This window comes from Physeter macrocephalus, unplaced genomic scaffold, assembly GCF_002837175.3.
Source record: "Physeter macrocephalus isolate SW-GA unplaced genomic scaffold, ASM283717v5 random_15, whole genome shotgun sequence".
Lineage (NCBI taxonomy): Eukaryota > Metazoa > Chordata > Mammalia > Artiodactyla > Physeteridae > Physeter > Physeter macrocephalus.
Genome location: NW_021145301.1, coordinates 1 through 67,062, shown reverse-complemented (window position 1 = coordinate 67,062; position 67,062 = coordinate 1). Strand labels below are relative to the sequence as shown.

Below are 67,062 nucleotides of genomic sequence, written 5' to 3'. Positions count from 1 at the left end.
GTTGCGGAGCACAGGCTCTGGACGCGCAGGCTCAGCGGCCATGGCTCACGGGCCCAGCCGCTCTGCGGCATGTGGGATCTTCCCGGACCGGGGGCACGAACCCGTGTCCCCTGCATCGGCAGGCGGACTCTCAACCACTGCGCCACCGGGGAAGCCCCAATCTACCAATATTTACTGAGCACCTAAAGTGTGCCAGATCCTGGGCTAGGTCTTATTTTTCTCAACACAGTGACCTGGAGAAGATGTTATTATCCCTGTTTTACAGAAGAGGAAACCAAAGCACAGAGAGGTTAAGTCACTCACTCAAGGTCACAGAGCTAGTGAGTGACACTAGTGATAGAGTCAGGCCTCATGGACCTTCCGGGCTAGTAGTGGTGCTGAACAGGCCTGTTTCCTTGGGATGAAAGTGAAACAGGGAATTTGGGGTGAGGAGAAGGGACAGGGCAAGTGCCACTGTATGGTTGTGATGGTTTGTGACTTAGATCACGAGCACCTGGGTTCCTGTCCACCAGCAGTATGACCTTGGGAATGTTAATGGTTTCCTATCTGTAAAGTGGGCCATCCGCCAATTTGGGCCTGGCTTACCTCTCAGAGTGTTGTTAAGGGTACAGTGAGCCCGCAGCTAGGATGGGAAATTATTAGCTGGAGTGATCATATGCGTTGGTTTGTGGAACTGAACCGGTATGTGCTAGTGGGCCCAGCATATACATTACAAATCATGCTCCTTTCACTCTTAAAAGTGTCCCAGTTCAGAGACTCATAGCATTGCCCTACCAGCAGCCAACATGGGGAGGCCTTTGGGGAGAATGAGATCAAGTGCCTGCTGCCCCTCCCATCCCTGGAGCAGGAGGCAGGAAGGGTTTAAATCAAAGCACAGGCTTGGATAAAGGGCCTGGCTGGGTCCCAGGCCCACCTCTCCTCCCCAGGTCCCACCTAGCTGCTCCTTCCTTTAAGCCTGGCCTCACAGGGCAGGCAGGGACTCTCCAGACCCAGGAGGAAGGAGCCCCTTGGCCATGAATGTAAACGGAAGGGGCGTTCATTGAGCCCTACTGTGTGCATTAGATGAGCTCATATCCAATATCTAAGTTTTAGCTCTTTCCAACAGCCTGGAAAGACAAGTCTGTGCATCCCCATTTTGTACCTAAAGGAACTGTCTTGAGGGAGTGAGGTTGTATGGCCAAGGTCACAAGTCACAGAATCTCTGAGCTTTGGAGATAAAGCAAGGAGGGCCTCGGGACGTGCCTGGGGAGAGGCAAAAACTAAGAGGCCCAGGCAGGACCCACCTCTCCTCTCCCCCAGGGCGTGTCACCACACCTCTTATAGGACGGGCGGCTTTGCTGAACCACTCCCTCTCGTTGGCTTGTGGGTTTCATTCGACGCTAAGGAAGGAAGAGAGAACCATGGGAACAGGGAGTAGAGGCGAGGCATTGGCTCAGGAGCCCTGGAAGACTAGCCTCCTTGTGGCCTCTTCCCAGCAGCACCTGCTCCCCCAGACCCAGCCCTGGAGGGAGCCAGCCCTAGGCGAAGGGAAGGGAACAGGGCTGGGACTTTAGCCTTTCTCAGATGCATCATGGGGTGACCACTGAACATCAGCAGCAGTCACTGGGGCTCTGAACACAAATGGGTCTAGGCCCATATGCCTTTCAGAAGGGGAAACTGGGGCCCAGAGGAGGCAGGACTTGGAAAATCACCCTGTGAAGTAGAGGCAGGGTGAAGTCTGGAATCTAGGAGTCTGACCCCACCTAGGCTCTGCCCTCCATATCACACCTTCTTCCATTCCCCTCCCCCATCACCACAGCACTTGTTGGAAAGCTCTCTACTTCATACAATAAACAACCCCCCAACATTTTTTAGAAGACATTGTCCACGTGAGTCAGTCTACCCTCTGAAACCCAAGTTTTATGATCATACAACTGGCCATGAGTTCAGCTGCCGAGCACATTTGACGGTTGCTCTCAATACTGCCCGCTCTCCCCCATCCCAGAGGAAGTTTGGGTACCACTTGGCAAAATAACTAGTTAGGAATTCAAACCTAGTAAATAATCTATTTCCCTTTCCCTCTCCCCTCCCCCTCTATTTCTCCTGGTCTCACAACAAACCAGAAGAATGGGGATGTGTGCTGATTTAAAGAAAATGTGAGATGAAAATGTACTTCCTTTTATTATATAGGGAGATATTTTTAAATGCATATAAATAAACATTTTTAATTTGCTTAAACGTTCAGACTTTATCTCTGAAGAGCATGTGTTTTGTTACACCAGCGTGGTGACTGTGAAAGATGAGGATCCAGACTGCTAATCCATCTGGTGAGAAAGTGGTTCTGGAGCAGCCGTGCCGGGACAGGCTTGCCCTCCAAAGCCTCCCTGTCCTACACCTGCTCTGCTCCCAGCTTCTGTGGCCCACTGGCTGGGCATCTCATCCACTCTGGGCCAGGCTGGTTTCCTTGCTAGAGACCTCCTCTGTGAGGGCACTCCACTCCCAACCCTGACACCTTCCCTAGTCTTGAGCTGTGGCCCTCTCCACTCAGCCCACACCAGTCTCTTGGCAGTCAGTGTTGGGAGTCTCATCCACAAAACTCACATTCTCAATATGGTGTCAGGGGTCTATAGAAACGTAGCGCTGACGCACACGTTTCTGATTTGCTAGAGGCCATGACCAGGCCCTGGGCCTTCCACAGCCAGGCCAGGCCAGATATCATTTTTGCCTGGACGACCCCCCTCCCACCTTCCATCCCCCATCTCTAGCATCAGCTCGGGGCCTGCCACCCAGCAGGGGGGAAGCATAAAATCACTATATGCAAAGCACAAGCAGCATCGGCCATTCCCGATAGGAAAGCTGGAACACCTCTTAGCACTGGGGTGGCTGCTGGGTCTGACAGGACGTAATGGGTCCTTTTCCCTGAGCCATTACAACACCCCTGCCTCTGGTGGAACTCTCTGGGTGGCAGGAAATGCATTACTTCACACCGCAGCTCAAGACACTGCTTGGAAGTTGTCTTAGATAAAAGTTTCCTTTTCCACGGAGCTCAAACACCAGTTGACAGGTGATGGCCAGTCCAACCTGCGGGGCCCACCCAAGGCCCTGACCGCCCACGTAGACAGCAACTGCAGCTCACCCAGACTGCTCGGCCTGGAGACTGACCTCCAACCAGGCAGAGGTCTTCCTGTGGCTGCGGGCGGGCTTGTCCTGCCTCACATCTTCCCCGCCACCATCTGTCCTCAGCCCTGGGGATGGGGTCAGTTAGAACATCAGTCAGGCCTGCCAGCATCACACTAGGATGCAGCAGCCCAGGGAGCAGGTGGCTAAAACACAGCACTTACTGCGTGCTGGGCCCTGTGCTAAACATAACTCTGAGATAGCTTAGATAGCTTAGAGTATTTTATTTCCATTTGACAAATGGGGAGGCTGAGGCTCAGAGAAGCTAAGTAACTTGCCTGAGGTCTCACAGCTTGGAAGTAGTCAAGCTGGAATCCAGGCCATGTGACAACAAAATCTGCTACTAAACACTGAGTCACCGCTGAAGTGTGGCCCTCCAGCCCACAGCGTTCCCACACTCCAGAGCGGTGTTCACTGGGGTGCTGGTAGGTGCTGGTAGCGGGCTCCTGGGTAGTGAAACATGGGGAGTGCTGGATTAAAGAAAATTCAAGGGTTTTCTTTGCTGTGGGACTTGTCAGAGCCTTTGATGTGTTAAGGCACCAGTGTGACTCTCCCAGAAGGGTTGAGTCTGCAGGACTTCTCAAACTGACTTGGCCAGAGTCATTTCTTCTTGGTAAACAAGCTCCCCAGTCTTACAGATGGGGAAATGAGGCTCAGAGGGGGGAAGCGATTACCCCAGGGTCACACAGCAAACGCTTTTGACGATCAGAAGCCTATATTCACTCACCGCTAGCCACCCTGCCACCAACCCTCTTCCTCTGCTCCTGGAACCCTGGTCCTCTTCCCTGGTACCACCTGGTTCTCATGCCTTAGATGTCCACCATCCTCAGTGAAGCCATGATTTCTCCCAGGCCAACAGCAGGAGGAGGAGAGAGAAGTGCCTCTGCTCTTCAGGGGCTCATGTGGGGACTGGATCCACCTCGTGCATTGTTGTCATGTGCCCCAGGAGCAAAGGGCAGGCAGGCAGGCTGCATACACTTTTTATGGCTAGGCCACCTCCCAGAACAGTAAACAGAGGGGCAGGCAGCTGGCACCAGAGCCCTCTGGGGAGTGAAGGCCCCAGGGAGCAGACTCCTGCCCACCTCTGGAAGGGAGTTCAAAATAGCAGCTTTTCTCAGGAGTTTTTAAAAAGTGTACTTCAAGTTCATATTCCTCTTAATCTTTTTTTACTATTCCTCCTTCTTGGCCTGACAGCACCTACTAGTCCTTTAGGCCTCAGTTTAAAATCTCCTCCTCCAGGAAGCCTTCCAGACTCTCCAGGATAAGCTGGGAGCTCGCTCTGGACTCCCTGGATGCTCTGCTACCCTGATACCTAGAGCATAGCTCAGACTGGGAACTTCTGGGTGGCGAGGACTGTACATTCCCTGGGCCCAGCCATGCCTGGCATATGGGGTGCCCAACGAACGTCATCTGTTGAAAGAAAATCCTGAGTTGAAAGTATCTGAAAAATTCCAAAGACTGAAATATTGAATCTGATGCTTCTGCTTACAAAATGGACTTAAAATTTAACAGTCTCATAGACTTACTCTAATGATGTCCTGTTTTGATCTTTCAGAAGTATTTTAAAGGTGACCTTGCTGTAGGACTACAGAGACTAGGAGAGACTATGCAGTTGCTGAGAAGGGTGAGGATGATTTACACTTCTTTAACATTTTCCTTTCGTGCTATGTATAATGATTTTCATACATTTTTAAAAAGAGAAAAAAAAATTTTATTCTTGAAGCTGCATCCAAGAGATTCCACTCTCTGTGCAACCCCTTGCCCAGCTGTGAGTCCGCTTGGCCCAGAGAAAGTTCTCTGAGGGCTTCCTGGGGCCTGGGCCCTGAGGGACAGCCTGGTGGGGTGGTAGAGACTTGGCAGGATGGACTCTGCCCCTCTGTCCCCCTTCAGAGGCCTTCCCCACAACCTGGAATCTCCACTGAGACTCTGAGTGAGGGAATATGGCTCTGTGGCCCAGAGCTTCCTGCTCAGGCCCAATCCTGCGGGCTTTGAGCTTTGCATCCAGCCTGGAGAGGGTCTGGTGCATGTTACGCCGGGGCGGGGCGGGGTGGGGCAGGTAGAGGTGAGGCTGCAGGAAAAGGCAGGTGTGAGCTGACACCCTCCCCCCTCCCCCCCTCAGGTCAAGGTCTGCAAGCCTTCCATCTTCTCTCGGTTCCATCTCCTTTCTCCAGGAGTCTAGTCCCTACGGCAGCCTCCCACCTTTGAGCCTATGGAGGAGGAGCTGGGTGGGCCCCTCACCTAGCCCCCTGGGGATTAAGACCTCCCACCCCAGGCTCCCTCGTCCGCCTGAGGCCTAGATCACCAGAGCTGGAAAAGGTCCTCATCCAGCAGGCTCGCTGCACAGAGGGGCCCAGGGGCTGCAGGGGCTGCGTGGGTGGTTGGTCCAAGGTTACTCAGCAGGTCAGTGGCAGGGCTTGGGACTCAGACTAGGCCTCCTGGGCCCCCACAGGAGCCACATTCCTAGCCTCTGAGTCCTCAAGACCCCCAGCCCACAAGGCGGGCCGGAGGGCTACGGCAGGTACTCCTCCTTGACAGGCATTGGGGAGGAGGTGCCCAGGAGGCTGGCAGAGCTGGGGCACAGTCCCCCCAGGGGTGGCCCAGCTGGAGTGGCGGTGACATCGCGGGCGGGCGGGGGTGGCTGTGAAGGCTGCTGCTGCTGCTTCTTCTTGTTCGCTTTGCGCTCCTTTGCCCGCCGGTTTTGGAACCAGATCTTTACCTGTGGGGTCAGAGAAGAGAGATGGGGTAGGCGGTGGGGAGACCGAATGACAGAACAAGAGGAAAAGAGGAAGGGCAGTGGAGCTCTTGATTTTCGATGTGGCGCCTGGGGCTTCCCTCTTGCTCCGGCTGCCCCAACTGTTCATGGACCCTGAACACGTTCTCCCCCTCTGGAACTTGCTCCCCTACTCTTAAGACAACTTTCTCTGTAACCCTCTTCCTCTCCATCTTCCAAAGCCATGCTCTAACACCCCTCCTCCAGAAGCCTTCCCTGTTCTCCCTGTGACTGCTCCCTCCTCTGGATTTAAACAGCACTGATCAAAGCCCGCTGTAGCCTATAGCTAATCAGGCCCCCATCCCCCTTTTGGTGGTCAGGGATATCGGGTTTAATTGGCCGGGGGATTGGCAGCAGCCCAGTTTCTATTGTGTTGTATGACCATGGCTGGGAGACAACCTCTCTGTTCTCCTCCCTCGACTGAGCTCCGTAATCTGCCTGGCAGCCTGGAGGCCAGGCTGCCGGTACTGCTCCTGTGGCTGAGGTGGGAGCCCCACACACCTGACGTTCAGTGAGTCCCAGGTTGGCGGCCAGCTCCGATTTCCGCCGTATGGTGATGTAACGGCTGTAGTGGAATTCCTTCTCCAGCTCCAGGCGCTGGTGGTCGGTGTAGACCACGCGGTATTTGTCCTTGGTCCGGGTCTTACCTAAGAAGCAGAGGTGCCAGGAGGAGAGGTGAGTGGGGCGGGGTGGGAGCTTGCCAAAGGCCAAGGCAGGGCTCCCAGGAGGAAGAGCAATCCAGGGCCCCTGAAGCAGGACCTTGAGGGAGGAACAGTCATTCTCCCAGGCTCAGGCTTCGAGACTCTCAACCTAGGAGGCAAGCGCTGTTCTCATGCCCATGTGGGGGGCCCTAAGGCTCAGAGAGGGGAAGCAACTTGCCCAGGGTTACCCAGCAAGCTGCGGGTGGAGTTGGGGGTTTCAGGCCAAGTCTCCTGACTCAGAGCCCTACTCTGACTGCCAGGCCCACCCGCTTTCGTGCAACAGTTCCCAGGTGTGGCTGCACAACAGACATGAGGGGCGCTTGTGAAAAACACAGCTTCCCGCGCGACACTGAGCACGTGAAGTAGAAAGCCGTGGCGTGGAATCTGCATTTTTCACGAGCTCCCAGGTGGTTCCAATTTGGGGATCCTCAGACCGCTGGTCTGAGCACTAGAGTCTTGGAGGAACACCTGGCAGCAGGGGCCCCTTGAGATAACGAGACGTCAGCTGCTCCTCTCTCCTGTGCGCAAGGAGAGCAGGAAGGGCCTCCACAGCCGGATGCCGAAGCAGGAAGCTTGCAGGAACTGCCCTGGGGTACGTGCTCCTCGATTCCTGTCAAATACCTGGTGGTTGGTGGCCGCACAAGCAAACAGAAAGGACTGGGGCTGCTGGTGGCTCCCCAGGACCTGTCAGGCTCCTCAGAAGGCCCTGGTTCTAGGCGCCAAGCCCTGAGCCTGGGCTGCACCAGGGGCTGGGGACCGCTCTGCCCGGAGCCATCTACACTCCAGCCTGTGCCCAGGCACAGAGCAGGAGTACTCAGATCAGCCCACAAATATTTCCTGAGTTCCTGCTGTGGCCAAGTGCTGGGTACAGCAGTGAGCAAAACAAAAAGTCCCTGCCCTCACGAAGCTTAGGTTCTAGTGGAGGGAGATGGGCTAAAATAAAATAAATATGGAAATTATTTGATATGTTGATTGATGATAAGTATTTCAGAGAAAAAGAAGGACTAGGAATTTAGGGAGGAGTGAGGCTGTGATTTTAAATAGAGTGGTCCATGAAGGCCTTACCTTGAAGGGGAACTTAAGCAAAGATCTAAAGGAGGTGAGGGAAAGAGCAACGCAGCTGTCTGGGGAAGAGGTTCCCAGGCGGACGGAACAGTAGGTGTAAAGGCCCTGATGGGGGGCATGCCTGCCGCCTGAAGAGTAAGGAACAGTGAGGAGGCTGGTGCACCCGGGGTGCCGTGAGCCAAGGCAGCGGACAGGTCGAGCTGGGCCTACGGGCCCTGGAAGGGACTCTGGGTTTTACTCCGTCTGGGACAGGAGCCGTTGCAGGGTTCTGAGCAGAGGAGACAAGAGGTCTGATGTAAGATTTAAGATTACTCTGGCTGCTGCATGGAGAACAGATTGGTGAGAAGGGGGAAGTGTGGGGAGACCTGCCATAACCCAGGCAGGGTTGGCTCGACTTCCACACGAGGCTCAGCCTGGGCCCCGGAAGTGGATTTGAGGACCAACTGGGTTAATGTCAGGGATCTCTTTCGGGCTGGGATCAGAGGTCCGTCTGGAGAGGATATTAAGAGTCATGCTTGGCCTGGGCTGCTGTGGGGGCCGGACTCAACACCAGTTTCCTTGTAAGAAGCTGAGCCTGCGGCTATAAACAGGAGGCACGCGCAAGTACTTTTTAGACCCACCCATGTGTCCCACCAGGGCATGGCAGGTCTGCATAACCATCGACCCCATCCCACTTCAGCCAAGGGCCCCCCGCAGTAACCTGGCCTTCACCTCCCTGGCCCCAGCTCTGGACCTGCCCGCTCCTCGGCACCCCTGCGCTAACCACCCCCCCCACCAGCGCCGTTCCAGCCCACACAGCTTGGCAGGACAGCGCTGGGCTCCTCAGAGCCAAAGGGTCTGTGGAGAACAGGAGACAGCACATGTTCCTCAGCTCTTTTCCTTGGGCTTCCTGCCAGAGCAGCAGAACCACACTGGACTCTTCCACAGCCACGGACCTCAGCCCACTGCCCGACGCAGCACGGGACAGCCTCGGCCCTCGGCCAGGCCTAGCCCAGGAAAGGGACAAGGGAGTGGCTGCTGAGGCCTTGGCTCCAGATGGGGCCCCTCCTTGACCTAGAAAATTCAACGCTGGCTCAAAAACTGTTCTGCCTAATGCACCACCACTGAAACCCAGCAGAGCTCTGAACCCACAGCCCCACTGGGTTCACTGGGCTAAAGCCAGAAGGGGTCCTGGGAGTTTAGTCTCCTCCCACTTTATAGATGAAGAGACTGACGTGCAGGATGGTTACACAGCGTCCAGAGGTCCAAATAAGAGAGGGCTTGTGAGTCCTTCTAGTCCAACCTCCCTGTACAGTCAGGGTCATTGAAGCCCCAGGGTGGCGTGGACTTGCCCAAGGCCATGTCACCAGGCCTGCAGGTCTCGCTCCTGCTCTAGTGCACAACTCCTCACCCCACCAGATTTAGGGTCCACAGAGACTGCTATAGGGCCCTCTAAGCATTGGCAGCAGAAGCTCAAACAACAGACCACCCATCTACTTGTATTTCTGGGAAGAGAGGGTCCAGACCATGGTGAGGGCAGATCCCCGAAAGCCCTGGGCTGGGGCTGGATGGCCCACAGGTTGAAAATGCCTAGAAGATTCACAGCCTGAGGTAGGGGGAGGAGGGTCCCTGCCCACCCAAACCTCAGCCTGAGAGATTATAAAGAGACCCCCCCCTTCCCTCAGGCACCCAACCCTCGGTCCCATCCTTCCTGATGCGCAAGTGGGGATCCACTGCACCCATTTCATAGTTGGGAGAAATTGAGGCTCAGAAAAGGGCACTTGCTGAGGGTCATCCTTTCTGGTAGTGGTATAAACCTGGGCTCAGGTTTCCTGACCTCCAGCCAGGCTCTTTTGGGTCGGGGGACAGAGGGAATTAGATGAGAGATGGGACTCTAGCTCATAGTTACAGACTCTAGCAAGGCTGCCAGTGAAGACCCAGCCTACAGGCCCTGTCACCCCCTCCCTGGACCCAAGAGAAGGGCTGGTGGGCTCAAGAACACATTGGCCACTTCTATCTGGTGGAGTTGCTCAAAGCACACAATTTTATTGCTAAGAAAATGGCTCTGCCGAAAAACAAAATGTTTGATATCGTACTGTGTGGTCCCGGAGCCAGGGAGTCCCAGCTGCTGTCCAGAGGGGTGATAAGGGAACATCCTCCTTGGGGCCCAACTTGGTGATCTCAGCCTCATTTAACATGCACCTGCCCTTTGACTCATTAATCCCACTTCTAGGGATCAATCCCACAGAAAAATGCCCAAAGAGGGGGCTGTTTCAAATAGCACAGAACTAAGGCCAATGGACATGTCTATGAGTCACGACTGGTTAATAAGATAAGAGATGGTACATCCATGGAGAGGAGCACTACACAGTCACTAAAAAGGAATTATAAAGCTCCGTAGGTGCCAATATGGAGCGATTTCTAAAAATATATTGTTAAGTTTAAAAAAAGGCAAAATGTTGTAAACAGTATGTTGCTATTTTTGTATAAAAATGGAATACACACACACACACACACACACACACGCACACTCTCAAACATGTTTGTGCACCGAGTTCTTTCTGAAAGAATACACAAGAAACAAGTAATGGGGGTTGACGTGACTTGGAGAGGGGACTAGAGGCTGGGGAGCCATAGGTGGGAGGGAGTCTTTGGGATGTTTAAATTTTTACCATGTGCAGATGTGAATTTGTATTTTTAATGACAATCAGGAGCCCTGGGTTCCAGTCCCAGCTCTGGGCCAGAACTCCCCACTACCATGAGCAAACCTCCTGTGCCCTCCTGTGAACACCTGTGCCACCCTGGAGGCCCAGAAGAGAGGGGGCAGGGAGGTGCGTGACAGTGGCGGGGCAGGAAGAGGGCCCAGGATGAATGATTTACAGGCCCTTGGGACACTGGGCCTAAGAGGGAAGTCTGGGCTCCTGTAACAGGTGTCTGATGGGGGCCAGGCCACTCCCAGCCACCTAATGAATAACCCTCTGGGCCAGATGCCAGTGTAAGTAGGTGGGAGGGAGGGTGGGAGCCCCATTACCAGCTCTTAGGGGTGAAGCATGGGGAGAGAAGAGCCTTGGATAACTCTCCAAATGAGAGGCTTTCTCTCTGCTTTGGCTGTGGGATGTGAGGAATGGCCCATCCATATGCATCAGGCGGCCATGGAGGTAGCAAACTTCCCATCCCTAAAGCATGCACAGTAAAGGTCCTGGGAAGCTCCAGGCTAATGGTTCTACATACCTGACCAGCAGCCTCAGAACTGCCTGGGGAGCTTTTTGTTTTTTTCTTTTTTAAAGTTTTTTTTTTCTTCTTCTTATTTTTATATATTTATTTATTTATTTATTTTTATTTTTGGCTGCATTGGGTCTTCGTTGCTGTGCACGGGCTTTCTCTAGTTGCGGCGAGCGGGGGCTATTCTTTGTTGTGGTGCACAGGCTTCTCACTGCGGTGGCTTCTCTTGTTGCAGAGCACAGGCTCTAGATGCGCGGGCTTCAGTAGTTGTGACACATGGACTCAGTAGTTGTGGTTCGCGGGCGCTAGAGCACAGGCTCAGTAGTTGTGGTGCACGGGCTTAGTTGCTCCGCGGCATGTGGGATCTTCCCTGACCAGGGCTTGAACCCGTGTCCCCTGCATTGGCAGGCGGATTCTTAACCACTGTGCCACCAGGGAAGTCCCTGGGGAGCTTTTTAAAAGCACAGATTCTGGCCCAGAAGTTCAGACTTAATGGGACTGAAGTGGGCCTCTGGGATTTGATACTTGAATAGCTCTCCAGGTGACCTAGGACACCTCACCTCTCTGAGCCCCAAATTCTGTATCTATAAAATGGGGATAATTATTATTCTAACAATGGCCAATATGCCCATGTGTCAGGCACTTTGCATACATCTCTCAACAACCTAAGAAGCTATGCAACTGTTATCCCTAGTTTACAGATGAGAAAACTGAGTTTCAGCAAGGTCTGCACATCTGGAAGGTGGGATTTAGCCCAGGTCTGTCTAGCCTCAGAAACAGCATTAGAATCTATGGCCCCGTGTAAGCTGTCCCCTAATGATCTCCAACCCTCGGGTGTACAGGGGATCACTTGAGGTGGATGGATGAATGATGCCTAGCACAGTACCTGGCACACAGTAGGTACACAGGGAAAGGTAGATCTTATTCATTTCCATGGTGGGATAACCAGATGTCAGGGATCCTGGGAAATGGATGTGAGCAATGGGTTGTGTGTTGGATGAGACTGTTTATTTATAAGGTCCCTTCCAACTTGGAAACATGAAGCTCCCAATGTTTGTTGATGCTCTGATTATATTTGTTATTATTGCTGAAAGAATTCTAAGACTGATTTCCCTGTCTGAGAGTCTAGAAACTGGGCCTGCCCAGCTGGAGGATAGAGGGCAGGAGCCTGGCGGTCTGCAGTGGGGCCTCCCCATTTAGCCTGGGCCAGAGTTCAGCCTCTGCCCCCAGGGCGGGGTAGGTGGCTCCAGGAAAATTGAGTGGCCTCTGGGTCAGCACTTCCTTTGACCTCTTCCTGCTGGGTTTGTGGGCCTGAGGGATGACACTGCCAGCTCTAGCTCTAGGGCTTGGAACACAAATCCATGACCCCTCTCTGTGTGGTCCAGCCCCCCTGGCTGTACATCAAAATCCCCCCAACCCTGATCAACACACACACACACACACACACACACACAAAGGAATGCACATATGCATGCATGGATGCTTGTTAAAAATACATATTCCCAAGTTCTCAGATCTATTGCATCCTGGTCTCCCTGCCATCTTTAACAAGCCTACCAGAGGGGATTCTGAACCACCAACTGGAGTCAGTAGGTCCTGGTCCCAGTTCTGTGCCATCTGTGTCGCCTTAAATAAGTCCCTTCTCCTCTCTGGGCCTCAGTTTCTCCTGTGCATCAGAAGAAGGTTTGGTGTCAGATCCAAGGGCCCTGTAGATTCTGAACTTCTGTGTAGCTCTGAGTCCTCCCTTAAGGACGTGGGCCCAGGTCTGCATCCTTAGCTAAAGGACTTGACAAGTGATCGAATTTCTCTGGGCTTTCCTTCCCCCAGGGAACAGAATGGGTGTGAAAGCAGTTTGTAAAGGGCAAAGAGCTATGGACACGACAAGGAAAACTGAGCTATTTGCAGAAGTGGATGTTGGAGGGATCCCTTGGGAGAGGGAGGAATGCTGCTTGATGGGGAGCCGCAGGGCAAAGAACATTGGCCTGGGGGTGGGGAGGTCTGGCCAGGCCACCAGCCTGACATGTAATGTTCAGCTTGGACCCATTTCCTCATCTGTACCACCAGTGGGTGGGACTTCCGCTGCAGCAGCCCTGACCCACCCAGTTCAATGGTGGATGGATATCCTCCCTGGGCAATGAGGCTCTCTACTGGGCCCATGACTGGTCCTTGTTCCGGCTGGTTTGCCAGTCCCAGGCTGCTCTAGCACAGTTCCTCATTCACCCCTGCTCATTCCTGGAGCAGGGGCGAGGCTGGCATGGGGGCGGGGGTGAGATGAGAGAAGGATAGGCAGGACAGCCACACTCAGGGGCCGTGTAGCCTTAGGCAATCTTCTCCACCCCACTGTCACCCTCCTTCCTAGTCACAGCACTCAGTCAGCACCGCCCCCTCCTCCTCCCAGGACTCTTCCCCTCTCCTGTCTTCTCAAGGAGGTCCACAATCTGACTTGGCTACGAGAAGCAGTGAAGAGGACAGAAACTTCAGAGTCAGATAGACGCAGTGGTTCTAACCCAGTCAGGCCACGTGCCAGCAGTGGGAACCCAGGCAAGTCACTGCACCTCTCTGAATCCCAGTTTACTCATCTGTGAAACGAGGACATGAATGCCTCCTTTAGACATGGTAGCTGTGCAGATTAGATGTGATAATTTCTTTAACAAGGTAGTTAGTAATAAAAGCTATCTGTGACAATGATGAAGAAGAAGGAAGAGGAGGAGGAAGAAGAAGGAGAAGATGATGACTGCAGAGACAAAAGAGGCAAGAGAGATTCCTCAGTGGAGAATAAGGAGCCCATCTGGAATGGATTACATTCTAGAAACTCTTGAGAGGGATTTTTCTGCACTGTCCTATATGACAGCTACTAGCCATGTGTGGCTATTTAAATTAAAATTAAATGGAATTAAAAATTCAGCTCTTTAGTCACACTAACCATATAGCAAGTGCTCAACAGACACGTGTAGCTAGTGGCTAGCACACTGAACAGCATAGATATAGAGCTATAGAAGGTTCTATTGGACAACACGGCTAGACCAAACTCCCAGCCAGGGCCAGATGCCCACACCCTCATAGCATACCTAACCAGACTGCTTGGACTATCTACAAAGCAGCCTGTTCTTGCATCCATCACCCATTTATATTCTTCCCAGGATTTTCCACAAGGGGCACCAGAAATTAGGGGCACCCTTGGCCTAGAATAGCCCTTCTAAGAGTTGCAAGCAGCAACTGCATCCCTTCATGTCTTCTTCCGGGCTGAACAACTTGAGGCCACCAGCTGTTTCCTGCTGGAGTTTCCAGGCCTCTGCCCTACCCTGGCCATCCTCCTCTGGTCTGGAGGTGAAGTCCCTGCCTAATCATCCGCAGGCGAGGCGTGGGTCCTAAAGAGTCACATTTGGGGTGGAGGTGCAGGATGGGGCTCTGGACTCCAGCCATTTTCTAGCTCATTGAGGAAGCTTGGCAAATCCCCTCCCCTTGGTTCCTGGCTCCCTGAATGCTCTGCGAGGGTAGAGACCATGCCACCTTGCTCATTTGGTTCCACAACAGTGCCAGACACACACAGCGAGTACTTGATGAATCCTTGTTAAACTTAACACAGACCTACTGCTTCCTGGTCTTCTCCTCGCAGTAAATGGCCCCCATCCTCCAGCCACTCAGGCCAAAAGCCTAGGTGGCACTTCCCCCACTTCCCACATCCAGTCCATCAGCTGGTGGCTCAGCCTCTAAAGGACATCCTTCTGTCCAGCTCCACTGCTCCCACAGCCTTAGTCAAAGTCACTAATCTAATGGAGAAATGTGCTGTTCTGGGGTCGAAAATACCTGCACTTGAAAAAATAGCGAGTACTCAATAGATGCTAGTTCATTTTATTATTACTATGGGAGGTGCTCGGTACTTATTTGTTAAACAGTTCATTCCTGTTTTTCATGGGTGGGGGGTAGATTAAAAACAAACAAATGAAATAATTACGAACTGTGATTAGTGTGAAGGAAAGCAATGGAGCTGAGAGCTAGATTAAGTGGCGGGAGGCGGTCGGGGAGGGAACCTATTTACTTAGCTTGGGGCAGGTCTCCTGGAGGAGGTGACATTTAAGCCAAGATATGATGGTTGAGAAGGAGGTTTCCATGTCACCAATGGGGAAGAATATCCCAGGAAGACAGAACAGCATGTGCAAATGCCCTAAGGCAGAGAAGAGCAACAGAGGACCAGCTCTGTGAGGAACCCTGTCTGCTTGTTCTGGCAGGAATCTCTAGCACCTAGCAGAATGTTTGGCACAGAAGAGAGACTCAGAGACTATTACCGTCTGCCTGCCTATGTGACTGAATGAGAGAGGCATGTGATGAGCCTGGAGAGGCTAGCAGGGCTTTGAGCCCTGGGGTGAGGGGTTTGGATTTGACTTCAAGAGAAATGGGAAGACATCAGAGGGGGTTGAGCCTGGAGTGTCAGTCTCGGCTTTCACTAACGCCTGCTCCCTCTCTCTGGTGATGCTGAGGGATCTATGTGGGGCATCCCTATAAGGTTGATGGGCGAGTATGGCAGGGGGAGGGCTTAGCATGTTAACATGGTGATGGACCTGACTCCAGATGTAAATGTTGTTTCCAAATCCCAAGAGCGCCAGGACAGAAACTTGAGGGGTCATCTCATTAAGATAATTCCTCATCGACAAGCCAGGCTTGCTGCTAACAAAGCTGTTTTGGACCTTCAGAACAGCTCCCCAAGCTCTCAGCAGCAATATCTGCCAAAGTGTGCGTGTGGGGGAACACCCAACCGAAAAAAGCCTTCTGCCACCTTCTAACTGGGTCACTCCCCCCTTCCCAGGTACATCTGAGAGATGAGGTGTCAAATGGAGTTTCTGCCTTGAGAACCAGTTTTAAACAGCCCGGCACCTGCTGTGCCCATCCTCCCCCTCCAGCCTCTTATAGCTCATCTCTGACTGGCCTCCTTTTCCCCACCTGGACTGGAATGCACATGGGGAGGGGTCTTGGGCTCCCATTCTGAGTGTGTTGCTTTATTTGATAGATGCTCATTAGGCTGTAGAGTCTAGGTTCGAACCCTGTGCAGTAGCATCCCAGCTGTGTGAGCTTGGGCAAGCCACCTTACCCTCTCTGAGCCTCATTAACTTTATCTGTAAAATGAAGCTAATAATAGATCCTCACACCTCTTAAGAGTTATTATGAGACTTAAGTGAGATCATCCATGCAAAGTTCTTGGCACAGTGCCTGGCACATGGTAAAGACTCAGCTGATGCCACAGTTATTAGCTTTATCGTGAGCTCCTACAGTGTGCAAGGTATGGTAAGAAGGACAGGACTGATTAGCACTGCTCCTTGAGGGGATAACAGATGGCAGATGGCAGGGATCAACAAGACAGTCAGTGATAAATGTTGTTCAAAACAAGGGCCTGGTACATTGTTTGTAGGGGAGGGAACCAAGGAGGGCTTCCTAGAGGAGGTGGCCTTGGAGAAGAAGCAGCATTTGACCTGGTAAACATGTAGGAGAGGGAAGGGAGGGCAGTTCAGGTCAAGGGACCCATAATAGAGAGGCAGGGAGTGTGAGGCGTGTGCTCGCGCGCACCTGCTAAGGACTGGTAGAGATGGTCACAGGCACCAGTGCACTGAGCGCCTACTGTATGCCAGGGTCAGGGCTATGCTCTACTGGCACCATTGCTTCAAGGTGTAATCTTATTATCTTAATGTTACAGTGGAAGAAGCTGAGGCTCAGAGAAATGATCCAAATTAACTTGCCTGAGGCTAATGCAGCTTCTGACAGAAATGTAATCCCAGGCCTGAGGCTCCCAAGCCGGACTCTTAACTGTCCCAGGTAAGCATTTCTGTATCTTGGCAGACTTAACGGGAGAGTGGCTTCAAGATTGGGTTGGGGCCAGTTCTCAAGAGGGCTCTGAAATGGAGCTGGATTTTACAGCAATGAAATGGCATAAAATGAAATGGCAGTTCCATGGCAGTGGGGAACCATGGTTTAGAGGGAGGCTAGGGCATCAGAGAGAGGCTGAAGGTGAGAGGCCAGGTTGGTGACTGTGGCAATGGGCCAAGGGAGAGGGTCTAGGATGTGATAGAGAGAGGAGGGTTCATCCACTCCACGGGCCTCAGTTTCTCTATCTGAAAGCTGACGGGGATGGACCAAGATCTAAACCCTGCTGCAAGAGTCTCATCATCTGAGCGGACATCTCCCAACTCGTATGGGACCTCAGCCACCCCTATGGGCCATTAGCCTGTGATAAACTATTCACAAGGAATTGGAGGCTGAGCCTTCAGCAGAAGGATAATTTAGAACCTTCCTAAGGAAAATGCTGATATTTATAGATGCAAACGGGGAAGACAGAAAAAAAAAATAGAGTCCCTTGTAGTCATTTCCTATCCTGGCCTCAGTCAAGTGAAAGTCATCACTCAGAACTGGTTAATGGGCAACATAACAGCCTCTCCCACGTCTTCCCCATCTTCCCTGCCCCCTCCTTATGGAAAGCTGGCATCTTAGTCCCAGCCTCAGCAACGCCAATTCCCCAGGTGAGCATGGAGTACTGTCCTATCCATGGAGTAGGGAGAAGCGGGCAACCAGGCTTCCACCACTGGCATGAGCTGCTCGGCTGGACAGTCGTGGGTCCCATCTCCAGGTTGAGATCTCATCTCTCCCCTCTTCTCCCAGAGCTGTCTTACTGTCCCTCACACTTGCCCTGTTCATTCATTCAACAAAACGTATTGAGCACCTACTAAATGCCACACACTGAGCTGGGTGCCTGGAATGTAGTCATGGGTCAAACAGACATGGTTCTGGACTTCATAGGAGTTTACCTTGGTCAGTGGGTGTGGGAATAGACAACACACAAACACACAAATAAGTAAGTTAGTGCTCTGAAGGAAACATGGCAAAGATGATCAATGGGTATTGGTGGGGGGGGTGCCTATTTTAGAACATCATGGAGGACCTCTCTGAGGAGGTGGTCATTAAGCTAAGACCTGAATGGTGAGAAGGAGCCTGCAAAGAGTCTGGGGAAAGAGTTTTCCAGGGAGAGGGAACAGTATGTGTACAAGACCTGCCTGCAGTAGCACATATAGCTTTGTAGAACTCAGGAAGGAGTGTAGATTTTGCCCTAAATATAACGGGAAGCCACTGGAAAATTTTAAACTGACTCATCCAACATATATCCCAGCCCAGCCTCCACTTGTGTGAAACTGGAACATGCCTTAAAATCTCCAGGTTTCAGTTTCCCATCTGTATGTCTGCTCTCTAACTGTCCAGTTCAGATATTCTAGAATGCCAGAGGCACAGAAGGGGGAAGAAGGGGCAAGAAGGGTACAATAAGAACAGGTGACCAGCAACATTTGGGGAGATGGCATGCACTGACCTACCCTCTGCTGTCCCAGACAACAGCCTTACCCAGGAAACACCCCCAGAGACCCTGTATCTTCATTGCCCAGAAGGAGAAACTGAGGCCAAAGAGGAGAGGGGCTTGGCCTCTCTCTCAGGGAGGGTCTGTAACCCCACCCCAATTCTGCCCCCACCTCAAGAGTCAGGGTCAGATGCTGCCTGAGTGGACAGGCAGCAGCTTCTACCTTCGAAAGGGCAGAACGGCTCTCACCTGGCTCCTGGGGCGGCCACTTTCCTCAGGAGCCCCCAAACCTCGCTTGGCCCTTCCTTTTACTTTCTGGGAGTGAGGGTGGAAAGGACTTTTGCCTTTGGGCAGAGTTACTTCTAGGTCCCCTATGTGCCCAGGGACAAGGGTTTCCAAATGACTTCCGAGACCAGAGCTGAACTGAGTTCGGCAGCTCCAGTGCCCAGAGGGACGTGACTTGCCTGACATCACATAGCCTGGAAGCTCGCCAGGGCTCCTAACAGTCCTCTGACCCCCACTGACCCACTCTCTCCCCCTCACACAGTGCTGGCCTCTCTCCAAGTCCCCGCCCCTGGGGAACCTCCCCATCCATCTCCAAAGCCGCCTGATCAGCAGGAAGTAACAACCAGAATAAAGGAGCAGGAAAAGTGGGCTTCCTTCTTCAGGGAACAGACACAGACACAGAACGCAGGACCCTGAGGGTCAGTGGCCCCAGACACTTCCTCTCATATAATCTAATGCAAAATTCTCAACCGACGTTTATGCATAAAGCTTCTGGGGCCTTTAGAACCCCTGAGGTTGTCTGCCCGATTAGGAAACAATTTTTTTCTAGGGAGAACATTTATACTTCCCATCAGATTTCACAAAGGGGTCCTTTTGTAACTCAAACAAAGGTACAAGACCCTTCCCTCTCATGGGATGGTAAAACTGAGACCCAGAAAAGATGGCTGATGTAAGAGACGCTGTTCAGAGGATTAGAGCACAGGCTTGGTCAAATCCCAGCCCCACCATTTACTGGTTATGTAGATATAACTATACTTGCACAACTCTGTAACCTCTCTATGCCATAGTTTCTTCATCTTGAAAACGGGGGTGATAATAGCACCTATGATAAAGTTATAAGAATTAAAAGATATTAGGTCAGTGCCCGCTCCGTTAGTAAGTGTTCCATAAGCATTAGCTGTTATTATTTAGCCAAGGCCACAGAGACAAGTGGCACAGCTAGGACAGAAACCCCAGTCCTCTGAGGCCTCCGGAGGCAGACAGGAGGTTCTGTGTCCCTGGGACTCCCAAGGAGGTGGCACAAATACAGCCAAACCTGTAGCTGCTGATCAGCCCTCCCCAGCATCTGCTGGGAGTGTGTGGGGACATGGAGGTGAAGAGAGAGAGGAGGTGGGGGATGTCCTAGGCTCGCTCCCAGCTGGGGGAAAGGGAGGAGGGGCTGGACATCAAAGGGTGGGCAGGCCAACTTCCCGCCCCTAAGGCCAGGTGGCCTTTGTCAGGACAGGCCGGACACAGTTGAGACAATGGGTATCATGTTCACTTTCTGGCCGACAGGAGTCACTACCGAGCCAAGGCCCAGCCTGTTACATGACAAAGGGGGGAACTATGAAGCAGGTCAGGCCTCCCCTCATTAAAGCTGAGCCTTTGTCCTGCCCCCTCCCCTGCCTTTGAAGAGGGTGGATCCAAGAGGCCTGCCTGGGGGCAGAAGGTTCACAGGCTCAGGAGCCAAACAGTAGCCACCTTCCCAACTGCTCCTACTTTCCCCTCCCCCAGGGTCAAGAGTTCAGGGCGAGCCCTGGGATGGTAAGGTAGGGACCCTTCACCACCACCAATCTAACCAAAGAGGGCTCTTTTTTAGTCCAAATGATATGACCCACCAATCTCTTCGTTGTATGGATGGGGGACTGAGACCTGGAAAGGGAAGTGACTTATGGGTGTTCACATAATCAGTGCATGTCCTTTGGGGGTTTGCAGCCCCTCTTTGGGGCTGGGATAGAGGTGCATGAAACAGATGACCACCAGGGCCAGTGTTGCTAAATGTTTACCCTGGGATAAAGGTCTGGGGACCTGTGTCTAGTTCCGGCCTTGTCACGCAACCACCAGGCGTCGTTCTTCATGGCTGGGGTCTCAGTCTCCCTGTCTACAGGGAAAGACAGATTGTGCTTCCCAAGGCTCCAGGATTCAGAAGGGGGAAGCTGAGAGAACAGCCCCCAGGGACAGAGTCGGGAGGGGGCACACTCTGGAACCCAAGCAGGGCCGGGGCAGAGGTCAGACAGGGGGCGGCCGGGGCCTTGCTCTAGCACCTGCCAGCGCCCAGGGGAACCGTCCAGAGGCGCAGGGTGAGGGAGGGGTGCTTACCGCTGCCACCGCCGCCTCCGGCCGCCACGCTGCGCCGCATCCACTCGTAGGGCGTCCGCCTTTGCGCTCCGGGCGAGGACGGTGCGCCTGGGCCGCCGAGGGTCTGCGCCAGGAGACCCGGCCCAGGCCCCGGGGGCGCGGGCACCGCGCTAAAGTCCGGAGGGGGCCCGAATGCCAGCGAGGCCGGGCTGGCGGTGGGGGCCGCGGGGCCCGGGCCGTAGGCGGCGGCCCATTCGTCCTTGGGCGCAGAGAAGGGCGCGCTCCAGGCCGCAGGGGGCACGGGGCCCGGCTCCACGTGAGAGTAGCCGGTGAAGTCGGGGTACTGCGGAGGCGGCGGGGGCCCGTAGGCTTGCGGGCCCAGGCCGAGACTGGCGGGCCTGGCGGGGCCAGGGTACACGGAGGATTCCTTGTCCAGCACATAGCCCACGTACATGGTGGCCGCGGGGCCCCCCGCGCATGCTGGGCCCTGGAGCCGCCGCAGCCGGCCGCCCCGACGAGCAACTGCTCACCTGAACTCCCAGCCCTGCCGCCGCCCGCCCCACCCAAGCCTTTTATAGCTCCAGGCCGCTGCGGGCCCCAGCCGAGGCGGGTTTGCATTTCAAAGCGGGGGGAGCCTCCAGGCCGCGAATCAAAGGGGGAAACCCGTCGGGGGCGGGGGGTTCAAAAGGAGACAAATTGCCGCCCCAAGCGGGAGGTGGACGCCGGGGCCAAGGGGGGTGGGGGGCGCGGAGGGCGCATCCTGAGCGAGCGTCGAGGCATCGCTAGGTGTGGGAGTCTCCTGCGAGGCCCCAGCCTAATCGCCCGAACACCTCGACCGCCCCGCAACCCCCTTTTACAGGTGGAGAGAAGGGATCCGAGGGGTGCGGGGTCCCCAGGCCAGCGTCACGCAGCCACACCGGGCCTGTGGCGCAGTCCGCAGGGACCAGTTGGAGGTGAAGAGGAGGAAACGCTGACTTCAAACGGGGTTCCCGTCTTTAAGGTAGCGGGTCCTTAATCTATTGCGGGGTGGGGGGGGAGAGGAGGGGTCACGACCCCTCTGAGTGTCTCACGAAAGCTGTGGATGTTTTTCCCCCGGGGGGAAAATGCACATATGCACATACACGAGTCTGCAAACAATTGGGGAGTTCACCTGAGTTGGCTCTCTAGAGAAAGTTCTTAGAGAGGTGGCGTAGCGACATTCTTTTAGAGACATTCTAGCGAACTTCTCACAATTCTCTTGGCAACCCCCCTACCCCCGCCCTCACTCCCACCTTTATTTTAATGAGACGTTTCAAACATACACAAAAGTAGAATTGAAGAGTGAATCACTATATACCCATCACCAGTTTCAACCGTTATCAAGATTTTGCCACGCTTATTTAACTGACTCGCTTCCCTTTTTTTGCTAAAGTATTTTAAAAGAAATTTCAAACATCATGTCATTTTACCCCTACATACTTCAGCATGCAGCTCTAAAACATATGGACATTTTCTTACATAATATGCCATTATCACACCTAACAAAATTAACACAGATTCATGGACCTGGAGACTGTCATACAGAGTGAAGTAAGTCAGAAAGAGAAAAGCAAATATCGTATATTAACGCATATATGTGGAACCTAGAAAAATGGTACAGATGAACCGGTTTGCAGGGCAGAAATAGAGACACAGAAGTAGAGAACAGATGTATGGACACCAAGGGGGGAAAGTGGTGGTGGTGTTGGTGTGATGAATTGGGAGATTGGAATTGACATGTATACACTAATATGTATAAAACAGATAACTAATAACCTGTTCTATAAAAAAATAAAATAAAATTCAAAAAAAATTAACACAAAGTCCTGGGTATTATCTAATACCCAGTTCATATTCAAAGTGTTTCATTTGATTCAAAGATGTCTTTTTAATAGTTGGCTTATCCTAAAGCCCTGATCTATTTATTATAGCTGGGGCTCTCTTGTATTTTATTTTATTTTATTTTATTTTATTTTATTTTATTATTATTTTTTTTTTGGTGGTATGCGGGCCTCCCTCTGCTGCGTCCTCTCCCGTTGCGGAGCACAGGCTCCGGACGCGCAGGCTCAGCGGCCATGGCTCACGGGCCCAGCCGCTCCGCGGCATGTGGGATCCTCCCAGACCGGGGCGCGAACCCGGTTCCCCTGCATCGGCAGGCGAACGCGCAACCACTGCGCCACCAGGGAAGCCCCGAGCTTGGTGTTTTGCCATGACTAAATTCAGATGATAAAAATACATATATAAACTGTTATTATCAAACACGGTTGTTCTCAAAGTACAGGGGTCTGACCCCCACATAAGTAGCTCCTCCTGGGATTCACAGACCCTATTCCACCCCCTCTCTTACAATATCCTCCCTCTGTTGTGGCCTCTCCCGTTGCGGAGCACAGGCTCCGGACGCGCAGGCTCAGCGGCCATGGCTCACGGGCCCAGCCGCTCCGCGGCATGTGAGATCCTCCGAGAGCGGGGCGCGAACCCGGTTCCCCTGCATCGGCAGGCGGACGCGCAACCACTGCGCCACCAGGGAAGCCCTCTCTTGTATTTTAAATGTATCATACATCTCCCCGCACCTTGCCCAATTAAGGACTGCCAAACATTTCACAGCTACGGGGGTGGGGGGGTATTAAATAGTTGAGAGGCCATCAGTGAACCGGGAGTGGGGAGCAAAGTAGAGGGATTTGGGGAAGGATTCATGAAGGACAGGGCTTTGGATCAGAAGGCCTGTGGGAGATGCGTTCCCTCCCCACAGGAGGTTCAGGGCCAAGGAACTGCACAGAAGCCCCCTATGGGATTTGATCCTCCAGCGTTTCCTGGGAGCTCCCTAAATGTTCAGGGACATGTGGCCCCCAGAAGGTGGGCAGAATCAGGGTCTTATCTATTTAAGCTGTCTGTCCCTTGGGTCACCACATTAGCTAGGGCAGGTCAGCATCATCTCAGGGCTAGACAGATGTGTCAGGATCAGGACACAATTTACAGGGCCCAATGCAAAATGATAACGTGAGATCCCTTGTTCAAAAATTATTATAAATTTCAAGATGGCAACGGTAGCGCATTCAACCAAGCATGGGGCCCTTCTAAACACTGGGCCCTGTGTGACTGCCCAGCTGACTCACCCATGAAGCTGGTCTTGGTCAGAATCTTGTTCTTCTGCAGCTCTGATGGCTCCTATAGCAGAGTGAGGGACATTATGCCCAGGGTGCCCCTTCCTGCTGGGAGGAACTCTTTTCATTGCACAGATGGAAACAGTGAGACCCCGAAAGGAAAGGGGTTATGCCCAAGTTTATGCAGCAAAATGAAGGTTGTTCGTGGGAGGGGGGAAAGAGGGCTGCCTGGGTTGTGGCTGACATGGTTGAGCTCATGACTGCCTTAGCAGGGAAGGTCAGGAAGTGGATGTGTTGCTGAAAGTTTGCTCAGCAAGTCCTCTGGAGTGCTGGGCTCTGCCCAGGACCCAATTTTTCAAGGGGTCAGTGAGAAACTGGGAAGTATACAGAGAAGGGAGAAGAGACCCAAGAGGACTGGGCTCTACTCTCTGAGTTGATGTAACCAGGACTGCTCAGAATGGAGGAAGAAAAGACCTGGAGAGGGACTTGAAGGTCTGAGTTTGGGGTGGGGGACAGGGCAGACCTAAGACCTGAGAGAGAAAGCTGCAGGCACAGAAATGGATTCCAACCCACCCCTGGTAAAGTGCTCTCTAGAGGGGGGTCGTGAAAGAGAGAGTGAGCTCACCATCAGAGAAGGTATGCAGGTGACTGCTGGAGGTCCCCAGTCAGGGATGCTGCTGAAAGGATGCCTATCGCAGGGAGTGAGAAAGTTGGTGCCCTCTAAGTGCCCTCTCATTCCAAGAATATGCTACATCAGACCTAGATGGAAGGCTTAAAGTTTGGGACTAGGTATAGGAATTCATTTGTTCATGTGTTCATATGTTTGACAAATGTGTATTAACATTCCTCCTTTGTGCTGACCCTGTGTCAGGTACTGAGTGAGGCTCTGCCCTTGGGGTGCTTACAGAAGGGGAAGGGGGAGAAGCAGGTACGAATCAAATGATCACAAATAGGGGCAAAATTACATGTCGGTGAGGGCCAGGAATCCAGAGAGTTTTCCCAAAGGGAGGAGACATGGAAGTCTTGCAAGAGGAAGTGACATATGAGTCAAGGCCCTGGGGAGCAGGGAGGGACACTGTGGGCAGAGGGGTTGAGGCTGGAGGGGACACGTGGTCCTCCAGAACTGAAAGACCAATTTGGAGTTCAGTGATGGGTGGGGGGCGCACAAGAGGGGGGCAGGAGAGGAGCGTGGAGAGAGACAGAGCAAGGCCCGGCAGGACAGACCTGATGAGGGGTATGGGAGGTTGTTATCAAGCTGCAAGGAAGCTGGGCAGGGGTCCAGGACTGATGAAGACTGTGTCCAGGACTTGGGTGGTGGCTGAGGGATCGGGGACTTTCCAGGCAAAACAGGGACTATTACCCTAGCCAGGGAGAGAGCAGAGTTAGGGAGGCCTAAGGCCTGGGGGGTCATCCCAGCTGCTCTGTGGTACCCTCAGTGCTGTCCTCTTCCAGGTGGAGGCAGGAGGTGCCTGCCTCTCCACAGACACCTCCTGGGGCCGGCCTCCACCCACTCCCACCCCACCTTGGGCCTGCTCTTTCCTGAGCCCTGGGTACTGGGAAAGGTGGGACAAACTGGCCCCATTTGCTGGATGAGGAAAGGAAGCAGGAAGCACAGAGAGGTCTAGGTGCCTGGCCAAGGTCACAGAGGCACAGAGCTGGGCACAGAAGCTAGGTCGCCTGACCCCACTGGCCTTTTTTGTGGTACGCGGGCCTCTCACTGTTGTGGCCTCTCCCGTTGCGGAGCACAGGCTCCGGACGCGCAGGCTCAGCGGCCATGGCTCACGGGCCCAGCCGCTCCGCGGCATGTGGGATCTTCCTGGACCGGGGCACGAATCCGTGTCCCCTGCATCGGCAGGTGGACTCTCAACCACTGCACCACCAGGGAAGCCCTCCACTGGCCTTTCTTGCTGCCCAGCCAGAGCACCCAAGGGGTCCTCAGCCAGCCCTGCTGATCCTCCAAACAGCACCCCTAGTCCATGTAGTGTAGGAGAGCAAGGCTATCATACATTTCGTAGCTTCCTGATCATGCAAGACCCTTAGAGAGTCAACCCACTCATTTTACAGGTAGGGAAACTGGGGGCCAGAAGCCTAAAGAAAGAAAGGATTTTTTTCCAAGTTCCCACAGCAGGTCAGTTCTGTACTGGAATCAGACCCAGGTCTTCTGATACCCAGCTCGGCACCCTTTCACTGCATCTCTCTGAGATTGCAGGGTTTGCCCTTTTACCTGTGCTGAAATAATAACAAGAGCACCATTATTTATTGAGCATTTACTAAGTGCCAGGCATCATGCCAAGTTGTTTGCATGTGTTAATCTCATTTCATCCTCACGGCAGCCTGGTGAGGTTGGGTCATTGTTATCCCTGTTTTGCAGATGAAGCTGCTAGAGCTCAGAGAAGTGACATTACCTGCCTGAGGCCACACAGCAGGTGAGTGGCCTGTCTGGAAGTTTTCCTTTCCTCTCCAGCTGAGCCACCTGGAAGGATAGTGAGCCTGTATGTGCCTCTCCCCTCACCCCAGGGTTTTGCTTAAACAAACACCTGATTCCTCTTCCTCCTCTAGCTTCCTCATGCAAAAGAGCCTCAGGTCCCCTCACCCTCACCCTTAGATGGACCCCTCAGTCAGAGACCTGAACTACCCCTCATGTGACACCTCTGAGGACACTGTAACCTTGTTTAAAAATTTCAAGCTAGGCGTCTGAAATCGCAGGTCTTCCCCCACCTTGGCCTCTGACTCGCCATGTGACCTTGAGTCCTTGCCTCCCTGGGCCTCAGTGTCCCCAGGTGCCCACTGGGGACTTGTTGCTTTGGACAGCCGTCCAGCTGTGGCGCTGTGACCATGTGTGGGTGGAGAAGCCCTTCCTCGACCATGTGGCAGCCTCTTCCTCTCTGACAGCCCCTTATCTCTGGGAGCGGCCCTTTATTGGAGCCCTCCTTCCCTCTGGCTCCCCGGGTGGGCCCCTCTTCCCTCTGGAAGTCCTCCCTCTGGGCTGCTCTCACACACCCAACCAGGGCCTTCTGGGGTGGGGCTCAGAGACAACGGCCTCATAAAGATCTTGGTGATAACTTGGTTTTTAAATCAGCTTTATGGCCCTGAAAGAAAGAGCCTCTGGGCTTAGCTTCCTGTTGGAAGTGATTGCTTAAGAGAAGCTGGTGGGCACCACGGCCAGCATTAGGCTTACCTAGACTGCCCCCCCATTCCCAGCCAAGCTTCGACCTCACTCTGTGAGGTCGACCTTGGGCAAGGAGCTCCCCCTCTCTGAGCTGTTCCTGAGGTGGAAGTGAGGATGGTAATCTCTGCCCACCTTCAGGGGGCAGGTGTGAGGCTCATGGGTGAGTGCTGGAGCTGCTGGGAGCCCCGAGCCCCCTCCCCCCTCCTCTCTCCCCTCCCATTACGGTCCTCTCCTCCTCCTGCCCCCTTCAGAGGCTGGGGCGCCACCTGCTGGCCCTTTGAGGTACTACTGGAAGGCTCACTGGCTGCCTAGCCTCAATCTTGACACAAGATGTGCTGATTCCCCTCCCCCTCCCAGTGGAGAAACAGAGGCGTGGCCTGGGGGGTGCAGTCCCTCAGTACACAGCCACTTAGGGAGCGGAAAGGACGCTAGAGCCAGAGACCCAGGGGCAGAATGTGCACATCTGAAGGAACACTGTGTCTGACCCATTGTCCAGAGGAGATACAGAGGCCAGGACAGGAAGGTCACACTGTGAGTCAGTGGTCAAGCATGGACTGGGGCCCAGAAGTCCCAACTCCTAGCTGAATGCATTCCCGCAGCCTCTGGGATGGATAGAGTCAGGGTGGGGGCAGTCAGCCCACAGTCAACTACCGTAGCCTCCCTACTAGCCCCCTGCCTTGCCTTGCCTCTTGCCCGTTAGCCAATCCGCCACAGCGTACCACCATGATCTCATCGGTGCCCTGTTTAAAATCCTACACTGACCCCTCCTGACCCTCAGGACAAAAGCCAGACTCCTGTCGGGCCCACAAGGCCCCTTACTACCTCTCCAGCCTATTCCCCACCGTGTCTCCTCTCTGTGCCTCAACCATTCTCTTCTTCCTGTTCAAACACACCAGGCTCTTTCTGGCCTCCAAGCTTTAGCGCATGCTGTTCCTTCTGTCCAGAACACTGTTCCTGCCCCTGCATTGTAAGTGGCCTCTTAACCTCAGATCTCAGTTGAAATATGTCTTCTCCAGAGAAGCCTTAATCTACCTAAACAAGAACCCCACCTACCCAGCCTGTTATTCTGACTCTTTTATCACATTTGTCACAATTTTTATATTATTAATTTGTGGTTTCCTTGGTGTTTGCTTATGAGCTCTATGAGGGCAGGGCACATAGCAGGTATTCAGTTAACTTGAATTGCATGGATAAACGGTGGGAGACAGAAGGGCCTGGGAGTCAGAGGCCCCATTCCAGACCCGCTGTGTGCCCTCAAGAGGGTTCTGGCCTCCTCTGAGACCCAGTTTATCCAGTGAGGGGGAGATATGTGGCCTCTGAGGGCCCTGCTGTTCTGATGATCCTTGAGCCATGTGTGTACCAGAGGACACACTCTTGTTCCCCGGGGCCCTGAGACCAAGGCCAGCTGGAGGCTGGGGAGAGGCTGAGGCAGGCAGGGTCTTGAAGCCCTTGTTAGCCATGGTGGTGACAGCCTGGGCCAGCATAAGCAGTTCTAGGAATCTAGGTTGGGAATGTGGCCTGAAGCCGCCACTGGCCCCACCAGCCAGCCACTATGCTGAGTGTCCAGGAGGGGAAGGGGCAGTTTCCACTGTGTGCCTCTTTTCACTCCCCCACCTGTAGGTACAGGGACCTACATGCTCAGGGTGTGCATGGAGGAAAGACACGGTGCTGGGGATCAGAAGTCCTACATTCCAGGCCCCTTCTGTCTCTGCCAACCTCAGGCGAGTCCCCTCTGCTCTCTGGGCCTCAGTTTCCATGGCTGTCGCTCTTAGGACTCTTCAGGCCCTGACATCCAAGATGACTGTGCCAATGCCTGGGACACGTGTGCTGCAGCCTCGCCCCAGGCCGGGGGAGCTTGGGAGGGGGGGCAGCGCCGGGAGCGTGGGAGAGCCAGATGTGGTGGCCGCTGGTGCTGCCTGCATGAGCACTGAGCTGGCCTACTGGGAATGCTCCCACTCAGGCGCCCTTTCCGGGCCCCCTCCCCCGCCCCACGGAGAACTCTGGCTTCCGGCTCTAAGCAGCGTGGGTTGGGGGGCTGAGGAGGGGGTTCAGTTCAGCCCAGTTCCCTCCTTCAGAGAAGAACATGGGCCTGAGAGTCTAGACCAGAACCTGGGTATCCGTCCTGGTCTCATATCACAGTCACTTTCCATCACTGGGCCTCAGGAATCCTGGCTATACAAGCAGCGGTTAGACCAGCTTCCCTCCAGCCCTGATGGTGGACTTCTGTGACAGCAGCTCCCAGCGACACCTGAGAATCAGGCACCTTTTGTGGAGCTTTCTCCCTCTGCCCTAGTCCTTGAACAAAACACCTTCGATGCAGGTGTTATTCAGGCCTCTCAACAACCCCATTTTACAGCTCAAAACACTGAGGCTCCTTGAGCTCAGATCATGTAATTCGTCTAGGGTCACGCAGCTAGGAAGTGGCAGAGTTGGATTGGAACTATCCATATCAGAGCCCAGGTTCTTAATCCCCGAGCATGACACTGTGCAGTGGGAAGGGGACGTGCTGAACCCCAAGGCCTGTGGCTCACCTCTCCCTCTGTACCCCATCCCACTTCACCTCAGGCAGGGCTCCCCACGCTCCACGCTCCGCCCACCCACTCTCAGCCTAACCTCTCCCGAGACAGGATTATCAGAGGCTGGACCAGGCTCCCAGCATCTGGGCAGGTGGGAGACTGCTTGTGGCTTATCCTGTCCCCAGTGAGGCTGGGGGCCACGCTGACCACCCCAGCGTGACGGCACTGCATTGCCCACTGCACACTCCTTCAGAGTACACGGGAAACTGAGGTCCAGAAAGCGGAGAGCTCAGCCTAGGGGTACACAGTGGTGGGCTGCAGCTGGAATGAGGGAGATGCACTATTTCAAGAACACTTCAGGCACTGTACTTTGCCCTTGAGGTGTGCATTACAAATCACAACAGTCTTTCGAGTCATTCCTTGAATTATCTTCATTTTTCAGAGGAGGAAACTGAGGCTGAGAAGTTTAAGTGCCTTGCCCAAGATCATGTAGCTTGGAACTGCAGAAGCCGGGATTTGAACCCAGCTCTGTCTCCGGCTCCAGAGCCTGCCTGTCAATCATGACCCTTCTTCCTCAACTGTCCAGCCCTCAGTGAGTGCCCTGTGGTGTTCCATGTGGTTCTGCATCCCCCGACCCCATCTCAGCTATGAGGAGGCATAACAGTCCTGGTGCCTGCCAAGGGTTAATGGTGGTAGGGGCTAAGTGATTCCAGATGGGCCAGCCGGATGCCTGGGCTGGCCGGAAACCGGCAGCCGCCAGCTTCCCAGGGGAGCCACCAGCGGCCGCCCCCTCCCCTCTGTGCTGCATCTCTGGCCCCCAGCTGTCCCCTTGCCCTGGGGTCCACCAGCCTCCTCTCCGTAGCTAGAGTCCAACTCTAAGACCCTTGTAGACAAAGTATCCCAAGGGCCCTCCAGCACAGTGAGTCCACCCCTGTTATGAACAGATGGGGAAACTGAGGCTCAGAGAGGACATGGTACCTATCCAGGGCCACGCAAGAAGTGCACAGCTGGGTCTCCTGACTCCCAGACTATCTATTTTGGGTACTGGGAGTTGAAATGCCTCCTTGTTCTCCCCCACCGACCTGGTCCAAGAAGTTGGGCCAAGGCTTTAGAGGTGAATGGCCAAGGCAAATGCCTGGAGGGAAGTTGTAAAGACTGATGGAATCTTTGGGCAGGAAGGCCTGACCCTGTGGTCTTTGGAGTCCCCCGTATTCCCCTGTGACTCCATTGCCACCAAGCTGGACCAGGCCCCCTCTCTTGGGAGGCTCTCACGGCCCCCACCACATTGCCTGGAGCTCGTCTGAGAACTCTTCTTCCTCTGTGTGGTCCAGCCAGATGCTCTGCTGGGCAGTCCCCACTGGGACAAGACCAAGAAATGAGTGCAAGATAGGTTACCGTGGTTGGCATGAAATCCCAACTCCTTCCCCCCATGAACAGGAACCTGGGGTGAGGCCCAGGAGGAAAAGGGTGTAGACAGAGGGCAGGATGGAAGGAGCTCTGGGCAGAGTCAGGCTCTACCTGTGTGACCTGGGACACCTTTCTTCCCCTCTCTGGGACTCCGTTTCCCCATGTGTACAGTAATGGCGGCAGGGTGACACGACCCAACTCTATGTCCTTTTAAAATGATGCCCTTGGTCAGGAGTCTGTGATTAGAGACGTGTTCTGATCCGAGGAAATGACGGTTGAAGAAGTGAGGGGGTGAGAAGCCCAGGGGCTCCCAGAGGAACCTTGGCAGACCTTAGTGCAGAGGATGGAAACGGAACGCAACAGGCACTCGAAAATGAATGAGAGATGGGGAAGGGATAACCCAAGAAGAAGGTGGGACAGGAGGGCCAGCTGACACTGCAGTGTGGGTCTTCTGCTGGGGTCAGATCACCTATATCTGTTCCACCGTGTGACTCATGACGCCTGATTCTTCTCTAGCTCTGCCATAGCTGTGTGAGCTTGCGAAGCTCATCTCACTCCTCTGGGCTTCAGTTCCTTGTCTATACAGTGAGGAAATAATTCTTTCTTGGTACTCCAGGGGTTTTGAGATGATGGAGGAAGATGTCTGGAAATCTGAAGTTTGCTGGATGACCTTGGGCATGTCTCTTTCTCTCTCTGTGCTAATTCACCCCTGGACCTTGATTTCTTCTTATGAGAAGTGACTGATAACCTCAGAAGGGCTTTCTCTCTCTTCCAAGTCATCTTTTCTCAGAAGCCCTTTCTGATTCCCTTAAGCCTCTGCGAGTGCCCCTCTAAATGCACTCTCAGCCCCCCTGCCCTCCCTGGGCACTGTCTCTCCCACTAGCCTAGGTACCCTGAGGTCAGGGACTGTAACTTACTACTGCATCCCAACACCCAGCACAGTGTCTGGCACATAGTAGGTGCTCAACAAGCTTGTTTAAGGAATGAATGTCGATGGAATCAACCGGATAGGTTATCAGAGCTCCTTTTACAGATGGGAAAGCTAAGGCACAGAGAAGGGACCCAGCCCCAGGTGCCACGGCAAGGGGAGTCTGCCACCCGAGACAGGCATCAGGTGAGTGGGGCCAGGCCACTCTTTAATAAAAGTGACTCAGCGGCTGGCTGGCGTAGGCTGCGGAATTTCTAAACATCTCCTCACATCCTGAGTGAGCAGGCTACGGGAGGGAGCAAGCAGAGGCAAATGAGAGGAAGAAAAACAAGGAACTTGGGGGAAAAGAAAGAGGGAGGGGGAACTAAAATTGAAAACAGACGCACGCGTCCACCCTCCCCGCCCCCAGCCCCCCTTCTCCCAGCTGAGCCAATCAGAGGCCGTCCTGCAGCCTTTCCCCCAAAGTGGGGGGGCAGGGAAGCCCACGGTGGTGTGAGCTCCTGGGGCTGCCAGCAGCCCGCAGTCCCTGCCCGCCCAGTCTGGAGCCGGAGTGAAGGAGGGACTAGGAGGAGAGCGCCTGGGCCCCTCTGACCAGCGGCACCAGGCAGCAGCCTGTGCCCAGCGATACAGACAGACAGATCTAGGGCGGCCCCTCCTGGCAGCCCTGCTCCTCCAGAGGGATGCTTTGGGAGTGAGGCCACTCCTCACCCCCATAGGCCCTCACTCCCTCCATTCTCCTGAGGCTCTGGGAGCCTGCAAAGGTCCTCACTGCCCTCCTACCCTGCCGCTGCCCAATTTCGGGTCCAGCAAAGTCTTTCTGATAACAGGAGAGGGTAGGCAGTGAGGAGGTCTTCCTGGAGGGGGTGACAGCCCAGAGCCCAGGACCTTGCCCACACTTCAGAAGGCATCAGCAGCAAGGTAAGTGCTGGGAAGAGGAGGGAACCCCAGCGCCCTGTCCTGTCCCCTTGTCCCAGACTGCGACTTCTTGGGTAGGTCAAAAAATGGAAAATATTTTTAACCAAACCAGGTGGGAGGAGGCCGGGGAGGCTGTCGGTGACATCAGGGCTGGAGGAGCCAGCTCTCTCCTGCTCAGGCTGCTTCTGGGGTCGGTGCCCCCTGCCCTCATCAAACAAATCCCAGAGGTTTCTGGGTGCCGAGCAGGGGTGGGGGTGGGGGGGCTCCAAAGCAAAGCACCGCCTGTTAGGGGGTGGCGGGGAGAGCTGGGAGGGGTGTGAGAGGGGAATTGAGAGATGGCCAGCAGGGTACATGGCAAGAGGACCTAGCAGGGAACGGGGACCTCAGATCCACTGCCTATGTCCCTGGGCCCAAGCCTAGTCCCTAAGAATCTGTCTGGCTCTAGGCCCGTCGGCCGCCAGGCAACCTCTCAGGATTTAAATGGATTTGCAAATTTTCCAGATTCCTAAGATGTCCTTCCAAACCCCCAGCGGCTGGGAAAGTGCGAAGGCGAGGGGGCCATGGCAGGCCCGTCCTAACAGTTACAGTCATGCAGCCTGGGTTGGGGGTTTGGGATCTGGCAGTCAGATCTGGGGGCCCCTCTGTGAAGAAGCGGGGTTGGCTGCTGGGCCTTTTCCTCTGGTCCCAGGCAGCTGCTCAGGCCTCCTCACTGTCTCCCTCCTTCTCCGCTCCATCTTAAAATATGAATCTGATTCCTTCTGTGAGTCTCCCTAGTAGAAGGTGCCTATAGAAAGCCCAAACTCCTAAGAGCGGCTGCCACTGATTGACACTTACTGCATGCCAGGACCATGTGGAGTGTTTTATAAGCATGATCTCATGTAACGCTCACCAGCAAATCCAGAGGCAGGGACTGATTTTATACCCAATTTACGAGTGAGGAAACTGAGGCTCACAGCAGCCACAAAACTGTACCACACAGCTAGTAGGTGGCAGAGCTCAGGGAGATAGTAACCTCCCTGCCCCATCACGCCAGACTTGGGCTTTGTGTTCCTGCCGGTCAGATCCCAGGATTCCCGGAAGGAATCTTCATCATCCTGCCAGTGGGCATGCCCTTCCTTACCACTTTCCCTTTTCCTTCAAGGACCCTCCCTATTCTACCTCCTCCAGGCAGCCTTCCCAGGTTCTTCTAGTCTTCCAAGAGCTTACCATGCCCGCCATCCTGGAGCCTTGTTGCTTGACCCTCTCTTTCTGTTCGTGTTCTGTTTACACATCAGAGATTGTCTGGGCCCCAGGCTACCCCATCTTGTGTTCTGGCCCCAGTGTTCCCAGGAGGCCAGTGGGGCTGAGAAAATGTGGTTGTGAAGGGGAGGAGGGACTGTCTGAAGACCTTGTGTTCCCCAGGGTGAGCCCAGAACACAGGCCTCTTGTCTTCCTTCAGGTGCCTTTCCAGAACCTTATGTGTGTCCCCTAGACATTTTCCTATATGTCAAGGGGGGGAGTGCCCCTGCCTCTGTGATCCCAAAGTGCACAGAGGCCTCTAACAAGATCTTCTGAAATCAGGCAGTCCTCCCCTGCCTCCAAGCATCAGGGCCCTGAATCCACAGCACTTGGGGACATGCAGACCATGTTGGTCACCATCATGGAGTGCTTACCCTGTGCTGGGCACAGAGCCTGGAACCTCGTACGCCTTATAATCCCCACAACAGGTTTTTGGAATCGGTATTATTCTTACCCCTGTTTTGTTTTGTTCTTTACTGGAATATAATTGCTTTGCAATGGTGTGTTAGTTCCTGCTGTATAACAAAGTGAATCAGCTATACGTATACATATATCTTTCTGCTGTATAACAAAGTGAATCAGCTATATGTATACATATATCCCCATATCTCCTCCCTCTTGTGTCTCCCTCACACCCTCCTTATCCCACCCCTCTAGGTGGTCACACAGCACCGAGCTGATCTCCCTGTGCTATGCGGCTGCTTCCCACTAGCTATCTATTTTACATTTGGTAGTGTATGTATGTCCATGCCACTCTCTCACTTCGTCCCAGCTTACCCTTCCCCCTCCCCGTGTCCTCAAGTCCATTCTCTACATCTTTATTCCTGTTCTGCCCATAGGTTCTTCAGAACTTTTTTTTTTTTTAGATTCCATATACATGTGTTAACATACAGTATTTGTTTTTTCTTTCTGACTTACTTCACTCTGTATGACGGACTCTAGGTCCATCCACCTCACTACAGATAACTTGACTTACTTCACTCTGTATGACGGACTCTAGGTCCATCCACCTCATTACAAATAACTCAATTTCGTTTCTTTTTATGGCTGAGTAATATTCCGTTGTATATATGTGCCATATCTTCTTTATCCATTCATCTGTTGATGGACATTTAGGTTGCTTCCATGTCCTGGCTATTGTCTTACCCCTGTTTTGAAGACAAGGAAAACAAGGCTCAGAGAAGCTAAGTGACTTTCCCAGGGTCACACAGTTAGTTGGTAGAGTTGGTATTTAGGCCAAGGTCTGCCTGAAACCAAAGACTTAACCCCCTTGCTCCCAGGGAGCCCCTGGTCAGAGCGGAGAGTCTCCATCCTCCCACAGAGCCTGCTCCTGGCTCCAGCACTTTCTCCAGCAGAAAGATTAGCTTCAGGCCCGACCTGCTCCCAGGTCCACCCGGGCCCTGGCTTGGTCCTGAGTGAGGAAGGAGACCATCTGGTGAGTCCCCTCCCTTCAGTGGTGATCGGGCAGCCCTCCCTCCTCTGTGGGAAGAAGAGCTGAGACTTCTAATTGCCCACAGATGTGGGGCAGCGGAAAGCACCGTGGATTCAGAGTCAGGAGACCCAGCGCTGGTCCTGGCTCGACTCAAATCCACTGTGTGGCCAACCTCAGGCCCCCACGTCCTCTTTCTTGCTGCGTCCGCATCTGGAAGGCAGTGGGCACGGTGGGTAAACAACACCAGGTTTGGGCATCTGATGAGCCCCCCTTGGCTCTGACTGACTGTGTGACCCTGGGCTAGCGCTCTGCCTCTCTGGACGTCAGGCCCCTCCTCTGTGAGCAGTAGGGTAGGATGCAGGGTCCACAAAGTAATAATACAGATAAGGTGCTTAGCACAGTTCCTGCATCTCCTGGGGCTGGACTTAATGCCAAAGGCTAAGAGAGAGCAGCAGCTCTCCCCACCTCCTGCACGGGATGACCTGGCTGTGAAATTGGTCTGCACCTCGTGAAGTGCTATGTCCACAGAAGGGAAGGGACCTGGGCACCATGGGTGTGCTAAAGGCTCAACTCTATCCTCCAGGTACAGTCTGGCTCTGAGATCAGCTGCCTTCTAGGTTGAAGGAGGGGACTCTGGAGGGGACTCTGGGTGCTTTGCTCAGGACAGGCTACTGAGTGGTGAGGAGGGAGGAAGGAATGAGAGAGGCCCCAGATATTCCTGAAATGTACCCCCTCACCCCATTTCTGGCACATGGTTCAGAACCCTGCAGGCAGTGGACCCTTGGAAGGGGGAGATCTTCCTGCCCTGTTTTCCACAGCTCCTGCAACCCTCCACCATGTCTCCCCAGCATCAGAGCTTGTAACGCCTCAACTGGGAAGCCATGTGTGCAGGATGACAGACTTGGGACCAGCCCTCTCTGAGCACTTTCATTGTGCTTTACATCCATTACCATCAAGTCCACTGCTGTATTCCTTAGTGCTTGGAACAGGCCTGGCATTCAGTGAGTGCTTAATAAATATTTGCTGAACTAATTTAATCATCGCAAACCACGTCGAGGAGTGGATATAAACTCTCCATTTTACAGATGAAGAAATGCCCAGAGAGGTTAAGAGGTTAAGTCAGTTGCCCAAAGTCCCACAGCCAGGATGTGATGGAGCCAGGATTTAAACCGGGTGTTTTTGACTCCAGAGTCCACGATTGAGAGGCTGGGTGGATTCTGGGTCTCGGCTGTGGTGCCCCTCAGAGGTCCAGAGGTGGTCATCAGACCCAGGAACCCATCCTGTGCGACTGTGGGTGAGTCAGTCCCTCTCTGGGTCTCAGTTTTCCCATCAGTAAAACAAGGAGGTTGAACAAGATGATCTCTGAGCTCCTTTCAGCCCTAAAACAATTCCAGGATTCCAAGCCACACCAGTCCAGATTGGCAGCTGCACAAGCTCTGTTGTGTACTCAGGGATCATGCATATTTAACTTCACAGTGAAAGGGTTTTTTCTTACCCTTTTTCTACACATTACAGAAAGTGGTCGGGATCGATGACCGCTAATGGAAAACGGTGCCCTATAACAAGGAGGAGGAACATTCTGACAATCAGAGCGGCCTGTTAATGCACTCAGTTTCTTGGGGAGCTCTGAGGTCGTGTTTTCCCAGAGCCCACAGCCCTATTTTCCTGGGATACTGAGGAAGGAGGGTCAGGAGGAGTGCCTGTGAGGGGGTGTGTGTGGATGCTGTGACCCTTTGCTGATTTTCGAACTTCATGGGCTCTGATTTCAAAAGGAAGCAAGGCTTTGGCCCACGGTAGATGAATGAGTGATGGGCTCCAGAGGCAAGGGAATGGATGCAGAGACCCACCTCTAATGGGAGGAGTGTGGAATTCACACACTGTTGCTTCCAGTGTAGAAGCCCCTCCCAAGACTTCAGGCCCAGAACCCTCAGGCAAAACAGCTTCCTGAACACCCCAGGCCGTGACCCCAGGATCCGCCTTTCCCAGATGCTTTCTGGGACCCTCCAGCCCAGCCTAGTGCAGGAGGTTGAAAATCAAAGTGTATTGCTTTAACTGCATTAGTACCCTCTCTTCTCCTCGCTTCAGATCAGAGCTATTTAATGTCCCAGGTGTCCAAAACCTTTCATCTGCCAGAGGTACCCGCTTCTCTGCCCTGTGATGGAAAGGGTTGTCGCTTGGGAGGTAGGGGCAGCAGGGCCGGGGAGGTCAGATAGTTCCTGAAGGTCAGAAGTGAAAAGGATTATGGGGATCACTGTGTTCAACTTCCTTACTATATGCATGGGAAACTGAGGTCCAGAGAAGAGGAGGGACGTGCCTCAGGTCCTACAGGTTGTCAGTGATAGCACTGAGCCCAGGACCCAGCCTGCAGGTCTGGACTTTCCTCTGTGCCAGCGCATGTGGTGAATCTTCACCATCCACCTCTGTGGTCCAGGGATTAGGCTCCAGCTCTCCCCGGGGTGAGGCCACAGGGCAGAGTTTTGGCTGAAAAGGAGCAACACCATCCCGATGAGGGATGGGAACCCCTCTGGGTAGTCTTGTGGACCATGGAGCCTTTGGTTACATCACTTCTCCATTCTGGCCATAATTTCCTTTTACATAAAGTGATGGGGTGGGGGCCAAGGGGACAGCTCAGTGACCCCAGAGGTTCCATCCAGCTCTGTTCTTAGCCCCTGAGAGCTCCTGCCAGCCTTTGTGTGGCTATTTCACCTGTTGTTGCTGCCCTGGTTACCTTCTGTCCTGGGAAGTGGAATCATAAGGGCTGTGACATGCCCTCTTCTAGCTTCTCCACTCCTGAGGCTGAGCCTAAGTGGTCATGGATGGTGGGGGCGGGGGAGTTCCAGAGTCAGCCCCAGAGGGCAGGGCTCAGATTGACAAACCTGTCACTGAAGCTCTAAAGGTAAAGGCTCAGGTGTGACTCGGTGGACCGTGGGCTACTCCTGTCTTAACTGTATTTGTGTCCTTATCAGCCCCCAGGCTGGGGCCTTTCTGCTGAATGGATAATGAAAGAGTGATAAATAAGTGTATGGGAGAGATGGATAAACAGGTTGGTGGATGCCTGCATGGATGGATGAATGGACAGACAGATGGCCTCCCCTTTAGTCCAGGGAGCAGGGGTGACTTCAGGAGCATTCAGCACGTGCAGTCACAGCGGGCTCCACGCTTAGAAGGGCCTAGCATTGCCTTGAAATGCTGAATAGTTTTTTGTTTGTTTGTTTGTTTTTTTGCGGTACGCGGGCCTCTCACTGTTGTGGCCTCTCCCGTTGCAGAGCACAGGCTCCGGACGCGCAGGCTCAGCGGCCATGGCTCACGGGCCCAGCCTCTCCACGGCATGTGGGATCTTCCCGGACCGGGGCACGAACCCGTGTCCCCTGCATTGGCAGGCGGATTCTCAACCACTGCGCCACCAGGGAAGCCCTGAATAGTTTTTTAACAAGGGTCCCTGCATTTATATTTTGCACTCAGCCCCGCAAATTATATAGCTGGTCCTGCCAGGGAGGTCAGGCTGGGTTTGAGATGGCTTCATCCCTGAGACTGGTCTCGCTGCCTCCACTGTCCCCATTCCAATCCACGCCCTCCCACAAAATGCCAACCTACTCCTGTCACTCTCCTTTGTGGAGGCCCCCCATCCCCATAAGGGCTTGGATTTGCACCATTGTCACTGCCCAACCAGCAGCTAGCCCTCTACTCTCACTGTCAATACCCTGACAAGTTGGCTTCCCAGTGCCTCCAGGGCAGAGGCCCAAGTCCTTACTCAGCACCCCAAACTTTTCCCAGAGTGGCCTCTGCCCTTCTTCTCTGCCCATGCCCTGCCGCTTTGCTGAAGAGCCCCAGTTTCTAGCCTAACAGATCTCTCTCTGCCACCACCCGGATGCCTCGCGATCTCCCCCTTCCCTAACTGCTGATGCAGAGCTTCTGTGGAATACCCTTCCCTGGCATCGTCCACCAGAGAACCCAACTGAAGGCCACCCTCTCCCCCCTTGAAATCGTCCTATAATCATAATAATTACCATTTACTGGGCGCCTGTTATACGTCAGGAGCCTTTCATCATCATCTCTAACCCTCACAGCAATGGAAAAGGGTATCTCTTCTGCTGTTTTGCAGAAAATTGGGACTCAGGGAAGTTAAACTCAGAGAGGTCACATGTTTATGAGGTAGTAGAACTGGGACTTTGACCTGGATTAAGTGGCTTCTAGCTGGGACTGTGGCCCCTGGCCTGGCTGAGCCCCTCCATGTATTTTCACTGCCCCGGGAGACGTCAGGCACAGCCTGCTGGCATCAGGGTCCCATATGTCTCTGCTGCCCCCTCACCAGCCCGTCCCATCACCTCCCTGGAGGGGAAGGGTCACCATCGCCTGCCTATCCCAGTTTCCCAGCCCAGGGAGTGCTGAGTTTTTAGGGGGCAGCTGAGGACCAGAAGAGCTGACTCTACACAGACATTTGATCTCTCATGCTGGGTAAGCATCTATTGAGCACCTACTGCAAGCCTCATCCCATATGAGGAACTTGAAGACATCCCCCAAATTGTTAGATGGGTTTCCTCATTTGTGAAAAATGAAACTAAGGGGCCAAGACAAAGGTAGAAGAAAGAGCTGGTTGGCAGACAGTGGACTGGGAGTCATTAGACTTGGGTTCTGGTCCTGGGTTGGCCTTTAAATCCTTGAGTGCGCCAGGAGGAGAGCCGACCCTACCCAAGCTGAGCCTGCTGACAATACCAATAACAACCGCAGCTACCCTTCCTGGCTTTCCCATCACCCCATTTCCCACACGCATCCTTTGCTGACAAGCTTAGCCTAGCAGGGTCTCAAGGCCAGCAAGTGAGTGAATGAGTGAGTGACTTATTCTCCCGTGAGTGAATGAAGAACAGTCACGTGGCCACTGACTTGGCCGAGAGCTTTGCGCCAGGCCCTGCTCTGAGTATTTTCCTTGTATTAACTCATTCAAAGGCCTTGACAACTCAATGACGAGCCCTGACTTACAGATGGGAAACCCGAGGCACGGGGAGGCTGAGTAACAGTTAAGTGGGAGACTCAGGGTGAGCGACTGGAGGAAGGGGTGAAAGAACAGATGCTGGGAAAGCCAGAGGGGAGTGAAACGTGGGCGTTTTCTCCCCTCTGGCTCTGCTGCCCAGGAGGGCTCTGAGGGGAATCTCAATGCTCCGTAATTGGCAGCAATTAGCGGCAGCTTCTCCTTAGCTAGCTGCCCTGCCCGATGTGCGGGCTCTGGGCTGCTGGGGGAAGGCCGCGTGCTGGTGAGTCAGTCTGAACGGACGAGGCCTGCCCCCTGCCCACTTGGCTCTGAGAACCATTCTATGTGTGGCCCCCACCCCGGCCCAGGGCTGATCTCGGGCTGGCAGCAGCCAGGGGAACAGAAGGTTTGCTTGTCTGCGCCTGCTGCGCCCCCCTCCCCAGCCTCAGCCTGGAACCCCTCTCAGGGGCTCCTCTGGCTGCCAGGGCCTGACGCTCCCCGTTGCCATGGCACCGGCTGGAGATGAGACTCTGGGGGTTGGCTGCGGGGGGCGGGTTTCAGGGAGGGCAGCCAAGGGATGGTGGAGGCCTGGAACTCTGCAGCTACAGAGGCCCCCAGGCCCTCTGTGAACAGTGGAAGGGGTGCTGGAGCTTCAGCAGGGGCAGGGCTGGACCCTGAGCGCAGCAGGCCTGTGGCAGAGCTGGCCACGCACCTAGCCTGACTACCGGGATGCTCTTTCTCAGAGGCGTCTGGGACAGGCCTCATGGTAGACCAGAGACCTGCTTGGGCACTGCCTCTGCCAGACCCAGGCTGTCCTCAGCAGAGACTCCTCTCCTCAGCCTAGACGCTGACCCTCAGACTCTGCAGTGACGTCGCAGAAAGGTTCTGAGTTCTATCCTGACTTGACTTCCAAATTCCTGGGTGAGCTGGGGTAGATCCCCTGCTTGCTCTGCCCCTCAGTGAGGGAGGGACAGGACTGTAACCTCTGAGGATCCCTCATCCCTGAGAGCCTGGATTCAGTGCAGACCCCATTAGGGTGAACCCATGTGGGAGTGTTTCTCTGTGATCAGACCTGTTTCTGGGCAGAAGCTAGGCAGCCTAGCAGAGCAGTTAAGAATACAGGTTTGGAGTCAGATGGGCCGGAGTTTGCATCCCAGCTTATCATTGGCTTATTACTTATTGGCTGTGTGACCTTGGGCAAGTTGCCATACCTCTCTGAGACTTAGTTTCCCCCTCTGTGAAATGGGAATAATGATTGTATCCTCCTCACAGGATTGTTGTGAGGATAAAACAAAATCCCCAGGTCATCTCATTTAGCAGAGTGCCTAGCTCTGAATTAGTAAGGGCTTTTGTTTGTTTTCAGATTGTGGAGCATCAGAAAAATGAATGGGAAGAAAAACATCCTTGTTGCAGGGTGGGGGGCATTGGCATTGGTGAATGGAAGCAGGACCAATGGGTAGAGGATACGATGAGACAGATTGTGCTCAGTGGAATAAAAATTTTCAAATAGTCTGACCTCTGAGGATCCTGGGCTGTCCAAGAATGGAATGGGCTGCGGGTGAGGTAGTGAGATCCCTATCATGGGAGGTGTGCAATTAGAGGCTGGACAACCCCTTTGTTTGCAGAGAGGATGGGGGAGATGTGAATTGGGAGTATGTACAGCCCCTCCCAGCCCTAAGATTATAGGGCTCTGTGAAAGATGGTGTGACTTTCTCCCCCCCTTATCCTGCCAGGTTCGCCTGGCTGAAGGAGACTGAAGGAGAGGTTGGAAAACAGAGGGTGAAAGAATAAACCTGGTGAATTGTATATTGAGCTCGTACTGTGTGCCAGGCACAAGCTTGACATCTTTGCCTCCTGCCTGAGACAGGCTGTCACATGAGTGTTGAGCCTGTGTGCTGTCAATCTGCCCAGGATAGAGCACCAGCTCCAGTACTGGTGAAATCGTTGGGCAAACGGTTTGACCACTCACTCTGTGCCTTGCTTTCCTCATGTGTAAAATGCAGAAGCAACACTGATGTCATGGATTGTTCTGAGATCATTCACATTCAGGCCTTAGCCCAGGCTTTGGGTGATAAGAACTAAATCATAGGTAGTTATTCTTCTTGTTGTTGTTATTTTCAAGGCCTTCTAAGTCCTTGTTCCTTTTTGAAGGGGTCACTGGGGCCTAGCTGGGATCCAGAGGACTCTAGTCCAGGGATCACTGGGCCTGGGCAGAGCCAGGCCATATGGGCCAGGGAGTGGCCATGGGGATGAACAGGGAGGCCAGCGAGGCGCCGGGGGAGGCAAGCAGTGTTTGCTCGGCAGGCGGGTGGACAGGCGTGTGCAGTGGGCCTCCCTCCCTCCCTCCCTGACCTCCTTCTCAGGGCCGCTTCCCAGCCCATGTGGAGACCCAGGCCCCCTCCCCTGGGCCCCCAGCGGCCATGAGGCACACACTGAGCGCTTTCCCATGAACTGTTCCAAGTAGCTTGGCCTGCTCCCCCTACCCCCAAGTGCGGGTGAGGGGGTGTGCAGCAGGAGCGGGGGCTCGGACTGGGGGGATCAGCCCGTTCTTTATCAGCCTGACTCCAATCCAGACAGATGTTTCATCTTATTTTGAACTTCCAGAAAATAGGTCATTTCTTTCCATTGTGTCCCTGGGGAGGCCTCCTGGGGAGAGGAGCACAGAATGAGTGACAAGAGCATGGGGGCCTCACTTGGGCCCCTGGGGAGCTGGGAGGAAAGCATCCTCCCCCCTCTGTCATAATGAGCCATCTGTCAGCAGGGCCAGGGCTTGAAGGGTCTTAAAGGCTGGGCTAAGAAGCTGGCCTTTACTTAGGGCGGATGGAGAGCCATGGAGGTGCCAGGGAAGGACATGGTCAGATGGGGATTTCAGAAATGTTCCTCTGGCTAGGCTGTGAGAACAGGCAGGAGGGGACAGACTGGAGGTGATAGGGGAGGGGTTGGTACAACGGGGCAGGCAGAGGCCACCAAGTTTCTGCTGGAGGGGGCGGGGGTAGAGGCATCAGATTGACAGTTCATGGAACTAGCACTGTTCTTCCACTCACTTGGACTTCCAGAACAGCTGGATCCCATGCCAGGCCCCAGCTTAGCTGATTTCTGCTGCTTTGTTTGGGAGACCTCATAGGTACCTAGAAAGCAGGAAGGTCCTCTGGGTCTAGAAGCAGCGTGGCAGAGAGTTGGGCCTGGGTGATCAAGCTGCATCACTGTGTGATTTGGGGCAGGTTGCTCACCCTCTCTGACCTCCATGTGATCCTGAGGTCTGTGGGGAGATTCAGTGTGTAGGGTGGAGTGCTGAACCTTTAGCGGCAGAAGGGGCACAGGACCGAGAGGGGCAAGTGAGAGCCACGTAGCCTCAGCCCCTTCCCAGCTTTCTATCCACTTCCCGTAACTATCTCCCAACCCAACGGAAACTGCTCTCCTTCCTGGCTCCCAGGATGGGGTTCCCTAACTGTGTTGCAAGATTGTACCTATAACTCAGCCCACTAGGGGTAAACCCACATGGGCCACACTCTCTGCCATCACTCTTGTACTTTTCCAACCGCTGGCGGGAAGACTCAGTCTCTGGCTCCAGATGCCTCTTGCCCCTACACACGCCCAGGACTGGAGCTGGCTGCCTTCTTCGAGCTGAGTCATGACATCCTGGCTAGGGCCTCTCCCCCGCACCCTACCCCCACCCCAGCATTCTAACTCAGCACAGCTTCTTCCAGAGCAGGGTCCTGAGAGTCACACCATGTCAGCCCCAGGAGTGTTCCTAGGACAGCCCTGCCCACCCTGTGTACAGATGGGGAAGCTGAGGCTCAGAGAGGGGCAGGACCATATAAGCAGGTGACAGAGCTGAGCTAGAACCCACATCCCTTACTCTCAGCCGAAGTTTGTGTCAGGGGCTGTGAAGTGTTGTGGTGTGGAGGAGAGAGGACTAGACCACCGGGCAGGAGACCGGAGTCTGTGTCCCCCTGCTGCCAGCAACTTAGCAAGTCACCTCCTCTGAGTCTCTTTCCAGTCCCCGCCAGGCTGGGACAATGCAGGGAAGGTGATATAAAGGTCTGTGTGTAGCAAGGGGGGTTGGTATCCTGTGGGGACGGAGGGAACAGAAGCTGTGGTTTGAACCCTAGGTCCTGAGCTGCCAGCCTCACAGCTGAGCCGGGGCTGGAGGCAGGGGCTGCCCAGTCAGGTATGCTTCAGTGCCCCATTGGCCAACTGAGCCCAGGATTGCCTAGGTCAAAACACTGAGACCTATCCCTGTCCTTTTCCAAGCCTCAGTTTCCCCATCTGTACAGTGGGGCACGGTAAGGGGGCTGGATCAGATAGCTGGTCCCTGAGGGCCTCGGAGCTCTGACATTCCAAGACTCTGACCCCATGGCCGGGCCTCCTCCTCCCTCTGGCATCTTGTTTATTCAGAGCATCCCTGGCCCAAGACTGCTGGCCTTAAGCACCCGCTTCTCCCTGAAGCAGGGCTTCCTCCCACCCCCATTTCACTGCTATTTCTGCCCAGCCTGTTCCCCACCTCCAGACTGAGTGTCCCTGTGTCCACTCAGATATGCAGCCCCTCCATATTCTAAACTAGCTCAGTGCCAGCTCCCAATCCTTCTCCTCTGCCACATTCTCATCTCAGAAAATGGTATTGTGCCCCCAGCACACACACACTCCTGCCCCCTAGTACTCTAAGCCAGACACAGGGGTGGGGCTCACTTAGGATACCTCTCTCTCCAGCCCCCCTACATCAGATCACCAAGTCCTGTCATTCTGGGCTGGATAAATCTCAGTCCGGTCTGTTTCCATCAGTCCCCTCTGGCCTCAGCCCAGCCAAACCCAGTAAACAGAGTAATGGTGGCAGAGCAGTCCGCCTTGGCTCAATCTCTGCTCTGTGTTCCTAGGCAACTTCCATAAGCTCTCTCTGCCTCGGTTTCCCCATCTAAAATGGGACGATCCTTGTATCTACCTCATAGTGTTGTCTGAGGAACAAGTGAGTAGATCTATGTCAAGTGCTCAGAACGGCACCTGGCACAGTAAGTACACGACACGTGTTGGATCTGTGGCTTGTCTGTGCCCGCATGTGCACGTGTGTTCAGGTGAGTTTGGGGTACCGTGTGCACATGCTCTGTGCGTGTTGTATGTGCACAGCTTTTCTTGTACCGGGTATACATGTGACTTGCCGCGCATGTGCGCACCTCACATGGGCACGTGGGAGAGCACAGAGGCTGCAGTCTGGGCGCCGTGGAGCTGCGTGCGTGCGCGTGTGGGTGTGCACGTGTCTGGTGCCAACGTGAGGGCTGGGCACACACAGGGCCCACTGCACACGGGTGTGTCTCAGAGCAGTGTGTGAACGAGCGCGTAGGCAGGAGCCTGTGCTGTGTGTGCACGTGCTCTCCGTGTGCAAGCCTCCCCCACTGGCAGCCATGCAGCACACCCCCGCCCCCAGCCTGCCTGTGTCGTGGGAGCCTCGGGACCCCGAGGGAGGGAAGCTGCTGCTAGCGGATGTGGCCAAGATGGACTGGATTTATTTAGATTAAGGCGGTGGGAAAGGAGTGGAAGCTTGTATGAGCAGGAAGGAGAGAAGGCTGGGGCTCTCACAGTGACTCCTCAAGCACGCTTGCTCTCCTGGGCTTGGGGTCCTCTGCTCACTTGGGGTTCTCCCCTGGACCAAGGGGGGGTTCCTTCTGACTCACTGTGAGGAGCTGGGCAATTACCTCATCTTTGGACCTCTGTACCCCAACCTGGCCAAAATAGGAGGAATCACGAGAACTCACCTCATGTGCAAAGGGGGGGATCTCTGAGGGTCCCCTCCCTCTCTCTGCTCCAAGGGCCTCCCCAGGCAGGAGAGTTTGGCAGGAAGGGGGATGCCTCCTCCCTGACTAAGACACCCACCTTGTCCCAGGTGGTTCCTCCTTGGAGCGCAGCCCTGCCCCTGAAGAAGGGGAGTGGTCACAGGCAAGTCCTCCACCCCCATATCAGCCACCTGGGCCCCTCTGGGGTCGGCTGGAAACACAGCAGCCCCTGGGAAGCACAGAAGTCTATAAGGCATTGGATGGACAACTGGGGGTGTCAGGGAATCATCCAAAATGGCCCAGGAGGTCATGTCCCAAGCCCCACTCTGGTTCTTCCCAGTCTACCGGCCTGTGGCCCACACCACGCTTCCCCCTGCCACCTCCTGAGTGTCCACATCACCTGTTTATTTGTCTGGAAGTCACCTGAAAGACTGAAGTCCAGAGACGGAAGCAACTTGTCAAAGTACACACAGCAAATCTGGGACCAAATGGTCAGGGGATTGAATCCATGGAATGAGATGGGTTATGGATTCTCAGTCTACGTCAGCCTCAGGAATGTTGCCCTTCCTCTCATCAGTCCCTATGTCCCCAAACCACCCCAGCAGAAATAACAGTGACTAGAATCTTCTCTCTGGCAGTCTTAGAGCAGGATGGCTCTTTGAGATGACCCATCCAAACCTCTCCCTGTGTGGATGGGGAAACTGAGTCCCGGAGAGGGCTGGAGACACACTCAGTCTCAGAGTAGGTCTGAAGCCCTATGTGAAATGCTCATTTCATAAAGAGAGAAGCCAGTCCAAGATCCCTGGTTGTCTCCCGAAGGTGGCTGCACTCTCCCTGAGCTCCTGTGCCCAGCCCATCCTCTCCCTGCAGCCTGATTCTGTCTTTTTGCTGTGTGACTGGGCCATGACTCTGTCCGTCTCTGGGCCTCTGCTGCCCGTTCAAGAAGGCCCCTCCCAGCTCAGAGTCTCAGGGACTCTAAGCCCCCTTAGCGCCAGGCCTAGCAGGAGAGGAGCCAGGGTCGGGGGTGTCGGGGGAGGCCACTTGCCCGCCCAGGGGCCCAGCCCACAGCCTTCCAGAGCCAGGCCAGTCCTAGTTGCCGTGACCTCCCATCTCCAGGCCAGCCGACCAAATTCCTCCTTTAGAATAATAAACAGTGTGGCCAGCCAGGGAGGCCAGGAGGGGAGGGGCAGGGAGGCTGAGATGACCCCCTCCCCCAGCCTCCGCTGCTAACGATTTTCTTTGGCTGAGATCTCTGGTAGGAAGGGGGGATGCAAAGGGGCACCCACCAAGGGACAGATAGGCCTCTGTGGTGGATGTTGGCTCCACCACGGCGCTGCTCCCTCCCGCTGGAAGAGGCCTGGCATCCAGCTGGAGGGCTGGGGCAGGAGGGATGGGAGAGGAGGGCACTGTGGAGGGGGCCTCAGATTGGCTGGGCTTTGCGTCTAAAGCAACTGGGAGAGGGGACCCTCAGGCAGGCTGGTCTGAAGAGATGGGGAGAACGATGAGGAGGAGAGCAGATTCATTCAGGGAGCTTCTTAGGGTGCTGGGCAGAGTTGAGACCAGCGATCCCCAAGCCAGGGCCCTTGCCTGTGTCCCATGACTAATGTGTAAATGCAGCCCTGTAAGTGGTATACAGGCCATCGTCCCATTTTGAGAGCTGGAGACTGAGGCCACTGAGATAGTGACGGGGCAGGAGGTAGCCCTGCTGGGGCTCAAACCCAGATCCCAGCCCTGGCATGGGAACTGAAAGGGGTGAGATGAGAGTGGAGTGGGGGCAATCGGTGTGTGTGGACTTAGGAGCCAGGTCAGGCAGGGCAGCCACTCAGGGAAGGCAGGAGCCCCACTCTCCCGGTTGCCTTGTCACCTGGTCTCTCCCACATTTCTTGCTCTATGACCCCCACCCACTTCTGGCCTTCTTCCTGTTGATCCTGCAGTCAGACCTTTGCAAGGCTGGCTATTGATGGTTATTTTGGACCCTCGGATGGGGCTGCCAAGGGCAGGGGTAGGGCAAAGACACATGCAGTGCGATCCATCTCTCTCCATGTCCCTGCTTCTGTCTCCCTCTGTGCCTCCATCACCCGGTGCTTCCTTTCTCTCGGTCTCTCCGCGTCTTGTCTTTGTCTTTCTGCCTCTATCATTCCAGTCCCTTTGTCTCCCTCCAGGACAAGCGCTGCTGTGTAGCCTTGGGCAAACTTCTTCCCCTCTCAGAGCCTCACTCTCCCCATCTGGACCCTGGAGGTGTGGGTGGGGGCTTTGGATTCAACAGTTTCCAAGGACCGCCGAATCCGTGCTGTGCGGGGTGGCCTCCCCTGGGCCCAGCCCCCGGCCCCTCCCTCCTGGGCCTCCCTGGGCAGCTTGGGGCTGAGTAAAGGGGGCCAGTGCGGGGGGGTGTCCCCCACATTCCACAGCCCCCGCTTCCCTCCCCAACGCCGCCTCCATTTCCTGTTGTGCTTCAGGAGCTGTGGGAGTTCTCCGGGTTCTGGCTTACCCCCTCCTTCTCCCCTAGGCCTTTCATCACACTTCCCCAAATATTTGTCCTGGCAGATAAGAGCCTGGTATTGGAACTGTCACCCGGAGGACAGGCTGTTAGACCTGGCGGGCCCCTGGACACCATCCAGCCCAAGACCCGCCCCCCACATACATGCAGAGAAACCAAGGCCCAGGGAGAAGCAGGGGGCTCAGCCGAGGCCATCAGGGAGGTAGAGGCAGAGCCACAGCAGGGTCCAGGCACCCTGTGAATGGGCCCGACACAGGGGAGGGAGCTCCTTGGGCATGAGTGCCCTCTTGGTGGGGGCTCTGAGTAGCCTTTGACTTTAGCCCGAGGGATCCAGAGGCTGGGTGGCTCAGGCTGGGGCTTACCCTGCAGGACCCAGGCAAAGATGGGCCCTGGCGCTGCCTCTGACTACTCTGGGCCCTGACCCCTGTTTAACTCTGCAGGATACCATGCGGCCTCCGAGTGCCATGCAAGCTCCTGTCCTCAAAGGTAGGTAGACTCGGGGCAGGGGTAGAAGGCCCTGGGGAGCCACCTAAGTAGGACCTGGAGCTGGGGGGGTGGTGCATGCCAGCACCAGGGCCCGGCACTGCTCTGCCCTTGACCTTCAGTTCCCTGCCTTTCCTGTTGCTCTCAGTGGAGGCCTCTTTCCACTGCCCACCCCTCAGCTCAGAGGCCTCAGTCGGCCTCTGCCTGCCCAGAGACATCAGCTCAAATCCTCGGCTTGGCCCTCCACACCCCATGTCCCCTCACCAGCAGTCCCCACCCCATTCCCTAACAGTCACCCTGGTCTCCCATCTCTTGTCAGCACTTGTTGGTACTAGTCTGGCCAGTCTGGTTCCAGTGGGGGACTCCCCTTCCCTGCCTGGACCCCTCATTGGCTGTAAGCTCCCAAGTCTGGGTGGGCTTCTCCAGGCAATCAATGCTGACCAGGCAATCAGTGACCAGCCAAAGGCCCACCCAAAGATGACTGACCCACTGGCTGAGCACCCACCCATCTAAGTGGGTGCTTATTTTCACCTCATGTTCCCTGCCGAAGTGGGCCAGGGTGGGGAGGGTGAGGCTTACAGAATCCTTCCCCAGGGGATGTCCGCAAGGGGAGGGGAAACCAATCATTTGACATCCCCCAACCCCCAGTCCCCTTCAGCCTCCAGGGGCCTTAATATCTTTCGTGCCCCCGTCTGCCTCACTCTGGACTACCTTGGCCACCACTTCCCCAAGCAGGGCCATCTCTGGGATTTGGGGCAGCTGCAGGGAAGAGGCTCAGAAAGTGACCTGGGAAGCAATGCAGGAACTGGAGGCCTGGGAATTGCTTCCCGAGGATTTCCTGATGCCTTTGAGAGAACATGCCTGCAGCCTGAAAGCTGCACTGCAGAAGGACTCCAAGGCTGGGGGTCTCTAGGAACTGAGATCAAGAGGCCAGGAGGCCAGAAGGAGTCCCTGGAGACCAGACCCTGGGCAAGCAGGTCTCAGAACCATGGGTTCCAGTCTGTGTTCTCTATGGATTAGGGAGGTGTGTTCTTCAGGGTCAGATGTGGGGAGAGGTGCTGATGCTCTTGTGCCCTGATGTCTGATGCCTCCTCTCCCAAAGGCCAGGTGCTGTTGCTGCCCTTGCTGTTGTTGCTGGGACCACAGGCCTCCTGGGGCCTGGTCATCACACCCCCGGGGCCAGAGCTTGTCCTCAATCTCTCCAGCACCTTTGTTCTGACCTGCTCGGGTCCGGCTCCAGTGATGTGGGAACGGATGTCCCAGAAGCCCCCACAGGAAATGACCACGACCCAAGACAGCACCTTCTCCAGTGTGCTAACACTGACCAATGTCACTGGGCTAGACACAGGAGAATACTTTTGTACCTACAAAGGCTCCCACGGGCTGGAGGCCAGTGAGCGAAAACGACTCTACATCTTTGTGCCAGGTGAGGGCCCCGGGCCTGTGTACTCACTCCCTTGTTCCTCTTGTCAACTGCAGGCATCTGGGGGAAGCTAGAAAGTGCCTTACTGATATGGTGAAACACAGCTGTCTCAGAAATGCAGATGAATCAGGGAATCCAGCCTGGTTCAGTCCAGGAGTATGTTCACTCCCACCCCTTGCTCTGAATATTTGTCTGCTCCCTGCCAGCCCACCCCATTCCTGGTTCCCAAGAACTCTGCATTCTCAGCTGGTTCCAGTATGCACCTTCTTAGCCTCCACATCTCATTTTCCCCATTCTCCAAGCTCCAGGTACCAGCTGCCCTTCAACTTGCAACTTATCTTCTTTCTCAGGCCAGTGCTGTCCATATCAAACGCTAAAGCTAGAAGGGACCTCTGAGAGCATGATTATTCTGTAGTGGGTAGACTGAGGCCCAGAGAGAGAAAGAGACCTGTTCAAGGTAACAGAGCAAATCAGGGCATAGTCAGAAACCCAGCTCCTCTGACTCGTATTCTTGGCTTCACCTATGGCAGATCCCACCGTGGGCTTCCTCCCTGTTGACCCCGAGGAACTATTCATCTTTCTCACGGAAATAACTGAGACCACAATTCCATGCCGAGTGACGGATCCGAGACTGGTGGTGACGTTGCATGAGAAGAAGGTGGATGTTCCGCTGCCCATTGCCTATGACCACCAACGTGGCTTCTCTGGTACCTTTGAGGACAAGACCTACGTCTGCAAAACCACCATCGGGGACAGGGAGGTGGATTCGGACGCCTACTATGTCTACAGCCTCCAGGGTGAGCCCCCTTTCTGGCCTGGTGCTCAGCAGAGGCAAGTATGACCCTCCACAGAGGTACAGACCTTTTCGGGTAATACAGTGTGCAATTCCATTTTTCACTGAATTCTCACTACAGCCTTGGAAGGCAGGTGTGTTGCCCCATTTTACAGATGAGAAAACTGAGGCTCAGAAAGAGGATGGGGTATGTCCAAGGTCACAGGAAGCATTAATGGTGGAGCTGGGCTGTATACTGCGGTGGGCAAAGGCACAGGCTTTGAACCAGTGGGGTTTGAATCCGAGCTCTGCCACTTCCCATCTGAGTGACTTTGCACAAGACACATAATCTCTCTGAGTCTGCTTCTTCCTCTGTAAAATGGGGATAATACTGACTGCTTACCTAGTGGGATTATTGTGAAGATTAAATAAAACAAAAGATGGAGAGTACGTGGTTGTGCTCAATAAATTTCTTCTGTACTCAGATGCCCAGAGAGTACTTTGATTTCAAAATTGTTACCCCTTCTAGAATGTCAGCTTCGTGAGGACAGGAATTTTGTCTGTTGTGTTTCCTGCTAAAGCCCCAGTGCCTAGAATAGTAGGTATTTAATAAATATTTGTTGAAAGAGTGAATCTTCCACACCAGTTATCCCTTCCCTCTCTGGACCCCCACCCCCTCCCTAAACAGATGTGCTGGTGGCTGGGGGGTGACTTCCTCAGCCCTAAGCCAATCTCTTTCCACCAGTGTCATCCATCAATGTCTCAGTGAATGCGGTGCAGACTGTGGTCCGCCAGGGGGAGAACATCACCATCATGTGCATTGTGACTGGGAATGAGGTGGTCAACTTTGAGTGGACATACCCACGCATGGAGGTAATGCCGGGCCACGGGTTGGAGGAAGGGTCAGGCAGGAATGGATATTTCAGCTTGTAGCCTGACTTCTTGGACGTTTCCTGATGTGGGGGGCTTGCCCCAACTTTCCCTACAGAGTGGGCGGCTGGTGGAGCCAGTGACCGACTTCCTCTTTGAAATGCCCCACATACGTTCTATCCTGCACATCCCCAGTGCCGAGCTGGGAGACTCAGGGACCTACATCTGCAATGTATCAGAAAGCGTGAGCGACCATCGAGATGAAAAGGCCATCAATGTCACCGTGGTCGGTGTGTGCCTTAGGCTTCCCCCCAGCCCTCAGTCTGAACTGGACCCAGACCTTGTCACAGCCCTGGGGTACTGTCAGCCGTGTTCTTATCCATCTCTAGCCTTAGTGCCAAGCAAAGCCCCATTTTCAGGATAAACCAAAACCAAAGCACAGTACCAGCCCCAAATCCAATCCTAATCCCAACCTAGACTTCCCGCCTAGCCAGAACCCGAGCCCCAACCGGATTTCTAAATCTCAGCTGCCATCCCCGGCCCAGGCAGCCCCATCCCCAAATTCAGCCAGGCTGTAACTCATCTCCGCCACAATCCTGAGACAGAACACACCAAAGAGCACTACAACCCCAGTCCCAATCTTGAACTCAGCCCCCAAACCAATATCAGCCCCCAATTCGGCTCCTGCTCCAGTCCATCACAGTCCCAACCTGACCCCCAACTCAGGTAACTCCATCGCCGGTTGAGTTCCTAAAGCCTGAGGCCCCGCCCCCAGGAGGTGCTGCCCCATTGGAGGCCGGGCATAGCCCCGCCCCTGACGGCCGCCCCTTGCAGAGAGTGGTTACGTGCGGCTGCTGGGAGAGCTGGACCCTGTACAATTCGCGGAGCTTCACCGCAGCCGGACACTGCAGGTGGTGTTCGAGGCCTACCCGCCGCCCACTGTCATGTGGTTCAAGGACAACCGGACCCTGGGTGACTCCGGCGCCGGCGAGGTTGCGCTGTCTACGCGCAATGTGTCTGAGACCCGGTGAGCAGCTGCCTGTCCACTTCATTCTTGAAGTTATTATTCTCTGCAGCCGGCAGGCAGCCCACAGCCTTAAGCTACTTGACAATCCTATCGAGGCCCATCTTTCCTGAGAGCCTACTACATGCCAGGCGCCCTACCGGGGGCCTGTGCCAGGCACTGGGGGTGCTGCTTAGACCAGAACAGACAGTTCTAGCCTTCCTAGAGTTTCCTGTCTAGAGGGGAAAACAGACGCTGGTCATACGATCACCCAGATGTTTAGTTGTCCTTGTGATGGGTGGAGTCAGCAGGGAGCAGCCACAGAGAAAAAGGCAGGATGACTGGAGAAGAAGGTGCCAGGCAGGCCACTGCCACCTATGCAAGAATGGTGGCCCTGAGGCTGGAAATTAGCAGGCTGACCTGAGGTGCTGCATGTTAGGATAAACAGTGTCAGGCCTTTCTGAAAGGGATGAGATGTGGATGGATGGAGATTGTGCCTCCCCTCCACCACGCCCCCCACTCCATCCGTCCAAACCCTCCCTCTTGGCTCACTGGAGCTGCCTATGGGTGGGGATTCAAAAGTCCTGGCCCTGCTACTGATACCCATGTGACCTTGGCACTCCCCTTCCACTCCCTGGACCTTGTTTTTCTGTCTTTACAAGAAAGGTGGGGGCTGTAGGACTTCTTCCAGCTCTGACAGCTGGGTTTCCTGGCCTGTCCTCCTCATCAGGTATGTGTCAGAACTGACACTGGTGCGGGTGAAGGTGGCAGAGGCTGGCCGCTACACCATGCGGGCCTTCCATGAGGATGCTGAAGCCCAGCTCTCCTTCCAGCTGCAGGTCAACGGTGAGGAGCCTTCCACCCTGCTTTCCTTCCCCTGACCCTCCCACCCCCATTCTCTCGCCATTCCTACACTCTCCATCCACCCACAGGAGGAGGAGAAGAGAGAGTCCAGGACTCAGGAGGCTGGGTTCTAGGCCAGGCTCTGACACTGACCACTGCTGTGTGCACATCCCCTCTCTGGGCCTCAGTTTCCCCAGCTTTATGAGAAGGTCATTGGGCTAGATTGGTGTTTACAAAATCTCAGGCATTCACATCCCAGTGGCATGATTTTTCCTTCTCACACACCACTTACAGTATACTACTAATTAGATATTTATTGAGCAACTACAATATGCCAGTCCATTCAAGGTTCTTGAGGCCCTGCCATTGTGGAGCTTGCATCCCAGTACGGGGAAGATAAACATTCAAAAAGGGGAAAAAACAGCAAACCATGTACAAGGTTAGAAGGTAACAAGTGCTGTGAAAGAAACCAAACAGAAAAGCTGGGTAAGGAGGGTAGAGAGTCCTGGGGGCAGGGGAGTGGGTAGAGTTACAATTTCAAATAGCATGATCAAGATTGGCTGCATGGAGATGACATTTGTGTGAAGACTTGAAGAAGGTGAGGGCATTAGCCAAGTGGCTATTTGGGGAAAGGGCACACCAGGCAGTGCAAAGCCAGGAGCAACGCAGAAAGGCTTGTGTAGCCAGAACAGAGTGAAGGGGAGAGTGGTGGGAGATGAGGTCAGAGGTGAGACGGGGCAGTTGGGGGGACAGGAGAGGGTGGATCGTGTAGGCCTTCCTGGGCACTTGTATGGACTTTGGCTTTTACTGTGACTGAAATGAAGAGCCACTTCAGGATTTTGAGCAGAGAAATGACACAATAATGACTTAATGTTTTGTGAACTGACTTTCTAAAAATAAATTTATTTTGAATGAAAAGTGAACTTCTCCACTATAGATGGAAAATCAACATCACATGTCATAAATATAAAGCAACCACTAAAATAAACTCTGAGAAAACAAAACAGTGCTATTAAATTCTAACTCCATGTTCTTGCGGGTCCAGGGCTCTGTTCCTGAGGCCTGCCCTCTCTTTGTTAAAAGGGAAGATTAGCAAATCTCAGAGAGGTGTTAAAGACAGACTAGCACCCTACTGAGATTTTCCCTTTGAAGTACCCAGAAGGGGAATCTGTCAGTTTTCACAGGGTGATTCCTGGTATTTAATGTTCACCTGCAGTCTGAAGCTCCCCTCCCCCGAAGGGAGACTCTGGACCAGATCCTCCCAGAGGGCCTTTCTTACTCACTGTCTATCCTGACCTCTCCACCTCCTGGCCCATGCCCCTCTCCCTGCAGTGCCTGTCCGTGTGCTGGAGCTGAGCGAGAGCCACCCTGCCAGCGGGGAGCAGACAGTCCGCTGTCGTGGCCGGGGCATGCCCCAGCCACACCTCAGCTGGTCTACCTGCAGCGACCTCAAAAGGTGAGCAGACCCTGGGCCAGGGTCTCCCAGGGTACCCATAGCTGACTGGAAGGACCCAATGAAGGTCATCTAGTCCAATACCTTCCTCTGGGAACACTGTTCCAGGCTAGAGCCATATCCTAGAAGATGTGGCTCCTTGGAGATGCTCTGCATGACCTAAATTGTCGCCTTTCCTTACTTTGACCCTGAGGGTCAAAGGAAGGGAGTGGATTTTGCAATCCAGGTTCTCAATTCTGGGGTAGGAGCGCCCCTGCTGGTCAGTTGAGGGATCACGGGAGGAACCAGCTCAGGACCAGGCAGTGGGAAAAAGGAACTGGACGCGCCCAGCTTCCTTCCACCACCACCCCGTGGCTCTACCTGCTTTTGGCCTCAGTTTTCCCACGCGCATAGGGAAGCAAGGGACTGGAAGCCGACCTGGCTGGTTCTCCGGCAGGTGTCCGCTGGAGCTGCCTCCCACGCCGCTGGGGAACGCTTCCGAGGAGGAGAGGCTGCTGGAGACGAACGTGACATACTGGGCAGAGGAGCAGGAGTTCGAGGTGGTGAGCACACTGCGCCTGCGCCGTGTGGATCAGCCGCTGTCAGTGCGCTGCACGCTGCACAACCTCCTGGGCCAAGACGTTCAGGAGGTCACCGTGGTGCCACATTGTGAGTCCTCCATCCTCCGTAGCCCCTGACGACCCCTCACCCTCACCTCAACCCTGCTGCACTTGGAACTGTGCCTGTGTGCCCACAGCAGGCTAAAGTCAGCATTCATTCAGGGCCACGGCATTCAGGAGCATTGTGGGTGTATCTTCCCAGGCATTTGCACAGCAGCACAATATTGGCACACATGTGTACATCCACGAGTATATGTGTATAAACCATGACAATGAACAGTGCTATCTTCTTTTGTATGTACACTGTATGTATGTCCTAAGCTGTGTACGCGAGCATGCCTGATCCTTGGACATGGGTGCAAACCCTGCAAGTGTAGATTTGTAAAGCATGTAATGAAGAATGCCCAATCCCCACATACACGCATAAAGGTAGAGCGTGTGTCTGTAAGCGTGTACACTAGCATGTTTATGGGTGTAAACCCACTGAGGGTATGTTTGTAAACCATGTACATGAGCACCCCAATCCCCAGGCAGGTATATAAACCCACGTGTGTACGTCTGCAGGCGGGTACATGCAGGTGCACAATCCCCATACAAGTGTGCAAACAATGTACAACTCCCGTGCACGTGTGCACACTGGCATAGTGCACGTCTGTAAGCATGGAGATGCAGCACACCTTTTTGTAAAACTGTGCAACCCAATCCCCGTACGTATATGCTTGCTGTGCCATGCATGTCTGTTAGCAGGTACACATCCATGCATAATTCTTATCCGTATGAACAGTCCCTACAGTGCCCAGATGCTTTTGCTACCTGCCAGTCCCTGTGCATGCATGGACCTGTGTGCATGTGCTTCATTTTTTCACCTATTTCCTAATTCAGTAAATAGTCACAGGGTCGCAGCGTCTCACTGGAGAAGGCCCAGCCCTGCCTGTCCTCCTAGTGCCCACGGTCCAGAGAGGAGGCAGACAAGGAACTAGGCAACCTCACTGTGGGGGTCAGCATTTGGGGGGAAGGCCTAAAGGGAGAAGGGGCTCCATACCCAGCTGTGGGATTCAGGAAAGTGTCCTGGTAAAAGGAAGCTTTAGGTCAATACCTGAAAGGTAACTAGAGTTAGCCTGGTGAGGAATGGTGCTCTGGTCAGACGGAACAGCCTCTGTAAAATCCCAGAGGCAAAGTGGGTTCAGAGAAATTAAAGGAATTCAACCTGGCTGGAGAACAGAGTGTATATATTTAGGGGCTGGGGGAGGAGATAAGGGGGAGGGGACTAGTACGGGAGGGGGCTACAGGAGAAGGCAGAAGCCAGTGTAAGCAGAGCTATGAAGGCTGCACAAGGTGTTTTGGACGCACTTATGCCTACACTTAGGTAGGTCCATGGGCTTGTACAGGCAGATACTGCTCTATGCAGACCTGCCTCCCCCTGCCCTGTGGCGGAATGGGTGATGGGTTTTAATGCCTTATCTCACCCACACTCCCACACATGCACACATATCCCTGAGCAAGTGGACATCTGCAGACCAGCTCTGAGCAAAGCAGAAGTAAAGCTGTTATGTGCCACTGAGGGGGAAGCCATGCCCCAGCTCACGGGGAATTTCCATGGTTGGATGAAGGCCCCTCTTTTTACTTGGAGATGGCTCCCTAGAAGATGCAGGCTTCCTTCCCAGGATGGGGAAAAGGAAGAGGAGTGATGTTGGTCTGAGTCCCTGAGGAGGAGGGACAGAGCTCTCTAGTGAGCAGAGAAGGGCAGGTGGGTGACACAGGAGGAGGGAGTGAGTTCCCAGGGGACTTCATGGGTGGCCAGAGGGGCAGGACAGGGGAGGTGAGGATCTGGCTAGGGTGGCTGTGGAGGGAGTGGGAAGGAGTGGGTATCTGTGCAGCAAAGAGGCTGAGGCTTTGGGGGTAGAAGAGACTCAGAGCTTGGGGGCGGGGCGCCCAGAGTTGGCCCTACTTGGTTACCCCAGTTCCCTGGCCCACACCCCGATGTACTTTACAACTACCATCACTATGGAGGAGGAAACCGGCTCCTTTGTGCAGTCTGGATGCCTCAGGCTATGGGAGCTCAGTTATTGGGTCCATTGGCCTCTCAGTCAGGCTCTGTCCTAGCAGTGACAGCCCCAATGAGGGTGTGGATTCAGAGGAGAGGTAAACCACAGCCCAGCTGTCAGGGGCTTGCATCCAATCTGGAGCTAGGGCAGACAGGCCAGACTGACCCTGGCAAGGGCTGAAGGGATTTGGAGGCCAGTAGTGATCCAGGGGTAGTTACTGAAGGGCATGGGGTACTTATGCGAGGGGCTGGGGGTGTGGCCCAGAGGGGAGAGGCTAAGGGTCTGACATCATTAGCCAAAGGGAGATGGGGCTGGTTCCATTCTGGGCACGATAGGCAGAGAGGGATTTGTGGTGCCAGAGGTGGATTGAAGGGAGGGGAGCTGCCAAATGCCCTGTTTGCTCATAAGCAGCTCTTGTCTCTGCTTCCAGCCCTACCCTTCAAGGTGGTGGTGATCTCGGCAATTCTGGCCTTGGTGGTCCTCACGATCATCTCCCTCATCATCCTCATCATGCTCTGGCAGAAGGTAAGCCCCACCCTTGCCTGATGGGTGCAGACTGGCACACCATTTTTTGCACGGACCCCCCTGCCATCCCCTATTGCTGGAGGATCGGGCCATGGTCGGGGCCCAGCGTGGAGCTCAGGTGTGAAGTGATGCTGGGTGTTTGAGCTGCTTTCAACCCCAGCAGCCTGGGCAACATGGGCCTGGTCCAGGCCATCCAGGGTGCCCTGTCTCTGCTGTGCACCCCACTTTCCATCCAGAGTCCTGCTCAGGAATCATCCCTGCCCATCGCAGCCACGGGGCATGGGACCTTCAGGGTGGACTGCACGGGCTCCAGCATTCTTCCAACTCTGACCCACAGAGACTCCCAGGTTTCTACTGAAAGGCATTCTAATCCTATAAATCTGTCATTTCAATAGACTGTTCTGAGATTTCACCATTCCATGATTCCACCATAGGATTGCAGCACCCCATGATTCTATCATTCTCAGATTCCAATCCTGTGACTCCAGCGTCCTATGATTTCAACACTCTAAGGTTATATCTTTCTGAGATTCCCGCTGTGACTGATCCAGCGTAGGGAGGGGCCGTCCACATCCAGTAGAATGTCCCTGCCTTGTGTTACTTTCCAGGGCTGCCTGCTCCTGCCTTCCCATCTGAGGAGCGGCTGAGGCTCTGGGAGAAGCTGGTGCGGAGGTTCCGATGAGCCTGCCCCTCAGCTGTCAGCTGTTCCTCAGCACCTCCCCCTGACATCTGTTCCCGTGGAGCCCATGAAGGCCTTGGCTCTATAGATAACTTGCTGTATGGCTTCAGATATGCCCCTAATCCTTTATGGGCTTCAAGTTTTCCTGCCCCATCTGTTTCATAAGGAGCTGGATGTAGTGGTCCCCCTCTGATGATCCATCCCTCGTCTTGGTCCTGCAGAAGCCACGTTATGAGATCCGATGGAAAGTGATTGAATCTGTGAGCTCTGATGGCCATGAATACATCTACGTGGACCCTATGCAGCTGCCTTACGACTCCACCTGGGAGCTGCCACGGGACCAGCTTGTGCTTGGTCAGCCCAGGGAGGCCTCAAGTGGCAGTCTGGGGACTTGAGGCGGGTGGGAACACTGATGTCTGAGCACAGCCTTGCCATGATTAGCTTTGAGACCTAGGGCTGACGTCTTGCCTTCTCTGGCCCTAGGGCCCCGCCCTCTGTACAGTGGCGGCAAGATGATCCCCCAGGGACCGCCCAGCATTGAGGTCCTATGATCCAATGATGGTGTGAGATGGGACCCCTTCGTGGCGAGAGAGGAAGTATTAATCGAGGGCAGGCTGAGTGCCAGGCCTGTGCTTAGTCTAGCTGGAGAGGCTGAGAGGCCGTGGAGGAGCTGTGCTCCCCTCTGTGGGGAGAAGAAGGCTTCCAGGGACTAAAGAGGGGCCAGAAAGCAGGCAGGACTTAGGGGAGACCAGGAAGGTCGGCGAAGCACTGTGATTTTAGGAGTGTCCGTCGGAGAAACACCTTAAGTCCAGGGTGGCTTGAGGGATGTCTGGCTTGACCTCAGAGAGTGTAGGGGGGTGCAGCTTGCTAGTGCGCCAGGAGCTGAGAGATCATCTCTTCCCCAGGACGCACCCTGGGCTCCGGGGCCTTTGGGCAGGTGGTGGAGGCCACGGCTCACGGCCTGAGCCATTCGCACGCTACCATGAAAGTGGCCGTCAAGATGCTGAAATGTGAGTCCTGGGAGCCCGCCCCTCCCTTACCTCTCCCCTGCCCCCTCCCCGCACATTCAGGTACTCCCAGAGCAGGCCTCACGCTGATTCTCGGGGCACAGGAAGTGCAGTCACACCAGAGCCGGCAGCACTCCTGATTCTGCTTTGGGAAAGAGGCTTTCCTCACCCTGCCCCCTCCTCCGGGAGCCTCCCCGCCTCCTCCATCTTCCTCCCATCCTCTTTCCTCTTCTCCTGTGCATGGGTCCTCCTCACCCTCGGCCACCTGGGTCTTACAGCACAACCTGGGACAGAAGAGCCAGAATAGGCTCCAGTGGGGTGTCTGCGGGGCCTCAGTGACTGGACCAAGCCTGAGGGCCCCCTCTCTCCCTCAGCCACAGCCCGCAGCAGCGAGAAGCAAGCCCTCATGTCGGAGCTGAAGATCATGAGTCACCTCGGGCCCCACCTGAACGTGGTCAACCTGCTGGGGGCCTGCACTAAAGGAGGTACAACCCACCCCTAGAGGATTCTGGGGAAGTGCCAGTGGCCAAGGCCTGGCCGCTCCCCGCCCCCTCCTCAGTTTACGGACAGGACACTCCAGCTGGAGGGTCCGTGCCCACCCTGTCTAGTGCCCTCACTTCACAGAGGCAGATGGGTGTGGAATTTAGCAAGTCACCAAATCACATCACCTTCAAGACCAAAGGTCACTTTAGTTCACCAGTCCTAGCGGCTTCCAGATCAAGGGGTTCTCTGACATTTCAAAAATTTTCACAATACATTTTATTTTATTTTTACTTATTTATTTGTTTACAATACCTTTTAAAAACTATAAAAAGTGACAGCTCATGTGACACTGAAATGAGTTATAGCCCCACCTCTGGAGCCCACCAACCAGCTTGCTCACTGTGAGCTGCTTTCACTTGGATCATAGAATAAGGTCTCTCCAGCCAAATGTGTTTATTTGAAGCTCTGATTACAAGTTAGGCTGCAAAAAAAAAATGTTATTACTATTTGCAGCTGCTTATTGTGAGATTTGGGATTTTCCTCGGTATTGTGCAACAAAAACAGAATACAGAAGTACACTGTGTACGTAGGCCAATTTATGTCTGCAATGACCACACATTTCAAAATTTTTGATTCCACCAGTATGTTTAAGCTGCCACTGATTGACTTTAAGTCAGTGTATCGTGCTTGAATTTAAACAGTAACCTGGTAATAAGCAGTTACCTTTGTTTATTTTGTATCCTGGGCTCCAGAATCAGCTTTATCAATAACAGCTAACCCTGTGCTTGCTACTTGCCAGGGACTGAGCTGAGCTGACAAAGGCATTGTCTCATGAATGCTCAATGCAGCCCTTTGGGGTGGGTATTACTAGCCCCATTTAAGAGATGGGGAAAGTGAAGGTCAGGGAAGCTAAGTGCCTTGCTCACGGTCAGGAAAGTCCAGGTTTGCCTGGCACCTAAGCCTCTTTGCTGACCCACGTGCAACCCGTCATTAGCCTCATGGCCCTGATGGGAAGTCCCCCCCGGGGACTGTCCCTGAGCCTGTCCCTCCGCAGGGCCCATCTTCATCATCACCGAGTACTGCCGCTACGGCGACCTGGTGGACTACCTGCACCGCAACAAGCACACCTTTCTGCAGCGCTGCTCCAACAAGCGCCGCCCGCCCAGCGCTGAGCTCTACAGCAACGCCCTGCCCGTTGGGCTCCCGCTGCCCAGGTACTGGAGGGAGGGTGGGACCTGAATCTCTGGGGAGCCCTGAGGAGCACCTGCTCACTCCTTCCTTGTCCAGGACAGAAAGCTGAGGTGAGGGCGGGCAGAGCCACTCCTGGAACCAGGTTTCACTTGTTTCACCAGCCAGCTCAAGACCTGGCCCCTGGCCACCCCAGAGGTGGGCAAAACTATAACGGTGGTGATGATGGTGGCGTCGGCTACCACCTACTGACTGTCCGTGGTGGGCCAGGCCCTGCGCTGAGCACTCTGGAGGCTCAGAGGGGATGATCCCCTTGACCCCTCCCGCCACCCCATCTCATCTTCTCCCGTCGTCGACAGGGAGCACCTGGGGCCCTCCTGTCCCAGGCTGACCCCCTCTGTAGTGCTCCACACTCTACTCCTCCCTCGCCACAGCCTCCCCCCTCCTCCCCACACCAGTCTCTCCAGTGCCTCCAGGGCAGCTCATCCCCTTTCTTTTTTTTCTTTTCCAAAAATAACATTTCTTTGCTAATTACAAAAGCTATACATGTTTATTGCAGAGGCAAGAGTCAGTTCAGAATAGCGTTACAAGACATTAAAACTCACCCGTGTCCTCCCCAACATTTTGATTGATTTCCTTCCAGTCTTTTCTCTAACCCTAGAGACACATGTGTACATAGTCCTGCAGCTCTCGGGGGAGCTGCTGCTGCAGGCAGAGGCATTAAGGCGATTCATTGCCCACTTGCAGGGCATCGTGGCTGGACGGTGCTGTAGCGGCCACAGGAAGGCACTTGGGTACAGCCCCTTCCTGTGACCCTGGTCCTGGGGTGCTGGCGTCACCCCTGGACGTAAGTTCTCTGAGGACACACCCTGGGTCCTAGGTCATCTTGGCAGACCCAGTGTCCAGCTCAGGGTGGGTCTGAGGTTGGCTGGAAGGGCTCACTACATGATCATTCATATTGTGACAGACTGTGTGGGCATGCGAGAGTGAGGGAGAGAAGAAATGCATGAGTGACGGGGCCTTGCAGGACGGGGAAGAGAGGGAAGAGCCTGTGCTTCTCCTTTTGTAATGCTCCTCTGCCCCCAGCCATGTGTCCCTGCCTGGGGAGAGCGATGGTGGCTACATGGACATGAGCAAAGACGAGTCGGTGGACTATGTGCCCATGCTGGACATGAAAGGGGACGTCAAATACGCAGACATCGAGTCCTCCAACTACATGGCTCCTTACGATAACTACGTCCCCTCTGGTGGGTGCGCACAGGGTCCTCACGCCTGTGTAGTCGTGCATTCTTTTTTTTTTTAATTTAAAAATTTTTTTTTAATTTTTGGCTGCATTGGGTCTTCGTTGCTGCGCACGGGCTTTCTCTAGTTGCGTCGAGCGGAGGCTACTCTTCGTTGCGGTGCGCGGGCTGCTTCTCATTGCGGTGGCTTGTCTTGTTGCGGAGCACGGGCTCTAGGTGCGCGGGCTTCAGTAGCTGTGGCTCGTGGACTCTAGAGTGCAGGCTCACTAGTTGTGGTGCACGGGCTTAGGTGGCTTGTCTTGTTGCGGAGCACGGGCTCTAGGTGCGCGGGCTTCAGTAGCTGTGGCTCGTGGACTCTAGAGTGCAGGCTCACTAGTTGTGGCGCACGGGCTTAGTTGCTCTGCGGCATGTGGGATCTTCCCGGACCAGGGATCTAACCCGTGTCCCCTGCATTGGCAGGCGGATTCTTAACCAGTGCGCCACCAGGGAAGTCCCATGTAGTCATACATTCTTTTCGAAACCTTTCCTCTGCCCAGCCTGGCAACAACCCTGCTAGGAAGGTGACCTTGTGCCCATTTCATAGATGCAGAAACTGAGGCTAGCCACCTGCCCAAAGCTGCTGTGTGGTGGAACCCCAATATGAACCCCCTGTTTCTGGGTCCAGAGACGTGTACACAGCCCACAGGGAGGGGAGGAGCTAGGGTGGGCGCAGGGGTGCCTGACCTGCTGGGGCCTCGGGGAAGAGTGGTCTGCAGGTGCCAGGCTGATCTAGATTCCCTAAAGAGCAGGCAGGCCAGGCTGAGCAAATGTGGCCCAGGGCTAAAGCCAGAAGTTTTTCTGGCCAATGATAAAGAAGGAGAATTTAAGTTAGATATTTGGAAATTGTTTTCCTTTTGTGGGAGGCTTAGAGGATCAGGAGTCTTCTCTCTGGGACATTCAGCCTCCACCATTCAGCGTTCTCTGGGACGCTCAGCCTCCTGAGCCAAAGGCCAGGAGTTCTCCAGCCCCAGGGAGACACAAGACAGTGGGTGTCCTTCTGCTCTTTCCCTAGCTCCTGAGAGGACCTGCCGGGTGACTTTAATCAACGAGTCCCCAGTACTTAGCTACACGGATCTTGTGGGCTTCAGCTACCAGGTGGCCAATGGCATGGAGTTCCTGGCGTCCAAGAACGTATGTGTGGTCACAGTGAGCACAGTGGGGTCCTGGGGAGGTGGGTCACCCAGCCAGCCAGGGTGCTTCCCTACACGGCCCCCTGTGGCAGCCCTCTGGTGGGTGAGGACGGCAAATGCCCTCACACCTGGTGGCCCCTCACACCTGAGCAGCGATGCATATTTCCCAAAGCCCCTGACACGGAGAGTCTTTCCCCGGAACTGCCCCCCACGGTCTCAGCTCCCATCTCCTCCCTCCCCAGTGCGTCCACCGAGATCTGGCAGCCAGGAATGTGCTCATCTGTGAGGGCAAACTGGTCAAGATCTGCGACTTTGGCCTGGCTCGTGACATCATGCGGGATTCGAACTACATCTCCAAAGGCAGTGTGAGTGCCTTGCCCAGTCCTCGTGGTTCACGTGGCTGTGGCTCATGGGAGGTCAGGACAGGGTTCTCGTGGCCTGACCTGCCCAGCGGCAATGGGCTCTGCCTGCCTAGCCCTGTGTGCAGGGATGGGAAGGGGAGCCACTAGCTGTGTGTGGGGTGGGGGTGAGACGCCGAGGCCCGTGGGGTAGGCCGGGAGCTCAGATTTGCTGGTCGTGGCAGGGGGCAAGGGACCAGCAGCTGTAAAGGGTCCTGGGGAGGTTGAAGGGGCAACAGGCCAAATGTGCTGTCCCAGTAGCGATGGTGAACAGAGGAAGAAGCCCAGGTGACAGGCTAAGACAGATGAGTAGATGGCAGGCAGTATTTGGTCCAAAGGTGACCATCCGGCCTCCCACTCATGTCCCCACTTCCCGCATAGGGACAGAACTGGAGGGACACTGGGCCCCAGAGATCTAAGGCAGCTAGGATGAGAGCTGGGTGACACCTTGGCACGTCTCTTCCTCCCCCCAGCAGGGGCCTCTCCTGGGGTCAAGAAGGGGAGCCTGTTCCATGAGGAGCCTCAGACCCTGGGGCTCTCCCTCATGGACAGGGGTTACCATGTCCCCAGCTTGTGCGAAAAGAATCTCAGCCTCCTGATCCTCTGAGCGGCACTGGGCTGGGCGTGGGAACCGTGCGCCAGCGGAGATGGGCCCTCAGGGACCGAGAAGTGAGAAAGAGCTGGGGGTGGGGACTGCCAGGCTTCCTCCCGGCTCCCAGGTGCAGAGTGGGGCCCGGTCCCTCCTTGCACTCAGCAGCCTCCGCCCTCCCACAGACCTTCCTGCCTCTGAAGTGGATGGCCCCCGAGAGCATCTTCAACAGCCTCTACACCACCCTGAGCGACGTGTGGTCCTTCGGGATCCTGCTCTGGGAGATCTTCACCCTGGGTACACTTCCTTCTTCCTCCGGTCCTCAGCCTCACGGCACAGCATCCGCCCTGACGGCTCACACCTCCATCCTGGTGGGGCTGGGGGACGGGCTCTGGGACAGGGCTCAGAAGCTCTGCTTCTTTCTTGTTACTGTGTGACCTTGGCAAGTCTCTTGCCCTCTCTGGATCTCTTTACCTCCCCATCTCAGTAGAGATGAATTTGGACAGTGACATCAAAAAGCCTGCTTGACTCCGGCGTTCTCTGGTTCTCTGATTCTGGAGAGGGATGCAGTCTCTGTCCAGAGCCTATGAGGGAGCCCACATTTCCCAATGCCAAGGCCACTGCACCCTCACCGACGCTGGGGTTGGTGTGCCTCTCCCTGTCCCATGGAAGAAGATTCTTGCCTCTGTTCCGACACCGCTGAGCCTGTGTTTCTTGTCTCTTCTCCCTAACAGGTGGCACCCCGTACCCAGAGCTGCCCATGAACGAGCAGTTCTACAATGCCATCAAGCGGGGCTACCGCATGGCTCAGCCTGCCCACGCCTCTGACGAGATGTGAGTGGAGCACTTGGGAAGATACTTTGGGTGCAAACAGTAGATATCCAACTTTACCAGCTTAAGCCAAAAATAGATTTATTAGTTCAGAGATGTAGAAAAATGTAGGTATAGCTGGATCCTGTTGTTCATAAGACATCATCCACACTCTCTCGTCCTACCCCGGGGCTCTGCTCTCCTCCACATCAGCCTCACTCTCAGCTTGGCACCGTCCAAATGGCTACGTCCTAGCTGCTTTCACCATAGTTCCAGTGAAAGGTCCAGAGGTGACTTGTCAAGGGCTCAGCTGGGGTCACCTGCCCATCCAGAAAACCAGCCACTGAGCTAAGGGGATAAAAATGCCTACTGGCCATGCCCGTGTCATGTGCTCACCAAGGTGTGATCAATCCCATGGAACCACTGAACTGAGGGTGATGGGAGGGCTTCCCAAGGGAACATGCAGGTGCAGTAATGGAAAAACCCGTCCCCTCCTAACTCTTCATTCCTCCCCTTGTTCTGGGAGGTGGCAGACCCTGAGCCAGAGACCCTGACCCCTCTACCCCTCTCCCCAGCTATGAGATCATGCAGAAGTGCTGGGAAGAGAAGTTTGAGATTCGGCCCACCTTCTCCCAGCTGGTGCTGCTTCTCGAGAGACTGCTGGGCGAGGGTTACAAAAAGGTATGTTGAGGCAGGGTTGGGGCGGGGAACGGAGAGTTCTGGTCCAGAAGTAGACACAGGGTACAAGGCTTTGTGTGACATGCTGGTATTTGGGGGACCATCCTTTCCCCTCTCTGGGCCTCAGTTTCCCTGTTGGTACTAATAAGGAATGGGCTGGAGCTGTGAGTGTAGTTTATTTTAGCAGCATAGAGTTTTTTAAAGTGAAACCCTATGTGGAAGCTGATTAATTTAAAGTGGGGGCAG

At 54.5% G+C, this 67,062-nt stretch overlaps 2 protein-coding genes across 3 annotated transcripts; one reads left to right on the top strand and one right to left on the bottom strand.

Annotated features, from left to right (window-relative positions):
* Positions 1 to 4,843: 4,843 nt before the first annotated feature.
* On the bottom strand, positions 4,844 to 21,102 carry CDX1 (caudal type homeobox 1). The gene is made up of 3 exons (XM_024125855.1): positions 20,588 to 21,102; positions 6,428 to 6,573; positions 4,844 to 5,872 (listed from the first exon to the last, which is right to left on the bottom strand). Exons 1-3 carry the CDS (start codon positions 21,018 to 21,020, stop codon positions 5,666 to 5,668), a joined length of 786 nt encoding a protein of 261 aa, XP_023981623.1. The 5' UTR covers positions 21,021 to 21,102; the 3' UTR covers positions 4,844 to 5,665.
* Positions 21,103 to 32,220: 11,118 nt separating this feature from the next.
* PDGFRB (platelet derived growth factor receptor beta) lies at positions 32,221 to 67,056 on the top strand. Of its 2 annotated transcripts, XM_028483268.2 has the most exons (21): positions 32,221 to 32,623; positions 48,999 to 49,044; positions 50,144 to 50,467; positions 50,995 to 51,261; positions 51,982 to 52,109; positions 52,225 to 52,396; positions 52,941 to 53,133; positions 53,840 to 53,955; positions 55,285 to 55,408; positions 55,842 to 56,053; positions 58,480 to 58,574; positions 59,475 to 59,607; positions 60,159 to 60,263; positions 60,635 to 60,745; positions 61,798 to 61,957; positions 63,018 to 63,178; positions 64,224 to 64,342; positions 64,584 to 64,706; positions 65,514 to 65,625; positions 66,063 to 66,162; positions 66,714 to 67,056. In XM_028483268.2, the coding sequence occupies exons 2-21, from the start codon at positions 49,005 to 49,007 to the stop codon at positions 66,826 to 66,828; spliced, it is 2,910 nt and encodes a 969-aa protein (XP_028339069.1). In that variant the 5' UTR covers positions 32,221 to 32,623; positions 48,999 to 49,004; the 3' UTR covers positions 66,829 to 67,056. The 2 variants fall into 2 exon arrangements, with proteins under 2 accessions (XP_028339069.1, XP_028339072.1); XM_028483271.2 differs by lacking the exons at positions 32,221 to 32,623; positions 48,999 to 49,044; positions 50,144 to 50,467 and having other exon boundaries at positions 51,148 to 51,295.
* Positions 67,057 to 67,062: the final 6 nt, after the last annotated feature.

What these genes read in the sequence shown, in the direction of transcription:
- CDX1 (XM_024125855.1), bottom strand. Translation starts at nt 21,020, where the DNA reads ATGTACGTGGGCTATGTGCTGGACAAGGAATCCTCCGTGTACCCTGGC. An exon ending in CGGAGGCGGCGGTGGCAGCG is followed by an intron (nt 6,574 to 20,587) that starts GTAAGCACCCCT and finishes TCTGCTTCTTAG; the next exon opens with GTAAGACCCGGACCAAGGAC. An exon ending in TGGGACTCACTGAACGTCAG is followed by an intron (nt 5,873 to 6,427) that starts GTGTGTGGGGCT and finishes CTGACCCCACAG; the next exon opens with GTAAAGATCTGGTTCCAAAA.
- PDGFRB (XM_028483268.2), top strand. Translation starts at nt 49,005, where the DNA reads ATGCGGCCTCCGAGTGCCATGCAAGCTCCTGTCCTCAAAG. An exon ending in GGACATACCCACGCATGGAG is followed by an intron (nt 52,110 to 52,224) that starts GTAATGCCGGGC and finishes CTTTCCCTACAG; the next exon opens with AGTGGGCGGCTGGTGGAGCC. An exon ending in ACGGGACCAGCTTGTGCTTG is followed by an intron (nt 59,608 to 60,158) that starts GTCAGCCCAGGG and finishes TCTCTTCCCCAG; the next exon opens with GACGCACCCTGGGCTCCGGG.